Source organism: Cynocephalus volans, chromosome 4 (assembly GCF_027409185.1).
Source record: "Cynocephalus volans isolate mCynVol1 chromosome 4, mCynVol1.pri, whole genome shotgun sequence".
Classification (NCBI taxonomy): domain Eukaryota; kingdom Metazoa; phylum Chordata; class Mammalia; order Dermoptera; family Cynocephalidae; genus Cynocephalus; species Cynocephalus volans.
In genome coordinates, this window is record NC_084463.1 from 161003607 (window position 1) to 161063542 (window position 59936).

At 51.1% G+C, this 59936-nt stretch overlaps 3 protein-coding genes and 1 non-coding gene across 7 annotated transcripts; 1 reads left to right on the plus strand and 3 right to left on the minus strand.

Moving 5' to 3' along the window:
- Nucleotides 1-634: 634 nt before the first annotated feature.
- On the minus strand, nucleotides 635-12229 carry AP5B1 (adaptor related protein complex 5 subunit beta 1). 2 transcript variants are annotated; one of them, XM_063093767.1, is made up of 3 exons: nucleotides 11857-12229; nucleotides 3453-3620; nucleotides 635-3350 (listed from the first exon to the last, which is right to left on the minus strand). In XM_063093767.1, exons 2-3 carry the CDS (start codon nucleotides 3600-3602, stop codon nucleotides 795-797), a joined length of 2706 nt encoding a protein of 901 aa, XP_062949837.1. In that variant the 5' UTR covers nucleotides 3603-3620; nucleotides 11857-12229; the 3' UTR covers nucleotides 635-794. The 2 variants fall into 2 exon arrangements, with proteins under 2 accessions (XP_062949837.1, XP_062949836.1); XM_063093766.1 differs by lacking the exon at nucleotides 11857-12229 and adding an exon at nucleotides 3978-4051.
- On the plus strand, nucleotides 11194-20753 carry OVOL1 (ovo like transcriptional repressor 1). The gene is made up of 4 exons (XM_063093771.1): nucleotides 11194-11293; nucleotides 17848-18065; nucleotides 19916-20105; nucleotides 20424-20753. Exons 1-4 carry the CDS (start codon nucleotides 11194-11196, stop codon nucleotides 20717-20719), a joined length of 804 nt encoding a protein of 267 aa, XP_062949841.1. The 3' UTR covers nucleotides 20720-20753.
- On the minus strand, nucleotides 12222-58345 carry LOC134375378 (golgin subfamily A member 6-like protein 2). Of its 3 annotated transcripts, XM_063093769.1 has the most exons (5): nucleotides 55981-58345; nucleotides 49150-49250; nucleotides 48965-49032; nucleotides 16001-16189; nucleotides 12222-13164 (listed from the first exon to the last, which is right to left on the minus strand). In XM_063093769.1, the coding sequence occupies exon 1, from the start codon at nucleotides 58339-58341 to the stop codon at nucleotides 56554-56556; it is 1788 nt and encodes a 595-aa protein (XP_062949839.1). In that variant the 5' UTR covers nucleotides 58342-58345; the 3' UTR covers nucleotides 12222-13164; nucleotides 16001-16189; nucleotides 48965-49032; nucleotides 49150-49250; nucleotides 55981-56553. The 3 variants fall into 3 exon arrangements, with proteins under 3 accessions (XP_062949839.1, XP_062949838.1, XP_062949840.1); XM_063093768.1 differs by having other exon boundaries at nucleotides 48965-49250; XM_063093770.1 differs by lacking the exons at nucleotides 12222-13164; nucleotides 16001-16189 and adding an exon at nucleotides 44369-44458 and having other exon boundaries at nucleotides 48965-49250.
- On the minus strand, nucleotides 30279-30412 carry LOC134377464 (small nucleolar RNA SNORA48). The gene has a single exon (XR_010023505.1). It is a non-coding gene; the product is annotated as a small nucleolar RNA SNORA48 (small nucleolar RNA).
- Nucleotides 58346-59936: the final 1591 nt, after the last annotated feature.

Below are 59936 nucleotides of genomic sequence, written 5' to 3' on the forward strand. Positions count from 1 at the left end.
CTGGGGTTTAGTCTGGAGGCTTTTTTGGGGTGTAAGATCCCCCTATGGTTTGAATGTTTGCCCTCTCCCAAACTCAAGTTGAAAAAAATTTTTTTTTTTTTTTTGGGCCGGCCTGTGGCTCACTCGGGAGAGTGCGGTGTTGAGAACACCAAGGCCCCGGTCATCTTTAAAAAAAAAAAAAAAAAAATTTTCTTTTTTTAAGATTCCCCGGTAAGGGGATCTTAACCCTTGACTTGGTGTTGCCAGCACCACGCCCAGCCAGCGAGCCAACCGGCCATCCCTATATGGGATCCGAACCCGGGGCCTTGGTGTTCTCAACACCGCACTCTCCCGAGTGAGCCACGGGCCGGCCCCCTCAAGTTGAAATTTAATGTCCATTGCAACAGTATTAAGAAATAGGACCGTTAAGAGGTGATTAGGCCATGAGGGTTCTGCCCTCCTGAATGGATTAATGCTCTTATGGTGGAAGTGGGTGAGTTATCTCGGGAGTGGGTCCCTGGTAAAAGGATGAGCTCAGTCCCCTTCTTCTCTTGCTCTCTCTTGTCCTTCTGCCATGGGATGAGGCAAGAAGTCCCTTGCTCGATGCCAGCCCTTAATCTTGGACTTCCCAGCCCTGGAACTGTGAGCCCATAAATTTCTGTTTATTATACATTACCCAGTCTCAGATATTCTGTCACAGCAGCAAAAGGGATTAAGACATATCCCCACCCTAGTGAATCTGCTCCCAACAAAGGCCCAGAAGAAAACAAGCCAGTGAAGGTCGTTGGTGAAGGTAGGTCTTTTTGGGAAAAGAGCTACAGGAGTGTGTCCTGGACCTTAGCAGCCCCTCTTAGGCAAGACTCCTCAAGGGCCACAGTTCGCCCCACCTGGCTTTCCTCTGCAGCCCACAGCCCACGGAGGTAGTCCCCCACCAGGGGCAGCACGGCCCAGTCATCGGTCCGCAGGGCCACGGGCACGCCGTCTGCCTGGGCCGCCTCCAGCCGCAGCAGCAGCCTCGAGTCTGGGGGCAGGCGGATAGCTATGTAGTAGCTGGTGGGTGGCTGGGCCACCACCACAAAGGGCTCCAGGTGGCGGGACACCAAGTTCTGCAGCCCCTGCGGCCCGAGTGGACACCACACACGACTCTCAGCGCCCTCCGGCAGGCAGGAGTCCCAGAGGTCCTCAAAAAAGCCCTGCCCGACCCCCTCTGGGGGCTGGGGGAAAGGCAGAAAGAGGTCAGCGAAATTCACGATCAGCGGTGGCAGGTGGGCGTGGCACGTTAGGCCAGTGGGCGTGGTGTAAAGGGCGCCGACATGGAGCCGTGCAGGGGCCGGGCGTCGCGGCTGCAGGGGCAGGAGCAGAGGGCGAGCAGCACGGCCAGGATACACGCACGGCACGTGGACAGCCAGCAAGGGCGCATAGAGCTGTCCTTCCACGCGGAACCGCAGCTCCAGAGAGTAGACGGGCTCCAGCGCCTCCACCTGGAGCTGCAGCACCGGAAGTGGGCCCTTGGCCCTGCGGGGCCCCACACTCAGCCGCATTGGCGCCTGGGCCTCCTGCACCATTAACGCCGCCACAAAGCCCTGGTTCTCCGCCACCAGCGAAGAGGCCAGTGCAGGTGCAGCAAGTGAGGGGCCCAGGGCCACCCCCAATTTGGGCCCTGTCAGGTGCGCCAGGAGGATGTAGTACAGGCGGGCGTGATCCCGCCCATCAGGGTCCTCCAGCTGCCTGGCCAGCGCCTGCAGCAAGTCTGCCAGGCCACTGCCCCCACCTGCCCGCAGCAGGGTCCGGCAGACCCGCAGCAGGGCCTGCTGGAGGCCCCAGTCCGTGCAGTGGGCAGCTGTGGCCTGTAGAAAGCTGAGGGCGGCACTCTGGGCATCCCCATCTGCCACCTTTGCCAGCATCTGCAGGTGCCAGCGAAGAGCTTCATCCCCACCCGGACTGGACACCACCTCCTGCCGCAACACCACCCTAAGGGGTTCTCTCAGCTCAGGACCCACATGATCCAATAGGTCCACAAAGTGGGGAGCCAGCACAGGCCGGGATCGGTACAGCAGGGCCAGTCCGTGGATCAAGGGTGTCAGCACCATAGGCTGCCGGGCCAGGTAGTGGGCAACCAGGTAGGAGGCCTGGAAGCAGAGAGCGGCCAAGGCCCGGGGGCCCCCATCCAGAGCTGCCCTCTGCCACAAGCCAGCCAGCAGCTCTGTGAGGTAGCACCGTGGGCTCTGAACCTGGTCTTTCTCCTCCTCTTCCTCTGCACAGAGCAGGCACAGCAAATGCAGGCGTGCCAGGAGGACCATCGGGTCATTCAGGAGACTAGGCAGGAGGCCACGGCATAGCTGAGGCCCCAGCAGTAGCGGGGCCGCCTCCTCACCTTCGGGGCCCAGCGGCCAGTTCTCAGGGAAGTTCAGGAGGCAGTGCAGGTAAAAGAGATGGGTGGGTGTGGGCAGGGCCGGGTGCTGGGCGGCCAAGGTCAGCCTGCGGAGCAGCAAGGCCTCATCCTGGGCAGTAAACAGTGCTTCACCGAAGGCTGCCTTGAGCGCAAGAACCGCATGCAGCAGCGTTAGCTGTGCTGTGCCCAGCAGCCGTACCAGCTGTGGCTTGAAGAGCGCTGGTGGCTGTCCCGGCAGACCCCGGAGGGCCCAGCCAAGCAACCACAGAAGCTGGGCCTGGGCCACAGGAGTGAGCAGGTAGGTGGTGTCCAGGAGCTGAGCCACAGCAGCCCGCAGCTCCCGGGCCTCCTCAGGGCTCAGCTCCAGCGCTGCAAGGCCACATTCCACCTCCTCAGCTGCCGGCCAGCTGGGTGCCTGGGGCTGAAGGTGGGAGTCACCCTCTTCAGCTAGTGTCCAGTCCCAGAGACCACCCCCAGTGCGGGAGGTCCCGGCCATGAGCAGGCCCTGCAGGCCAGCTCCAGCTCTGGACTGTACCATCAAGGTGTTGCGTAGAGCAAGTGCCAGCAGCAAGCTGAGTGGCTGGACAGGGCCCTCCTGCCCCAGCAGGCCCCGCAGCAGCCACAGAGAGCCCCCCAGGAGCCCAGGCTTGCAGCTCTCCAGCTCTCGCAGGCACTCACACGCTGTGGCCTGTAGGGGGCGCTGTTCGGACATGGGGCCAAACCCTCGCCCTAGATCGCTGCCCGAGGCCAAGCCAAGTAGTAGGGGCAGGAGCCGGCAGGAGGCTCCCGAGGTGGGGCCCAGCGCACCTCCTGTCGCCAAGACTGTTGTGGCCGCCAGCAGTAGGGGCCGCCGGAGAGCTGAAGGCCGTGGGGGTAGCAAGACCAGGGTGTCCAATAGGGAGGTAGCAGCCGCCTCGGCCAAAAGGGTGTCTGGCCACAGTTGGGCTGGGTACTCCAAGCTCAGGGCCAGCAAGGAAACCTGGCACGGGGAATTTAGGAGAAAATCACGAATATGAGGTTCCTGGCCTGGTAGGCTAGGGTTTCAATATGGGTCAGGGCAGGAGACCCGCGCGTGGCCTACCTTGGTCTGTTCGTTCAGCTTCTCACTTCTCAGGTCGCTCAGCAGGTCTCGACCCAAATCCTCCCCCTCGGGACCCTCCATGAAGGCGGACGGGCTGGCCCGGAAGGCCGCCAGGCGCTGGGCCCAGGCTTCCCGGCTCAGGGGCCCCATGGTCAGGCACGCAGATGCCTGCAAAGAGAAGGAGCATCAGGCCGGCGGCCGCGGCTGCGAGGACGCGCGGGGCCGCGAGGCCGCCAGAGGGCGCCTGGGCCCTCCGCCATTGCCGAAGGGGCCGCCGTCACCCCAGGGCCGTCTCGCAGATCCCAGCAGGGGCCCGTCGCCGGGTCCCCAGAGGAAACTGGGATGTTTCGGGGAGACGCCGGGGCGGGCGTCCAGGGCCCCTGCGGGGCAGGAGCGCGGGCGAACAGGGCCGGGCGGCCCGCGCGGGTGCGTGCCGAGAGCTCATCAGGCCGCCCGCGGCGGGCACCGAAACCACAGCGCCGCCCGGGCCCCCGGCGCCCGCGGTAACGGGCCGGCCGCTCTCACCGCCTGACTCAGCCGCCGCGGGGCTCGGGCCGGCCGGCTCCTTCCGGGCGGGCGGGCGGCGCGGGGGCGGCCGAGACCGGGCGGGACCGCGCGGGGCGGGGCGTAACGGGGCCGCCGCCTCCCCGCCCGCCCGTCCGGCAGGTGCCGACTCGCCGGTTTCGCTGGGGCTGAGTAACTGTCCCGCCGCGCAGGGCCCCCTTCCCCGAAACCGCCGCAGGCCCGGGCAGGGGCGGTGGAGCCGGGTGGGTCCGGGCTCCGGGATGCCGAGGTCCCCGGCGCGGGGCCTGCGGTCCCAGGGCCCTCGGGCGCACATCCGCCCGGGCCCCGCCAGCTGGGCAGGGACGCAGCCAGCGCGCCCCCCGCCGGCGCCCGGGCGCTCCACACGCAGAGCCGGACGCGCGCCGCGCCCGGGGGTGGCGGGGGGTGCGGGGCTGCGGGCTGCCCGGTGGCCGCTGGGGGGTGTGAAAGGTGCGGTCCCAGGGCTCCCGCAGGAAGAGCGCGCGGCGGCCCCGGCTGAACCGGTCGGGCGGGCGCCGCAGGGCTTGGCTTCGCTTCCCCGACGCCGGCCCCGGGCCCCCCACCCGATCGGCTTGGGGACGAGGAGTCGGCGCCGGGGTCGCGGCCCGGTGGAAGCTACTGACCTTTGGCCGAGGCCGCGCAGACGGCCAGCAGAGGTCGTGGCGACCCGGGCGGGGTAAAGCGGGCGCGGCAGGGCCATAAAGCCAAAGTGAAGCCAGAAAACAACGGGATCCAGACCTGGGACGTGCGGGACGGCAGGGCCCGGCAGATTACGGGGCTCACGGCACGCCCAGCACGGACGGGAAACCAAGGCCCAGAAGGGGAGAGGCCTCGCCGCCCGAGACCTGGGGCCAACCAGGCCCAGAACCCAGTACTCTCCGCTCCCAGGGGGCTGGAACCCGGCTGTTTGCGGGGTCCAGGGCGTTGTGCCGGGGGCTGGCCGAGTAGCCACTCCTAGGCCCCAGGCCCAGGCTGCAGATGCCCTACTGACCGCCGGCTTTCAGGACACAGAACCGCGGGCGTCCAAACCCCGCCGCCCACCAGCCTGACTAACGCCTCTGGCTCTAATTAGCCGCTTTGAAGATGAAACAGGCCTGAGCCCCCATGCCAGCCGCTGCCAACTCGTCTCTCCCCTTCCCTCAGGCTGCGCCAGCCCCTCCCTACCCCATTCTGGCGCTGCTCCAGATGGGAGGTGGTGGGGAGTCAGGAGGTAGAGAACTGGAAAGGAGGCTGTTTGGGTGTCCAGGGTGTCAATGGGGGGAGTGGGTGGGATGGAGACAGGGACCCACCCAGAGGGACAGGTCCAGCCAGAAGACCCGGTCCTGGCTCCTCTGGGCCCTGGCTCCACAGTTGACTCATAGGCGGCAGTCCCAAACCACTTCCCTCTAGGTGCCTCAGTTTCCCCATCCATAAAATGGGAGTGATGACTCCCACCCAAGAGGCTGTGGGGTGGGGCGGCCTGGCTAATTAAACCTAAGATGAAAGAGGCCAGGATGAGAGCAGCCCTGGGGAGGGAGGTCAGCTTGGAGGAGGAGTCTGTCTGGTTTCCCTGTCTGAGGCCCAGAGGGTGCCGATAACTGCACATCCCTGGCCCTCACCACTTACAGTGAGGCAGGAATAGTTATTAAACCTCTTTTACAGTTGAAGAGACATGCTTCCAAGGGTCAGGAAGACCGACACTGGCTCTGGTCCCAGCTCAGCCTGTGGCAGCATGGCCTCTGCCAACCTCCAGCCTGTCTGAGTCTTAGCTCCTTGGGGCGAGGGTCTGGAGGGGGGGCAACCCACCTCTGATGGGCATGCCCACGTGGACTCACTGAGGCTCACAGCAACCCCAAGGTACTGAGGGTGGGTTCATCTGTCACCATTCACAGATGAAGAAAAGGAGGCCCAGAGAGGTGCAGCCATTTTCCCAAAGTCACAGAGCATCTCAGAAGTGGAGTCAACTTCAGCAAACTGCCCCTCGCTGCACCTGACCTGGCCCTCCCCCCACACCAGCTACCCTTAGCCCTCTTGAGTGTCCAGGTCCCTGGATGGGCCCTCCTCTCATCTGCCTGCCCAGGTGTCTGCTCCTCTGTGGGAGGGTGGTGATGGCTCTCTCCCTGGCACAGGCCAGGCACAGAGTTGAGCTCAGCTCATCATCAGGCCCGCCCAGGAGAGCAACATCCTAGCCACGAGGGCCCAGGTGTGGACCGCTGCCAGATGGCTCAGCAAGGGATTCCCCACTCGATGCCCTCACCTCGTTCCTTCTCTTCCTACTGAGTTTCCAGCCTCCCCCCATGCAGCCCAGTTTTGGGGAGATACCAGACACAAGTCTTGGAAAAGGGAAAGTCAGTTTCCTGAGGGGTCCTGAACCTCAGTTTTCTTATCTGTGAAATGGGGATACAACTAATCCACCCTCACAGCACTCAGCACTGGGGATACAAGTCAACAGGCTAGTCCGTAGAGACAGTAGAGTCGTGGGGGTGAGGGTTGGGGGAAGGGAGGGTACAGTGTTTTCTCTCAGGGTGATGAAAATGTTCTGAAGTTAGACTGTGATGATGTTATACACCTCTGTGAGGGTACTACAAATCACTGAATTGTAAAAGGTGAATTTTATAGTCTGTGAATTACATCTAAATAAAACCATTTTAAACGGTGTTAAAAAAAGAGGTCCCTCAAGTACAGAGCTTGCACAGCGGACAGAGGAACAGACAACAAACAAAAAAGACAAACCAAATGCTGCAAAGAAAATAGAATAGGGTAATGGGTCAGAGGTGACGAGGGGGAGGGGCACGGATTTAGCTTGCTGGGGGGTCAGAGAGGCCTCTTGGAAGAAGGGACGTTCGGTTGAAACCCGAATGACGACGAGAGGTTGCCAGTCATGGGCGGGGCAGAGGGCAAGGGCTCCAGGCAGGAGCGGCAGGAGGAGAACCCAGCTGGGGGCAGGTGGCAAGGCTGGCACGCAGGGCAGCGGTGGGGAGGGGGCTGGCAGGGCAGCAGGGGCTGCAGCATGCCAGGTCCTGGGGTCTTATTCCAGGGGCGATGGAGCTGCTGGAGGCTCTGCCCGAGGGGGAGGGGGACGTGGTCTGACCTGGGTTTCAACAGCATGGAAGGCTGCTGTGAGGAGTGCTGGCTGTGGGGGCACGGGGGGAGCCGGAGGCTGGTCAGGAAGCTAGACCACGGCCCAGGCGAGAGGTGACAGGGACTTGGATCCGGGTGGTAACCAGGGAGATGTGGGCAGGGTCGGGATGATATGAGAGCTGCATGACTTGCTGGTGAGTGGATGTGTGAGATGAGGGAAAGGGAAGGCAGGGGCTCGGGGGCTTGGGGACTCGGGCCTTGGGGACCTGGAGGCTGAAGGTTCCAGCATCCAAGGCACGGAAGGCTGTGAGAACTCTGAGGATGAATAAAGCCCTGCAGGCCTTACACGTGGCTCATGGTGCAGCCTAACCTGACTCCTTGGCATCCCCCAGTGGGAACCTATGGAAACTGAGGCTCAGAGTTTAGGTGGCTTGGTCCGAATCCCCAAAGACTAAGGCCACAGGACGGCCCATTTTGCCTTAGCCCTCCAGCGATTCCCAGCCCCTTCCCCACTCCCACCCCATCCTGGCTCCTCCCGGAAGCCTTCCCTGAGAACAGGAAGGGGTTGTTTCAGACCTTCTCCCTCCATCCAACTCGTGCCCTAGCTCTCCCTGGGCCCCTGGGCACCACATTCGGGTGTCTGACACCACACTTTGAGGAGCTTAGTCCTCACTTGCCTGCCGTGGTTCCTCTTTGTGTCACACCTCTGGCCACTGTACCAAGACACATCCACTCAGAACACACCTGGAATTGGCCCTCATGGTTCTGTGTGCACCTTGGCCCAGGCTGCCATCATCTGCTTAGACCACTGCAGTAGCGCCTCACTGGTCTCCCTACTGCCACCCTCCCCACTAATACACATGCTCTATTCTGCCCGTTTTGGAGCCTGCACCTTCCTACCACGCTGAACTTCACACGATGTAGCCAACCTCTTCTTTTCCACTTCGTCCCCCTCACCATCTGGCCACCATAGCCTTTGGATTCACTGCACGCACAGGAGGCTCACTCCAGCTTTGGGGTTGGTACCATCTATTCCTTCAGCTGATCACGCTCTTCCCTGCTCTGCACAGCTGGCTCCTACCTCTCCTTGAGATCTCGGCACCCCCGACCTGCCCCTACCACAACACTCTAGTCAAACGTTCTGTGTCACACTATTTCCACTTTTCTCTGTTCGCCTTGCATTGCAGAATCCCTGGTACTTAGCACATAGAAATCCTTGATAAATATTTGTTGACTGAATTAAGGGATGAACAAATGATACCTAGCTGGCACTGTGCAGAGTGCTGGGTAAACAGTGGTGAACAGAGCAGAAGGTGCCTGCCCTCATTGTACTCACAGTTTAGCTCCGAGTTTACCCAAGTTCGAATACATTGTCTGGCTGCAGAGCTGCCCATGAACCACAGCCCTCACACCGGAGGCCTGAGGGTGAAATCTAACCCACAAAGCTTTTGTTTAACCCATTCCATGTCTTTAAAATTTTTGAGATAACATTTAAAAATCAGTAGATTTCACATATAAATCTGGATTTCTGGTTTCTCCTGGAAATTGGAAAGATGTGGCCACATTGAGTTTCGGTACCCAAATGACGTGATTGTGACTGCCTTTTAGGTAGGCACATTCTCCACAGTCCCCACCACTCTCTAGTCGCTCCCCCACAGCCAGCACAATTGTCTTTAATCACTGAATGTTCACTATTGTTTTCTTTATAACAAAGAAATTTGTTCTGCAGTTATGTCTCTACCAAAGTTGGAACATGAAAGGCTCATGGATCACACAAGTCAAGAAATAGGATATTCATTGATTGGACAATATTTCTTGATAACCACTTTGTGCTAGGCACAGCTGCAGATGCTGGGGACAGCATGGGCAATACTCTGTCCCTCCTGGGGCCTCATTCCATCCACTGTAAGGTTCTTGTACAAGCTGGAGACATTGGACTGGCTGGCTGCATCCATCTGATCCACCCACCTGGCCTTCTGGACATTCAAGTTGCTCCCCCGATGAGAAAGACTGCCTCTTGTGCCCAGAGTCATCCATGAAGACTTCACCACAGCATCTACCAAGTGCCTGCTGCATACCAGCCCATCAGGATCTGGCATGACAAAAGTGTTCTATAAATATTCGTTGAGTGAATGAACTAAAATCACCTCTCTCCTAGACAGGCCGTGTCTTGCCTCAAAAGATAAATACGTAGTAGGTGCTCAGTTAATGTCAGTTGAAGGAAAGGGTCCAGGATCAGAGAGGAGGGTTGACATGGGAAGCGAGGGCGGCAGGAAGGCAGAGCCTGGGAAAGGCAGGAAAAGGGGGCAAACATGACTGCCCCATGGCAAGAGCTCACATCACCCTCCCGGCAACCTCAGGAGGCATGTGATAGGATTCCCAGGTGACAGACTCTTGGCCAAATTCACAGGCTCCAGGAGTGAGGGAAGAGGCCCACCTGTCCCCAAAGTCCACAGTCTCCCACATCCACAGGCACGCTGTAGAAGTCCTGTGGGGAAATGTAAAGGGCCGCTGGAAACCTCCCCACTCTTGAAAAAATGGCATCTCCAACTAGATGCCTGAAAGTCCACCATCAGCTGTCTACTCCTCTTTTGACTCCTGACTTTTGAACTGTGTGAATTCATTTGTCAGACTCATTTCCTCCTAATTTGTGAGAAAGGTATATGTGTGGTAGGGACTCTAAAATGTTAGTTTTATATTGGGGTGGGGTTTGAGAACTAAAAGAGAAAGAGGTTGCCATCCCTGCCCTTAATAGGTCAGCTAGTAAAAGAAGCCCAGCCATGGCCAAAGTGTCACAGTAAAGTGCCTCTTGGAGGCCACCAAGCACTCCCTGGCTTCTGAGGAGGGTGGGCATCCCTCCAACTGGGCCTGAGGACTGAGCAGAGCATGATGAATGGTTGGGGGTAGGGGCGGGGACGGTCCCAGGCTGAACTTCAGCCGGGTGTGGGGAGGCTGTGGGGAGGAAGCTCTCCATGGTGGCTGCACCCGGGCAAAGGAGGCTGGGCCTGACCCCGTCTGGGGACCTGGACCCTCAGCCCTCCTCTGGCCTTGCTGCATCTGAAATCCAGTCATTTGGGACTAGGAAGATAGCTTTTTCGGGGGTGTAAGCTCCAAATGCCAAGGCGCTGGGGGTTTTCAGGATCACGGTGGACTCAGCGCAGTTTAAATGCCCCTTCCTCCAAGAAGTCTTCCCAGGGCAGAAGGCGGGCTCTCCACTTTGTATTCGGGCCGTGTGCGTCTTGTGAGCTCCTGCGGCCCCGCATGCCTCTGGGCAGAAGTAGGCGCCCAGAAAACACCTCTAGGCTGAACCACGAATTGCTCAGCCAGGCCTTGGGATCCCGGGCCGCCTGGGCCCAGGCCTGGTTCGACAAGTGAGAGCCAAGCGGCCCGCTCCCACCCGGCGGCCTCATGCCTCCCCAGGCGACCCGGGCGCGCCAGGCCGGCCCGGCACAGTTGGGCGAGTTTCATTTCATCAAAGCGGAGCGTGCGAGCGTCGGTGCAAATAACGTTGCCCCCTCCGCTCCCTCCACCTCCCTGCTCGCAATGCTGGCACGCCCGCTGGGAGGTCCCGGCCGGGTAGCCAGGTGCCGGGTGTCCGGCGCCCGCCGCCCGCCCCCGCCCGGCGGCCCCGCCCGGGCCGCGAGGACACCTCACCCGCAGCGGAATGGAAACCGGTTCGACAGGTAACAAATAGGTGGGTTGTCACCGTTATTTCCCAACGCATGCGCCGTCGCTCCCCGGGCCACTCCAAGCTAATTAGATCAGATCACCCCCCCACCCCGCCCCAGCCACCAACACACACCGCCGCGAGCCAATAAAGCGTGAACCCGTCCGTCCGGCTCGCACTTTAAGACTTCCCAAGCGGCCGCGGGGACGCCAGTCGAGCCTGGAGACGCTTACCTGCCGCTTCCCCTCCGCCTGGTGCACCTGGCTGCGAGGAGGGAGGACGGCGACACTCCGCGGAGTTGGAAACGGGTGCGCGCCGTCCGAGCACGGTCTTTCAGCGAACGTGGGGGCGCCTCGGCGACCCCTTCCCTGAACTGTCCCCTCCCCCGCCTCCAGCCCCGCCAGGGAAAGGTGGGACGGCTCCCGGCTCTAGTTACGGAAGCGGATAGTGCCGGGCGAGGAGGGTTCGAAAATGCCCCGCGCGTTCCTGGTGAAGAAGCCGTGCGTCTCCACGTGCAAGAGGAACTGGAGCGAGCTCCCGGACGAGGAGCGCGGCGAGATCTACGTGCCAGGTGAGCGTCCGGCCGCGTCGAGGCGGCGGGCGCGGTTCGGGCGCCAGGACTGAACGCTTAGGCGACCGCGGCCCCGTTAGCCCGCGGCGGCCGATCCCGGGCACGGGGAAGGGGAGGGCAGGGCCGGCGGAAGGAGCGCCGGGTGGGGGCGGGGGCTGCAAGGTGGAAACGCGGCCGCTCCAGGCCTGGGGGCGGGGGGTCGCCTCCCCTCCAGCGGCCTGAGCTCAGGCGACCCTCGGCTCTCGCGTCGTAAATCCGGAAAGCTGGGACATTCATGAGACGGGAAAAGGGCACTGGAGCGATACCACTTTGGGGGGCAGGGAGCGAGCTGGAGTTGCGGCTGAGATTTGTGCTAAATGTAAGAGAAGACTCAAAGCTTAAGCCGCTTTCACAGGTCTCTCCCCCTCCCCCGCAACACTGGGGGCCGGGTCGGGCCGGCTGGGGTCCCCTCGAGTTTCCCTGGGGCTCCCGCCCGGCGGCCCCACGCAGTGCGCCGAGATGGTGGTGGGAAAGGCGCCGCTGCACCCCGCTTGCCCTAAGACAAAGGTGGGATCGGGTCTCACCTCTGTTAGAAGCGCGCTTCCTTCAGCCTTGCGGAGGACACAGTTGAGCGGACAGTGGTTTTAAGGGGCCCACCCCACAGCCAGGGGATCAGGCCCCGGGGAATCCGGTGCACCCAGTTTATTTTTGGAAGGCGCGTTGACAGTGTCCGAGTCAACTTCGAATGAGTAACCAGAGTCGTGTCTTCCTCCAGTGGCATCTTCCTCTGCAAGCCCTGAGAACACTTCTGCCCTTTCCGTCCTCCCCTACCCCCAACAAAATCTTTGGTCTGGAGAAAGCCGCTTCCTTGGCAACTCCCCCTCCCCAGGCCTGGGGGCAGGGCAGGGGATGCGCGGAACACCCTGCCCAGCGCCTCCAAAGGGGGAGAAGGTGTAATTAACCAACTGACTTTGACCCTTGATCTGCAGGCTCCCGGGCACCGCCCCAGGCCTTGTAGGAAAGTGGGGAAGTTCTGGCGGTGAGGGGCCCTGTGAGGACTCTTGCCTGTTTCCCTCCAGAATACACTGTTGGAGACAGTGGGTGTAATGGTGAGGTCTTTGTGCCTGAACTGCCGAGATCCAATGGCCTGTGGCGCTGGCGGGATGTTTCACAGCCTAACCTTATCTTGAGCAGCTGGGCCTCTTCTACCATCTCCTTAAAACAAGGGAATGTGCCAGAAGTCCCTGATGACCCCAGTGGGGAAACTGAGGCAAAAAGGACGTGAGCAGCATCCTCACCTGAGGTGGATTAGGGTGTGGGCTCAGAATTCCATGTGCAGTTTCTTGCTTCGCCGACTTCCTGGCGAGCTGACTGGTCTCCACCTCCGGAAGGGCTCGGTGGCTGGCAGAGCCCCCTGCCTCGCTGCTGCCTCCTCCCTCACCTGTGTTTGACTTGCTGCATAGCTGCTCCTTGGGATCTGATAAACTGAACTTGGACTGTGTTAAAGGTGAGCTGAGCCTTGAGCCAGACTCAGTGCTGTTATTTTTAGTTTTATTTCACATCCCAATCAGTAACAGATCATGTGTTGACTTTTACAAAGGACAAAGAAATTCCGTTTGTTCAAATCATTGACTTCCTTGGGTCCTAGTGATTTTCCCATCTCAGTTCTGGTGGCCACAGTGGGAGTGGCAGGGGAGACCTGCACCCCAGGGGCTGTCCCATCAGGTGCAGGGGAGGGCTTCTGGGTGGTCCGTGCCAGGGCTGCTGCTGTCCAGGTGAGGGAGATGTGCAGGTCACTCGCTTTGCAGAATTGTCCAGATATTGGGTGGGGGGATCTAATCTCAAGGGCACCGGGGAGAGTTTGCCGTCTTCACTTTGGTGAGGGGAGAGTCCTGTGGGGTCAAGTAAACGGTAAAAGTCACAGAACTTAATTTTACCTCTAAAAGCCATGGGGCCCAGTGGAGAGTTTTCCCACAGCTTTTGGAAATGAGGAAGGGAATGTCCCCAGTCCATGCTCGGGTGCCTCAAATGGCTGGAGAGTGGGGGATGTGTTTTGTGGTGGCCTGTCCCCTGCTGGGCCATTCCATCAGCAGCCAAGCATGACCCCAGGAGCCAGCTGGGCACGTTTCCATCACCCCACCAGACTCCTGGCACGTTGTGACCAGCTAAGCACTGACCCCATTCCCACCGGGGTACATGGGAACATTTGAGTTCTGACCTTTCTACCAGGTTCCTCAAAGCATCACAGATACCACCTGGAAGCAAAAGGTTCTACTGTGAAGACGCTGGGCCCCACCTGGCAGCTCTGATTCAAGGGCCCTAGTCTGACCATCATCACATCAGCCTTTCTCCCGTAGGCAAAATTCTAGAGGGCTTTGGATCCCCATACTGGCCAGCCACCGAAAAAAAAAAAATTCTATAGTCCCCATTCCCAGGACAGACTCTTTCCCTTCAACCCCACTGCCCTTCCAAAGGCGAGGGGAACGCCCAGGTGTGGGCCTCAGGGCTAGAAGGCTTGGAAGGGGAATGGTGAGGATTTCCTTCTGCAGCCCTCCCTCCCTCTCTCCATCCCCTGTGTCTCCTCCACATGGGCTTCTCCTTAGTTGTGTCAGTACTGACTGTGGAGTGACGGAGTAATACTGGTTTCTTGAGGAGGAACCCAGGCACCTGTACCCAGGTGGTAAATTCCACCTCATGGACTGAAGGGGAAGGACTCCAGGAACAAGGATCAAGCTAGTTCCTCCAAGCCCTGGCCCTTGTGAGTGAAATCTCAAGGCCAGGAAGGTACTTGAGGATAGACCTGGAAGCGGGAATTCAGGAGCGTTCCAGGGGCCTCTTCCAGGCCCCCAGCTGCCCACTCCCAAGCCTCCCCTCTGCTTGTGGGCTGGCCTGCAGTCTCTTTGCCAGTTCACCAGCACGTGCACAAACCCAGACAGGCCTGTGGGCTGAGCTGGAGAAGGCTGCCACTTCCTCTAGGTAACATGGCCCAGTCTGGCTCTGCCACTAAGTAGTGGGAGAATTTGGGCAACTGTCTTTCCAGGCTGGGTTAGAAAGGCTGAGAAAGTCAGCTTTGGGCCCCTGAGTACTTGTGTGTGGGTGGGAGGGGGTGGGGCCAGGAAGAGGTTAGGCCTCTGATGATGATTCTAGTGATTCCTGGGAAGTGTTTGGCAGCAAAGGAGATATTTGCTGTGCTCTCCAGGGGGCAGGGCTGGGAGAGTGGACAGCCCGCCAATGGATAGGAACAGAAGAGCAGCTTGGGCCCAGGCAGTGGGCTAGATGGGACTCCTACCTGTCCCATGGGGTGCTGTCACCCAAGATGCTAAGCTGTCTGTCCCAAGCTTGGTTGCGCCGAGGCAGAAGCCTGCCAGACCATTTGTCCCAGAGAGAGAGCAAGTGAGGATGAGCACTCTGGGTGTGGGGGGATGGGAGTGAAGCCAGGCTGATGTTGATGTCGGGGTCCCTTTTCATCATTGTCCATTTTCAGCATGTATTGTACAGAGTCCCACAGGGTGCCCGGGCCTGTGCTGGGCAGGAGGGGAGGATGAGACAGGAAGAAGAGCCCTGGCTGTTCAGGGCTGTGCACGCTGGCCGAGGCGCCAAGGCACGGTTTTAATTTCATCATGGACATTGAGTGGAAAGCAGCTGGGAAAAGGGGAAAAGATATTGCCTGAGAGAAGAACTTTTGGCAGTTCACAGAATGGAAACAAAAGGCCAAGAGACATGTCCATTATGTTCCCTGCTGCTCGCCTCTGCCACCTCTGGCCGGTGCTGGCTTGCTTTGGGCGATTGCTAGCTGGCCTGCGGGGATTGGAGGAGGCAGGCACAGGGGACCCCAGCCCTTGCAAGGCTGCCTGAAACCAACCTGGGCTCGCCCTCACATTGAGAGTGGAGTCAACCCCACGCGCAGGTCAGCCCCAGCATCAGCACCCGTGTGCTCAGCGGGGGACCCAGGAAGCCAGTGTCCTTGCATCTGCTTCACTTGCTCTCCCTGGACAGCTAGTGCCCGGGCCTCACACCCAGCCCTGTCCTGAGACCTTGGATGAGAAAGGACCTGGTGCTCCGTCCAGTATGTGGGCCAGTAGCTTTCAATGCAAGAGGGTAAGGCAGAAGATGGTCCTCAGATGGCAGTTGCCTCGGACACAACACCATGGTGTCTGTTCCTCTGCTCTGGGCCTAGGCCCTCAGCATCACTCAGGTGGAGGCAAGTTGGGCCAACAGGAGGGGAGCCCCTGGAGGGAGTAGGGGGAGGGTCAGGCTGGTTCAGCCTGCCACACTCCACACCTGTGGGCATGCGATGAGTAGCCACAGCGGCTGCCGCCTTGCCGGAAACATCTAATTAGGGGACAGAGAGCAGCACAAGCAGGGCCCAACCAGTTCTGCTTCCTGCCTTCTGCCATTCAGTGACACTCAGCAACGGGCAGCATGCCCAATGCGCACTCCCTGTGCGTGCGGCTGGCAGGGACACACTCACGGGGGTGGCAGGGAGACAGGTCTGACAGGGTGGATGGGATGAGGCAAGCATCCCCACCCTGGCAGCCATGTGGCCACCTGTCCAGCCTCACCCACCCCTCGCTCAGGGTAGAGGTGGCAGAGAGAGCCAGATCAGACAGGCTCACTCCCTGTCCCCAGTCCCTCAGCACCAGCACTTCCAGGACTGTGTGGAATGGCAGAGGTGGGCAAAGAACACAGGTTTCCTCCCACACTGGCCTGGATCCTCCAAACCCTCACCATGAGCCTCCGCTAGTGGAGCCGACGGTGACAGCTCATCTTGAGTGCAAGCCAGTCCCCTCGCCTGCTGTTGCCGCTCCTCTGCTGCTCCAGGCGGAGGCAGTGTGGCCCAGGTCCAGCGGTTGGGAGCCTAGCTCACACCATCCAGTACTGACAGGCAGAAGAGCAGAGTTTCCTGCGGGTCTCTACCTGGATTGAGAAATGGAAATTGTCATTCAGCTTTGAGTTCTCAGCCATGGTCTCCAATAGCCGGTCAGCTGGCACTGAAGCTGCCAACACTCTGTCCGCCCTGCCCACCCCAGCCTGTCCTGTGTGCACAGACAGCTCCCACTATGGGACACAAGCCAGGCAGGACAGCTGGACCCCCAAGAGCTCAGAGGGTGAAAGGGGACTGTGTCTCAAGGGCCAGGCCAGTACCAGACTCCGGTGAATCAACTCCCAGAATGAGGTGGCTCATTAAAGTCCCCTGGACAGACAGACGCCAGGGCCAGCAGAACGGGTTCTGGGCGGCAGGCAGGCACATTCTTCACCCATCAGACCTTTGTTGTGTTTTGAGGGGGCGAGAGTGGGGCCTCTCCCGAAACTTGGGTGCTTGCAAACGCACCCTTCCCCCATGATCACGTTGCTCTTCCTTCCCCCACATCCCTGAGGGAAGGGGAGGGGAGGGGAGGCGGGCAGCAGCCCTCCTGCCCGGGTCTTTGGGTCTTTGCCCACCATGTCCAGCTGTGGAGCGCAGGGTACAGAGGCCGTGCTCACACTTCCGAAACCCTCCATCAGCCTCCTAAGTCCCTCTCTCTGGAGCTCATTCATCCTTTCTGTCCTAGGCCCCTCTTGCTTTTTCTTTCCAAACCATGGGAAATGCTCCTAGTGTAGAGGTTTTCAGTATAGAGGTTAGGCTCTTTGGAAGAAAAATACTGACTAAATTGAAAAATTAGACCATTTGCCCCAACTCTGCTGGCTTTGAGACTTTGTCTCCTTTGTGTCCCTCCAGAGAACTCTTCTTTTTCTCTCTAGCAAGGCTAGGGCTTAGTGTCTGAAGCCAAGCCTCCCAGGCCCTGTTTAGTGTGAGGTGCTGCCGTGGGAGTGGCCATGTCAAGGGCTGCCAGGTATCGGTGCTGCCGCCACCGCTGGAGGGAGCCCAGCCCTGACTGCGCCCAGCGAGCGGTCCCCGCTGGGGGAGGGTTGCATAAGCGCTGGGCGGGCCACCTGAGACTGTTACGCGGCATCCACCTGCTGCTCCCTGACTTCCTCCCCGCTCCACCCACTGGCCTATTCCCCTGTGGAGTGGGGAGCCAGAGCCCTGATGGGCCACTCAGAGCAGGGACTGGCTAGCCCAGAGGAGGAAGGGGCAAGGATCACCTGAACCTCCAAGGCCAGCAGCTAAATCTGCCTGCAAGAGAAGCCTAGAGAGGCCCGACCACCAGGGACCCTTCTGGGACAAGGATGAGTCTCAAAGAACTGTCCTTGGGCCCAGGGCCTCCAGTGGTGCCCTTTGTCCCTGCACGAGTGTGGACGAGGCTGGAATCCAGAGGGACTGGCCCAGGTGGGGCAGGCAGACAACTCTGGGATAATTGGTAGGGCAATTTGGTCCTCCCAGTTCCGCTAAGACACAAATTACTCAGCGGGCAGTGGCGCTTGGCTGGCGTCACCTGTAATTACCTTAATAGGGCGGGAGGGAGGTGCAGCGTGTGGTGGGTTGGGGACAGCCCCACTCTGCCGCATGCCTGCAAGGGGTGGGACAGAGACTCCAGGTTCTAGCCATCTCGTTGCTAGAGAACCTTCCTGAAATCCCACTGGATCCTCCTTTCTCCCCCAAGCCCCTCACCTGGCTGTTCTTCTCTCCCCAGTCAGCCTGGGCTTCTGCCCACCACCACCCTACCAGGAGCTGGAACCATCAGTGGCTGAACCCCCTTCCTGCCCCACGGCTCTGGACATGAGCCTGCGGGACTCTAGCTATAGTGTGGCCCCTGGGCCCTGTGTGGTGGCCCGGCTGCCCTCTGAAGACATGGGCCACTTGACAGACTCCCAGAGCAGAGACCATGGCTTCCTACGCACCAAGATGAAGGTAATGCCTCTCACACTGTTTCCGAGGACCAGGGGCACTTGTGTAGACCTGTGTCCAGCCCGTGACGTGGCACAAATGAGATGTAGGCAGAGACTGACCTGGGACCTGGGCCGAGGTTTCTGAAGAGAAGTGAACTTAGCTGGAACACAGATGGGGGTGGAGGGAGGGGGAGAGTAGGTCTGAAGTTCTTTGGAGTCCATGTCCATTGGCAGTTCTGTTCACTTTCTGACTACAAAAGGCAAGGCAGCTGAAGGAAGAGCTACCTCTCTGCACAGAAGCCCTAGGCGAAGCAGTAAGACGTGAGCCTGCCTCAGCTACGTCTCTGGGGCTCCTGTGAGTGAGGTCTGGAGTTGGCACAGTGGTTAGCTGTTCCTGGAGGCGTGTGCCGGCAGTCGCCTCGCCCAGTTGTGTTGTTTCCAGCCTTGTCGGTGTCTGAGGCCTTGCATCAAGGGCAGGACCTGGGTAAGCAACCCCGCTGCATTCAGCAGCACTGCTGTGCTCCTGCTTCCAGAGAGCGCACAAACAGCAGGGCCGTCTCCGGCTGGATCTGTACTCCTGAAAGCTCCAAGATCTGGAAGCACCTGCCAGCAGTGATCTAGCAGGAGGATACTCCTGGTAGTGCTATCCTACCTGCCAAAGGCTGGAGAAAACTGGCAGAGGAATGCTGTTCCTTCCTCTCCTGCCTACGGAGGCCAAGTGTGTGTTTTAATGACTGAGACATGTGCTGGGTGATTGGCCAGAGCCAGCCAGGGCTCTCCCGAACAATTGCCCCTTGAGCCCTTCCCTCATTCCTTAAAGGGGATAGAACAGCAGGTGAACTGAAGGAGTGAGTCTCAGCCCATAAGGTCTTGACTGCCAGCAACAAGGGGAATTTCCCTGGTGCCAGAGCAGGACAGAATGAGGGGACCGAATGAGGGGACTGAATGAGGAGTGGTGTGATGGATGCCTGTGATCTCGGGAGGAGTTGCCAGTGCCGGGTCCACCCACAGAGCACCAGCAACCTCCAGAGTGTTAAATAACAGAGGTATCAAGACTGGGTCACTCTGCTGGTCATTGAGCCACACCTGTGCTAGTCACAGGTCCTGGACAGCTGCTGCAGCTCTTAACTTTAAGCAGCACACTCTCAAATGTGTCTGGGGGCACCCCAGATTTGCTGCAAATAATCCAAGGCACAGGGGAAGTAGGGAGGCAGAGATAAAACAGGACTGGCCCTCAGTGACAGGGCTCAGGGCTCACGATATTAGTCTCTCCACTTTTATATAAATGTGAAATTTTCCATAATTAAAAATATCAAAAAGGTTTATAGGCAAGAAGGTCCTCAGGGTAGCAGAGGAGTTCAAACCATGCCACATCAGGCTCGGCTCAAGAAAAACCAGGGAGCTGGGCTGGCTGGAGGGGACTCCAGGCTCACAGCACTGCTGCAGCCTGGGGAAGTTGCCACAGAGACCATGGTGTGTACATTTCCCATGTCCTAAGGGGGAGGACAAGAATGAATGAGCAGAAACTACAGAGGGGCAGACTTGGCCTCAGTTAAGGGAAAGCTTTCTAGGAAGTAGAGCTGACAGAGAAACAGCTGCTTCTATCAGTGGTTAAGGTGTCATCTCTAGACATGGTAAAGGAGGCCCTAGTGACCACCTTGAAAGGGGACTCAGGAATCAGACAGGAAGCTGGACCAGTGACCTAAAGGTTCCTTCCAGCCTCCAACTGCCAATCACTGTGAGCAAACAGCACAGGGGTGTGAGCAGTGCTTTTCTCTGGGGTGCTAGGGGCTGGCATTTGTATCCTCCCAATCTGCCAGCCTGCAACCCCAACTTCTGGATGTCTGTTACAAATACTGTCCTCACTCACAGGTGACCCTGGGGGACAGTCCCAGTGGAGACCTCTTCACCTGCCACATCTGCCAGAAGGCCTTCACCTACCAGCGCATGCTGAATCGCCACATGAAGTGTCATAATGATGTCAAAAGGCACCTCTGCACGTACTGTGGGAAGGGCTTCAACGACACCTTTGACCTCAAGAGACACGTCCGAACCCACACTGGTAAGCAGAAGCCCATGGCTGGGAGGGAGCATACAAGACCTGCTTGGCTGAGGCCACACGGAAATATTCCAGCAACTCCTGCTCGCCCTGGGTAATGGGTAGCCTTGGAAGGGCATCTTGGAGTTCAGGGCAGAAGTCCTCCTGAGTTCACCGATTAGGACTTTGATTAGAGAGTCACTTGGGAAACTGGTATTGGACAGACCTCTATCCATCCCTCTGCCCTAGAGTCAGGGGTCCTGTCCTTTCTGTGTCGAGAAGCTGCTAACTGGTCCTGAGGTCCCTGTCAGGTCCCTGACCCTGGTCCTTGTCTTCCTGCAGGTGTGCGGCCCTACAAGTGCAGCCTGTGTGACAAGGCCTTCACCCAGCGCTGCTCCCTGGAGTCTCACCTCAAGAAGATCCATGGTGTGCAGCAGAAGTACGCATACAAAGAGCGGCGGGCCAAACTGTATGTGTGTGAGGAGTGTGGCTGCACGTCCGAGAGCCAGGAGGGCCACATCCTGCACCTGAAGGAGCACCACCCTGACAGCCCACTGCTGCGCAAGACCTCCAAGAAGGTGGCCGTGGCCCTGCAGAACACTGTCACGTCCCTCCTGCAGGGTAGCCCCCACCTCTGAGCAGCGCAAGCCCGGGGATGCTCACCTCCCTGCTGCCCAGCCAGTCCACCCTCCTGTGGCCTCTTGCCAGAACACTGGTGATCAGGACTGGAGCCCTGGTCCTCTTATCTTTCCCCCAGGCGCACGGGCTCACTCAGGCCCAGCACTGACTTCCACTAAATTTTGCATTCTTGCCTGACAGGCAGAGGCTGCTCTCAGCCTGGGAAGATGTGCGTTATGTCTGGGGTTTGGGGGGAGGCCAAGGCTGCCTTCGATTAGAAGAGGCCGCCTATGGAGACAGGCACTGTTCCCCTGGCAGTAGGACTTCCTTCCCAGAGGAGGTATGAGGGGATCTTGTTGCCCTCGCCTCTAAGCACAAGGCAGGGGCTGTGGGTTCCCGAGGATGGCAGAATCGGGAGCACTGGCAAAGAGCACCCCCGCAAACAACCACAGTAGGGGGCTGGTGGCGACCCACCCACCCACAGGGCTCCTAACGCTCAGAGTTCCAGGGCTCTGCCCTTCCGACAGGAAGAAGCACGTGTGTGCACAGCTGTGTGTGCTTGTGTGTGTGTGTGTGCATTGTGTGCACCCTGCTGTGTGCTTGCTTGCACGCAAGTGTACTTGAGTGTGTGCATACAGGAGGCCTTTCCACATATCACCTCATTTTTAAGAAATCAACTACAAGGTGCCAGGGAGATTTTATTTCCTTTTTTTAAAGATGACAAATGTACAGATATTAATATATTTTTGGTGCCAATGGCGACTGTTTTTAAGAGAGGGATGGAGCTGGCTTTTCTCCATTCCCACGCGGTTCTATTTATCCTGGACATTTCAAACCTCCTCTGTGCCTTGGCTCTAGGGGTGGCTGCCCCAGCCCACCTCCATTCTTTGTACCTCCTCAGATATTTAACTGAAGACCTTCCCCCAGCCCCACCCTGGGCTGCTCTATCCTTCTCCGTCTACAGGGACAGCACATCACATCTCTCTTCCCTCCCGCAGCTCCTTTCAAGGTGAGCTCCCAGTTCCTGGAGAGCCTGCTTGCCTCCTGATGACCAACCATTTGTGGAATAACTCACCCTTCCGAGGCTGAGGGTGTTGCACTGGGATTTTAGGGGTCAGCCAGGTGGGATGATGAGTCTGACACTGAGCCCACTGCCTGAAGTACTAAAACAAGCACAGGGCCAGGCTGAGTCAAAAACCCTAGCACAGCAGCTAAAAAAATTAGGACAGAATAATACATCAGAAACTCCCAAAGAGAGGAGAGATTAGGTGGTTAACAAGTTTTATTTGTAGCCTTTTTTCTGCTTTTCAAATGACTAGCCTGGACTTTTGAAAGAGCCATCCAAGCTGGTTGGCTTCCTTGGCATGGCTGCATTTCCTGCTAACAGGAAAAGGGTTGTGAATCAGAGTGAGACCGGGCAGGGGCAGGGCCAGCCTGCTGCAGGGAGGCGAACTCAGAAGAGGCCCACAGCACAAAGCAGGCTGGGCAGCCCCTGGAAGCAAGCCCTGAGCAGGACCAGCCTCGGCCTCCCCTGCCCAGAAAGAGCAGTGTCTGCTCAGAGCCCAGGCTGGCCTGAGGTGAAGGAGCCTTCTTGGACTGTCCTCTGAGATGTGTATAGACTGATTCTGAAGACTCTTGCTAATCTTACTCTAGAGTGTCTGGGGAGTTGCTGTATTCTGAAAGTTATATAGTATAAAATAACATTATCTGGATGCTCGTTTTTTTTTGTTTTTTTGGCGGCTGGCCGGTGGAAGCTCTGTTTTTGTTTACATTTCTGTATCCCTGGGTTCATTGCCAATCTGAGGCAGTCTGAGGCTCTGTGTTGTCTGTTTTCTTTTATTACCTTCCCCCCAACTATTAAAATCAGAGAACTGATGTTTTCTGTGTTTCCAATTTTTTTGTCTTATGGGCCTCTTTTTTCCCCATGCAGGGAAATTAATCAAAACAACTGATGCATTCTGTCTAAACCTTTCCCCCTTTGCAGTTACTGGTGGGCTCAAGTCAAGACAAGAACCTGACCCAGATAGATTAAGTGATCTGCCCACGGTCTCAGCCAGTTGGTGCCTGCTGACCCCTGGCCGAGCGTGCTCTGCTCTCGGCATCCCCTGGCTTTCTTCATCTGCCATTGAACACTCCTGCGTCCTGACTGATAGCCTCCATGGGCCCGGACCTTCCGGGATCTTTGCAGTCACTTGGGATTTTAGTCTTGGCCTCTCCTCCCAACACCCTGCCAGGGTCAGACCATAGGAGGAGGAGCCACATTCCCAATAATAAAAGGGTGCAAAGTTCATGCCACTTCTGGTCAGATACCTAGGAATGTCCATGCTCAGTGCCTGGACACTTAGGGACAGCTGAGCTCAGTGTCCAGACACCTAGCAACAGCAGTAGTTGCAGCTTGTTCTGGGCCAGGAACCCTTGGAAGCGCTTTCCACATATTGGCTCACCTGATGACCCACCCTCTGAAGTGGGTGCTATTATCATCCTTACCCCAGCAGAGGGAAGTCAGGCAGGTGGCCCAAAGTCTCACGACTAACTAGTAGTGGAGCTGGGGTGCCGACCAGACAGACAGCCTGGTTCAGGGTCTGTGCTTGGAAGCACTGCACATGCTGCCGATAGACAACCTGGGAGAGGGCACCTCTAGGCAGTTCCAAGGAAATTTGGAGATGACCTGGCCTTCCCCATCACCTACCCAGGATTGCTCTCAGAAGCAGATGGCTCTAGGATCCTGGTCCCTGAGTCCCAGTTCAGTGTTCTCCCATCACACCTGGGCCAGATGGAGGAGTGAGAGGAGGAGGGTTACCAGGTCTGGGCCACTGTTGGTCCGTTCGGGGAGGCATGAGAAGGGTTGGGGCTCAGGCACTGCAAGGAGGAAAGAAAACATTGATCTGAACTTCTCTAAGGCTCCCTGTGAGAGGACCAGAGGATTTGGAAAGGGCCCGTAACCCTCCTTATGACACTTTGAACAGCCAGGCATGGCGGATTTCTCCAGAAGCCTCTCCATGTGAAATGCCAAATAAATCCCATTTTACGTATCCCCAGATGAACGGAGCCCACTTTTGGGGATCCAGGTGATACTGCTGTGTATGTAAACTTTAGGAGAAGGGACAGTTTCCAGGAAGTCGTGGCTGGGTGGGGCAGCCGTTTCCTGGGGCTTTCAAGACTCTGCTTTCCTTCCTGCTCCTCAGATGAGCTCAAGGTAGGACACCGTGTCCCCCACATTCCCCCTGTGACACTCAGAAGGGCCCTTCCCTACAGGGTTGGACCAGACAGTCACGTTTCAAGGGTCCATGAGGTTTCCAGACTGCAAGATGGGTGCTGTGAGGAAAACAAGAAAATTGGGGGGCCCTCCGCTGACTGGGGGGTAGGCCCTGGCCAGGAAAAGAGCAGAGATGGATACAAATCGATACATAACTAAGGACAAGTAGTGGGCAGAGACTACAAAGTCTTTTGCATCTGAAAGAACAAAGGCTTCCTGAAAGAGGTGGGGCTGGAAGAACAGGAGGATCTGAACAGAGGAGAAGAGGCCAGAGGTGTTTCAGGGAGGGGAAGGGGGAACCGAGAGAGAAAGACCCAGAGAGTGGAGTGTGGCAATGGGGTGGGCAGAAGGCCTGTTTGCACTAAGGAGACAGATGCCTGCTTCATTCAGGCCGTCACACCGCAAGAGTTTTTTGAGCCCTGCCTAGGTGCCAAGAAGCGATGACAAGATTCTGAGAGACAGAAGAGCTGGGTGGGACCTAGCAAGATGCCTTATCAAGGGTGGAGGTAGAGTTCTACTTTTATACCTAAAAACAAAGCCACCAAGTGCAGGGTGGGGAAAATTTTACAACAGTAAATGCTATTGAATTTGTATTCTATATTTGTATGTATTTTCTAATATTTTAACAGCCTATATTATTTTTACAATAAGAACAGGATAAAGTTATAAAACAATTCAGGGGTTTTAGTTGACTTGAAATTTAACACATCAACAGGGAGATGGGGCTGCCCCCCCACCAAAGAAGAGCTACTGTGATTTTGGACAATATGAGAGACTAGCATCAACAACCACGGTCACCTCCCTCTACATTGGGCTAGTTGCCAGAGGTAGTGGGTGGTGAGGAGAGAGCAGAGGCCTCGAATCAGGAGACTGGGTTTGAGCCCAGCCCTCTCTCACTATCTGTGTAACCTTGGGCAGGTGACAACCTCTCAGTTTCCTCATCTATAAAATGAGGTGGTTCCTAAGTTCAAAAGTCCCTTTCTGCTATAAAGACTTAGTCTCTAGGCCCCCGTCTCAATAAAACCCTTTAAGAAACTCACTGACGATCTGCAGCAGACGGGGAAGCTGAAGGCCACGGAGGCTGCCCATGAGGAGGGAGGCCAACATGGTTGCTGGCCTGTGGCAGAGGGAAAAAGCTTGCTCCAGGTGGCTCCAGCTGGGCCAAGAGGGGAGTTGGCTTACCCAAGGAGTGCTGCCTGGGAGGGAGAAGCCCTGGCACCACGACTGGAGGGCTGCCAACCAGGCTGCGGAGCCCTGTGTTAGGAATTGCTAAAGGGACTCACTTCTGGGATTGCAGCCTGGACAAAATAATCTTCAAGGCTCTCCACCCACGAAATTCTATAAGGTCGGGCCAAAGTGCAGTGGCTGTGACTCGAGGCCTAGTTGCTGTTCCCAAGAAGGTAGAGCCAGGGTGAAAATGCTGGGGAACAGAATGGGATGGAAAAGAAAACACTAGAAAGAGCAGGATCAGCTGGAAGGCTGTTCCCATATTCTGGGCTTGTGGTGGGATGAGATTCCCCTCTTGCTGCCACTGGCCCTTGCCCGTTCTCTGGGTCCACTCCCTTAGGCGACGGCAGCCACCTGACCCAGTATGTCCCTTCTCTTCATGGCCAGAACCAATCAACCTGCCTTGGCTCCTCATGAAAGCTCCCTTCCCGAGTTTCTGGAGTCAGTTTTGACACCCCACTCTCCGGCCCCAGGCTGACGTCGCCTAGCTCTTTTAGTTCCTGTAATCGGTCAGCTCTCAATTCTGCCCCTAACTGGCCTCCTGGACTGGCACCTCTCCCTCTGGGGAGGCATCGTGTGCGAGTCAGGCCCGCTGACACATGAGGCCAATGCTGGAGGGTGGGTTGAGTCAGGCATGGAGCTCCCAGTCCTAGGTAAGGGAAGTGCACTCCAATTAGATCTTCCAGGTTCTATCTCCTGATGGTAAGGCCTGTGTGTCAAGCCACTGATTCCCTCTGCTCATGTTTTCTCTCTATACAAAATGGTAGCATATAGTCCTACTCTGATCAAAAAAATAGAATAAAATATCAATCAGGTCTCTTAAAACGTACTCAGAGATTGTGAGGGGTGGGGAGCCAGGGGCACTGTGTAACCTGCCTACATCTCAAACCAGGGGTGTCCTCAGATTTCACTTCCAACTTGAGACTTGAGGAGCAGCTGACATGACCCCTCCCATCTCTACGTTCACCCCCACTCTCTGCCACCCACAGAGAGGAAACCTGGGCTGCCCATGGCAGAGAGCAGGAGTCTGCTCCTGGGCTGCTGCTCCACATCCAGGTGGCTGGGCCACGCTGCCATCAGGGTCACAGCAGCATATCTCATTCTACTGAACAGACGGACCATGGCAGTCGGAACCAAGAAAGGCTTCTGGGGCCCTGAGAGAGGCCACGTGTCACTTACTAATAACCAAGCATTCTTGGAGTGAGATTTTGCTTTAGGCACACACATAAACAGTCCTATAATCACAGCTAATCACTGCTTCCATTTATTGAGCTCCTACTACGTGCAGGCAGCAGCGGGCCGGGCTTCTCTTTGACATCATCACTAAACCCCACAACAACCCTAGGAGGTAGCTATTATTGTTACTATTTTTAGGAAAAGAAATTGAGGCTCAGGGAAATTAATCATCTTGCTCAAGGTCACAGGGCTGGTGATGAAGCCAGGCTCTCACCTGAGGTCTGCTGGACTCGCAAGTTTGGGCTCTTGTTTCAAATTCTCAGTGACTGTGAAATGATGAGCACTCTGTGCCCAGCGCAGTGCTGAGACTATGGGGATACGAAGATGACTAAGATCACCTCTCTCCAGAAGGTCACCTCCAGCGGGGGAAGCAAACATGGCCCAGTCCATGCAGCAGAAGGGCTGGGTGCACCAGCAGAACAGAAGACGAGGTGGGCTGGGGGCCAGGCGGCCCCAGGGCATGGGTACTTGGCTCAACACAGACACTGCCCTCGAGCAGAGATCTCTTAAGCTCCCAAATGTCACCCCATGTCCACAGAGCTGAGCAAAGTGAAAGGTGTTAGAGATACTAGCACTGTTGTGCACTCCCCACCATCTGTCTGGTGTACTGCATGTGGCATCTCAGTTAATCTTCCAACAACTGAGAAGTTGGTACTGTTACTGTCACTTTGTAGACAAGGACAGTGAAACCTGAAGAGGTTAAGAAACTGCCAAGGTCACTCATGCCATCTGGCAGAACGGACGTGCACGCAGGGGCCTGGCTCCGAGTCCAGGCTCTCTCTAGAGCATCACACTGTCTTCCCAGGAATGTTTGGAAATATAAGAAAAAAGAAGTATGGGCACTCCCAAGCCCAACTGCAAAGGAAAAAAAGCCAAAGACCTCAAAGGGAGACCAAGGGTGCCAGGGTCTAGCTCCTGCCACAGAAATGCCAGGTGTGTTGGTTTCTGCTGAAGTCGCAACCACAGCTGTCTTCAATGTTCCAAACCTGGAGAAAGGGCAGGAGGGGAGAGCACAAAGGGAGACATGCAGGGGATCTAGAGTGGGTCAGGACATTCCAAACCCACAGAGCTTTGAAATGAACTCCCAGCCTCCACCCCCAGACATACCCTGACCTCCTCCCTACAGTCCCAGTTTTCCAAAGTAATGATCTTGGTCGTGTAAGAAACTCATCCTATCCTCACCACTGTGGCTCTGCCAGTCCAGCCGGCTCCTGCCCAGCCCTCTCCCTGCCTCCTCCACCTCTCCAGGGACTCCAGGTAACAGGCCTGGGCACCCCTGCCCACCCCCCCACGCACAGCGGATGAGTAGCTGAAGGAGACCAGAAGAACTGGAAGGACTTGTGTCCCTTTGCCAGCAGCACAAACGAACCTGCCAGTGGTAATAACAGGGCAAAGGAGCGGACCCACCTGAGACTCAGGAAGGAGGGCAGGCTGGCTGCCAAAAGCCCCATGCCAGCACACCCCTCGCTGCTCAGTAGCAAGAGGGGCCCTGGAGAGGGGGATTTTCTATGGTCTTGCCATGACAGTACTTCCTGCCCACCCCCAACAGGAGGACTCCCCTCTAATACTAATACCCCCCTACATGTTTGTTCTCTCCCACCGTTCTCCCAGAGAGTTCTAGGAGGTTCATGTCAGGGTTTTCCGAAGCATGACACAGGGACCTCTGGGAGTCTGCCATAACCCCCAGGCAGCAGTCTGTAAGGGAGAGGAGGAGATGAGGTTCGGGAAGTCAAGGCAGAAGGGGTGGGAACCACATTCCTGGAGTCGCCCTTCCAGAGCTGGGTGCGCAGGTGGGGAGGAACAGCACTCCCTAAAGAGACAGGCTCAGCGGCCTCTGGGGCGAGCCCTGTAGGAGGACCCTTCTACAAAGTTTAGGGTTTGGAATTTCAACTAAGATGCATAGACTGAGGGGAATTTGTCAAAAAGAAAGGAGAAGAAGAAAAAGAGCAAAGCATCCATGGTCTGGATCAATAGACTCAAATGTAAAGTCATTCATTAAAATGTGACGTGCTAATGAGTCTTTTGCAGATAACTTTTTTAGCCTTGATATAAAGAGTTCTTACATATCCATACGAAAAATAACATACACACCATGGAAGGCTGCCAAATAGTGTGGATAAGCTATTCATGAAAGAGCGTCAAATGATAAAAATCATATAAAAAAATTCAACTTCATTCATAATCTAAGAAATAAAAATGAAATCAGATACGTTTTACCTATAACAAGTCTATCATAAAACTGATTATAATACTGAAAAAGAAGAAACAATCTAAATATTTAACTCTAGAGTACATTAAAAATTACAATGAAATATATGTCTACTAAATATGATATTATAAAAATATTTCAGGAAAATGTTTACATAAGTGGGTTCCAAAATGACATTAGGGGGTAGGCACATTTGCCATTTTTATAAATATAAGTAAGTCCCTGTGTATGTCATAAAAGCTGTGGAAGTCTAAATGCTACAGTGTTTACAATACTAAGTGATTGCTCAATGGCAGAGTTATGATTTTTATTTTCTTGTTTGTTTTTCTTTTTTTGGCAGCTGGCCAGTACAGGGATCAGCCCTGGATCTTGGTGCTATCAGTACCACACTCTAACCAACTGAGCTAACTGGACAGCCCCTATTTTTCTATATTTTGTAATTTTTCTACAATGTTCCCATATTGCTTTTGTAATGAAAAGAAACCTTCTTGGTGATTTTGAAAAAGTTCCTGGCAGAGGAAATGCTAGCATCATTTGCTTTTTGTATTCATTCTTCACTGAGAAGTGGAGATCTTTCTCCCATATGATGGTCAGAGAAGTGGAGTGGGATGGGAACGGATGGGAGAAAGGTTGAGGAGACAAATTGTTTGAGGAAAGAAATCCAGGAATCCCAACTTTGATGTTGGGAAATCTGAAGGGGGCAAGGGGTCCACAATATTGTGTAGAAAACACAAAGGATTCAGGGTCAGAGGACATCGGGTTTGACTCCTAGATCTACCAGTTGACTTTGAGGAGGACTACTTTTCTGATACTCAATGTCTATATAGTGGAAGTAACAGTAATGTAGGATTATTGTGAGGATGAAATAAGACAATGACTTGCTTTGTAAAGTGTAAGCCTTAAACAAATGTTGGATGTGGAAGTTAATAACATTCATCTCTGGTTTAACTTTGGCAAGAAAGGTGATCAGCTGCTGTGGTCAAGTTTGCGCTGGCTGTTGAGAATCCTGGGTGTGTTGGAGGTGAGAGATAATTTTCCCATACTGTTCGGGCAAACTCTTGGACTTCCTGGCCCAAGGTAATAGAACACAGAAATAAACTTACTCTGAGCTCAGAGGAAGGTGTTTGGCGAACTGACTACTCTTTGAGGAAAGAACATATAACCCCTGATGAGAAATCCCTGGTTAGTCACATGCTGAGCACTGGCAAGGAGAAAATGGCACAGAATGCAGAGATCTGTGACATCCTTCCCCTATACTTGTTTACCGGTGTTTTGGCAAAATGCTTGGGGGCTGAGTTGGGTGGACCAAGGATGCCACAGCTTGTCATCTAAGGAGACTGGGAGAGGCTGGGTAGTGGTTCCAGTTAGGTGGGTCCCCACCCTGCACGAGACATATACCCACGCTCATGAATCATAAGCCCCTCTTATTCATAACTGCTTGGCTAGTTCTCACAGTTCTACTCTCAGCTTTCAAGCAGCATGGTCCCAAACATTCTCAAAGAGTACCACTTACTCAATCCACCCAGATGAAATGGATTTATTTATCACATGACAAGCTTTCTAAGCACTGATCATGTTTGGAGACTCACTCTTTTTTTTTTTTTTTTTGGCAGCTGGCCAGTACAGGGATCCGAATCCTCAATCCAGTAATTCATGTGTCCAAGGCACAAACCAGGCATGGGCACTGAACAAATGCCAAGCTGGGATAAACAAGGGGTTGCTTTGTCCCTGCCGTTATGAGATGGGCACCACTAACCAGAAGCCACTTTACCCTGGTCTGGGACAGGAGACTCATTCTTGACTGTACCACTCCAAGTCCTTCAAATGATAGACTCTCCTTTTCTTCCTTTTTTGCTCCTTCTAGGATGCTCCTCCCTGCCTTGCCTTCCATTTTACCTCTTTTTTGGGGGGGATCATTTTAATTGCCCTTCCTCTCCTTGTGCCTCAGTTTCCCTCTTATTCTCCTCGTGTCCACCTCTCTCTGGTCTGGCTCTGGACCTAGCTAGCATCTTCCTCTGGGCTCTTCATGTCTCAGGTACATGCCACCAGGAGCCACCAGTGCCAGGCGTCCTGAGCTAAAGCACAGAAAGGACAGCAAGATGGCCACTGGTCAGCAGAGTGGGGAGCTGCCCATTCCTGCCACAGCCACCAAGGTTGCGGGCTCATGAGCTTCTTTAACCCTTGCTTCATCACTAGCCCCTGCTCTGAATTATTCAACAAGCCTTTCACGATCTTTTCATAATTAAGTTTTTCTCTCCCAATACTCCTGCCAACCTCCCCCTGCCCCCACCGCCACCCTACAGGAGCCCTCTGATTTATCTACATGCCAGTGCTGACATGTCCTAGACTGGAAGCATCGTTCCAGGTGTGGTTTCACCCGGAGAATGGAGAGGCACAGGCGCCTCCTTGTCAAGGGTGGGGAGAGGCATTCATGGAACAGCCCTGCGCTTGGGCTCAGCTGGCTCGGCTGCTCCCCTTCCATTCTAGGCTCTTCTGTCTGTCCCCGCTATCCAGCGGAGCATCAGGACAGGAGTTTTTTCTATCTCCTTCATTCCTTAGAACCCCACCCATTATGTTTTTCCTAATCTGAATCTCATTTCGAAATCTCCTGCCCAAGGGGTTTCCCAACACCTCCCAGTTTTGAATCAACCTGCTGATGACAGCATTCCAAATGAGGAACAGAGATGTTAGGTGGGACCTGATCTGGCACTATGCCTTGAAGATGCTCCCATGCCTGCAACAGTCGTCAGACTGGTGGCAACTGGACAAACAAATCTATTCCCCTCTTTACCTGCCATGAAGGAAAAAAACCAAGCAGGCTCCAAGCTGAGAACAAGGACTGGCCAGATGGCAGATATTAACCTGGCCACATTCCTCCCCTGGGGGTCACAGCAGCAGGTCTGCCCTGCCTTGCAAGGATCCCCTCTAGACAACCCATGGAATCCTCTGCTCCGAACAGTGCCCAGTCCCTCTCAGAGGGCCATTCCACAGAAATTCGCCTTTCAGTTCCCACCTATGGCTTAATGGGGTAGGCTTCTGGTGATAGGGACACTGCCCCAGGAGCAGCCTCTACAGCCAACCCCAAGAACTGGGCCAATCTTTCATGTTGCTCTACTGTGGCCAGAAGGCAGGAGTATTCTTCAGAGGAAGCTGAAGGACAGTTGTAGGGTTGGAATGGCAAGCAGGGTCTTTGCATCATGTTCTAGCCACCAAAACATTTCACCTTGATTTTCATTTTCAAAATCTATTCAGACCCTCAATTCTGCATCCAGTTCCCCAGAGCCAATCCCTTCATCCAAATAAGCAGAGAGGAATCCCAGCGTCAAGCCACCTCTGGGGGCTCCCAGCCCCCTCTCACCAAGGTGAGTGCTGTGGGCTGGAACAAAGCCTTCTCTCTGCTCCTGTAATCTGAGGAGAGAAAACACTTGATACCACAGCCAGTGCTTGTTCTTGGCACTTGGTGGCACTCTCGCTTCACCAGCTCAGCTCAAAGCCCTCCACTGACTGATGGCGATCACCACAGAGAAGCAGAACTCTCCTCCCTCTGCCCCACCACACGCATATGCACGTGTGCACACATGCATGTACACGTGTGTGCACATACACTCTCTAGGGCAGGAGCACAGCTCTCCAGGAGGAAGGGCAAGTGTCCAGGCAGAAGGATGAGAGCATGTTGTGGCACAGGGGTGATAGATGGGAGGGAGAAGGGGCTGGGGGTCCTCATCTTCCCTGAGAGGGCCTGGGTGGAACCAAGGCTCCTGGAATTGTTGGTTGCTGACTTTGCCAATATATTCTTAAAGCCCCAAATTGCTCAGAAGACAATCTAACAGCACAGACATGCACACATAAGCAATAAGAGTCACATGACATCAAATTGGCAAGTTTTGGTGGCACAGAAAGGATCCATTTACAGGTGTGAGGCTTGCTGTCACTCCCCTTTTCAATGGTGCTGGCTACCATGCCTTTGTCAATCCCCAATGCAGCATTCATAATTTTTTTCTGCTAAGAACACCTTTTGCAACCAAATGAATGTTCTATTCCCTTTCAGTTGGCATAATTGATAGCATAATTAAACTTCTCCTCTCAGGCTCTAAAGCCACTGCTCCATCTCCACAATCTCTCTCCGCCTCTGCTCTGTTTCCCTTTTCTCACTCAAACAACTGTGAGGCTCCTCTCAACAAGGATTTAATGAGCTCCCACTGGACTTCTGGGTGTGCTCCAGAGTCTCCTTCGGCAAACCCTCCTCCTTTCCCATTGTCTCAAGACAATTAGTTTGTCCTTGAGTCTCTCCTGTGGGTGAATGACCCTCATGGAGACAGTGGTTCCTCCTCTGGGGCATACAGTCATAATCTTCTTCTCGTAAGAAACCCAACTCTTTTACTACTCATGAGGAAAGGTGGTTCAAGGTGAAAGAGAGGTTTGACTGTTCCTAAACGTCATAGGCTTAGTGACAAGCCATTACCCAAGAAGAGACAGTGTGGCAAGGGCTGCCTGCCCAAGCCACAGCTGTCCTTTAGCCACACTCCAGCCTGTAGCAGGTCATGGCATCATCAGCCTTCAAAGCCCAATGACATCTAGGTTATAAGGCGTGAAGTCACCTTGATGTTCCCTGATTCCACCAGGCTGTCCTGAGCAAGAGCTCTCCCTGAAGGCGGGGCTTCCCTGGGCCCTGTCATTCAGACACTTCACTGCACAAGTGAGCAGGTTAACCATTTTCCTGCCACCTCATCTTTAAAACATCTTGTAAAAGTGCATCAGGGAAACAGTCTTTTCATACCACCTGTTATTAATTCCTGGAACAGGGGATGGAGTCATGCAGTCGCCCTGGAAATGACTGAAAGTCACATGTGGTGGAGACATATGAGGAGACACAAGTGGCTGAACGACCAGTTACCCTATTTCTGGAGATAAGATTGTTGATGTCAAGGTCAGGAATGACCAACTCCAACCAACAGTGCCATGTGGGGCTGTGTCTTTCTCTTTTCTCTACTGCACCATCCCCAAGGCAATAGAAGAAACCTTACACTGTTGGGACTTGTGAACTGACCCAGTAATAACGAGTTGGGCTGTACTCTTCTTGAGGTCGTTCGAAGTACTTTGTGACCATTATCTCATTGATCTTACCAACATCCAAGGAAAGAAAGAAAGAAGGAAAAAGGCAGAAAGAAGCCTTTTCATTTTGTCAAATCAAAAGTGAATGGGAGGGGCTGGCCCGTGGCTCACTTGGGAGAGTGTGGTGCTGATAACTCCAAGGCCACGGGTTCGAATCCCTATATAGGGATAGCTGGTTAGCTCACTTGGGAGAGCGTGGTGCTGACAACACCAAGTCAAGAGTTAAGATACCCTTACTGGTCATCTTTTAAGGGGAAAAAAAAAAAAGTGAATGTGGAGGGGGAGCTTTTAGGTGAAACAGCCACTGTTCACCTATAAAGTCAGTGAAGTACAAATACCTCAAATATACACAATAAAATTTATTTACTTATTTTTTTAAATACAGGCTGGCCAGTTAGCTCAGTTTGTTAGAGCATGGTGTTGTAACACCATGGTCAAGGGTTCAGATCCCTGTATGGGCCAGCTGCCAAAAAAAAAAAGAAAAGAAAAAAGACACAAATGAACTCAAAAGTCCTGCTCGTGGCCCCACAATGGGGTGTGGGGGGCTCAACTCTGGTGATCTCTGGTGGCCTGACAGACTGATTTCAAAAGACAGGCTGAATTTGACCCTTCTGTGCTGGAAAAAGTATCAAACCACAAATCTCCCCTTCCCTGTCTTCACCAAACTTTGTAAATAACAGAGATGCTCACTTGAGTAATTAGAAGAAAAACACTGTCAGCTAAGTGTTTTGAGAAGGTTTAGGTGTGGTTGGAAGCATTCTTTGTATTTTCTCTAAAGCTGGACCTGAAGAAGGTCAAAAACACTAGTTTAATAAGCTTATAAACTTGGAGTGACTCTTTACAACTGATAGTGAGGTCTGGGGTTCAACTATTTCTCAAATCAAAGAGACTGCTATGGAGTATTCATCTCTGACCACTTCTTCCAGAGTCTGTTCCATAGGTTTCTTCCTCAGTTTATTCTTTTAACCAGTTAACCTGACCCAAAGAATCCAACCTCCGCTGTTTTGTAGAGGGGATAACAAATCTTTGTATTCAAACATGTTTTCTGATGTCTTCCCTCTTTCCTTGCCTCCTTGCTCTCCCCTGAGCTACCTGAAATACCTCTTAAACAGCACTGGTGTCCTTCATGATACCATGCTTCTTGAAAGAGATGAGTCCTTGTCCTAGTTAACTCCTACAAATTCACAAGGTTCTCTAAGGCTAAAGTTTAAAGCATTCTAATCTCAGTAATCATTGTTTGTTACAGTGCTTTTCTACTTTTTTCGATCTACAATATCTCTTTTTTAAAGATGACCAGTAAGGGGATCTTAACCCTTGACTTGGTGTTGTCAGCACCACGCTCAGCCAGTGAGCTAACCAGCCATCCCTATATAGGATCCGAACCCGTGGCCTTGGAGTCATCAGCACCACACTCTCCCAACTGAGCCTCGGACCAGCCCTACAATATTTCTAAACATTAATTTAGTTGAACTTCAAAGAGATTGTGTATAATGTGCCACAATTTGGCAAACAAATAGTGTAAACAGTGTCTTGCTGACAGGGTAAGTGTAAGGCAGGAAACAACCCTGTCAGCAGCACTGTCCCACATGTGACTATAAATCCATGACAGCCTCAGGAGCTTGCCACGAGGCACACAGGGGTGACATAACTCATCTGAGGCTTTGCTAGGCCATGGCTAGATCTAAATGCGCTCTCTCCTCCCAGTCTGTTTTTTACAACTAGTATTTAGGATGCCACTTGAACATTTTCCTCTATTCCTGACCCATGCCAGCTAGAGACTAAGACAGAACAAGCCTACAGCTGAACACTTTGTCACCACTTTTTTCCAGAGCCCCAGGACAGCACTGCTAATATTTAGGGCTAAGAATGACCTTGCTGTCCCACACCATGGAACTATCTATTAATTAAACAGACAGACAACCTTATAATTAGGTCAACTACGTATACTCTAACTTAAGTCCTTGGTCCATTCCTTTCTCTCCAAGATTAGAATATTTAGAGAAAATTTCTTAATGACCAATAACATGGAAATGTTCTCAAACCCCAAGGTGGACCCCTTAGTCCACAGCCACCCCCTGAATATCCCACAACTTCTGGTATCTGCCCAATAACCTGAGCCTCCTCTATGAGCTTTTGTTTCTCAGGCTCCGTCCTTGTTGGTTTTCCTGTGCTTGTAAGGATAGAAGCTGGACAAAAGAGAAGTCCCACTTATGTTGGGTTGTATGGGGCAAAACCTCAGGTAAGGGAAACTTGGGAAAACCATCACCATCATGACATTCTAAGAATTCATGGTGTAGAAGTTTCCAACCCACTCTCCAGCTGAGACACAAACCCACCCTTCCCCAGCTGGACTTAGCTAGCTTGACTAGATAGGCCTCTGCAGTCTGCACTATCTCCCTCCCAACTCAGTAGGTGCCCAACCATTTACATCCCAGGGCTTCTCAGAGACACCACGAAGTACAGCCTAGGGATGAAACCCCGCATGACCCTGAGAGTGCTGCTCCAATGCCCCGCCTTCAGCAGGTGCATAGGGAGGACTCAGGAAAGAGAGGTGTCCTGCAATGCAGCAGCCCAGGTCCAAATAGGAGGAGCACCCAGGGGTAAGGAGAAGGCCTGAGGAGTGAAGGAGCTTCCTGAGAGGCTGCAGCACAGGTCTGAGCTAGAAGCAAAGCTAGAAACTGCATGACAAAACAGAAATACATTCTTAGCAGTGATCAAACTCCCAGATTAGCTCAGCTTTCTTCCTCTTTTTTTTTTTTTTTTAACTCATATCTGTAGCAGTTGTTTTCTTCTGGGCATGTGAAACTTTCTCTCTTCTTCAGTCCTCTTCCAGAGGTAAAAGAAGTGAGACACACCAGGTTCTGATTCCATGCCAGATTATGTCATGAATGGATGATGGTTCTCCTCATGCACAATGAATATAACCAACAAAAGTGTTGATTTGATATTCATGGAGTGTTGTAAGGAACCACAGCAGTGACAAGCTGTGAAAAACACAGTCCCTGCCTCTCAGAGCTTTTCTGGGACTGACCAGGCCAGCATGGATACACCTGGCTTCATGTATCTGCCCTTCAGAGTCAGCACAAGGTCAGGTTTTTCTTTTCTAAGTGGATGCCTCATCTCTTACTGACTCAATGGGTAATCAGACCCTTGGTTTTTATTTAAGATTGATCTTCTACTGGTAACAGTTTCTGATAATTAGTCTCTAGTTTTTCTGTCCTCCCTCCTACTTAAATGCTCCAGAAGAACATTTATATCCGTATTTAAATAAGCCCAAGCATGAATCTCTGGTGAAGTGAAGACTATTTCTTTTTCTTTTTTTTAAACAGTACCTCAAAAGTTGTAACAGTAAAGATTATTACTATAAAACAAGCAAGTCTTCCCAAATTCATTTGCCTCTGCTAGGACTGGCATAAATCATTTTTCCTAGTGTTGGGAAAAATAGGAAAATGTCAGGGCCCCTCAAATGTTCAGAATCTTGCCGAGCATTTGCTGTAAATATCCTCAGGTGTTCCTTGTTACTACGTAATGTAAATTGTGTATGAGCACCCAGGTGTCCAGGGTTGTGGACTTAAGTATAAGGGGCTGGCCCCCTGGCTCACTCGGGACAGTGCGGGGCTGGTAGCGCCGAGGCCGCGGGTTCAGATCCTATGTAGGGATGGCCGGTGCGCTCACTGGCTGAGCGTCGTGCAGACCACACCGTGCCGGGGGAAAAAAAGAAAGTATAAGACTAACAGCCCTGATCCACAGCGCTTCTCAGAAGCCACTAGTACAGTTGTTCCTAGAACTGAATAAAACCCATTCATTTTTCTATACCCACGGCTCCCAGAACCATTTTTTTTTCTATTACCTAGCTTACAGACCTGTGTGTGGATGGTTTGTAACCCAATCTGTGCAACAGACTCGAGGGGTCTGTAAGCCCTAACTTTACAATTGGTGTAGTTGGCAGGATATTTGAGTAGGTACAAGAGCCAAAAGCCCCTTGGAGAGGGAGGAAATGTGGCTACTCCTGCATATGTTGTGCTCTCTGGCCACTTTCCTGTTGACCGGGATCTGGTTGCTGCTTACTATACTACAAGCCAGCATAGACCAGGCACTCCATGAAGCAGTGCGGCCTCGGAAAGCCCCACGGGAGGGGGAGGAAATGTGGCTATCCTTGAGTATACGGTGTCCGGTGGCCACTTTTCTGCTGACCGGAGGCTGGCTACTGCTCACTATGATACAAACTGATCGAGATTTAAAGAAAGCAGAGCTGTTGAAAGCACAGATAATCTGGAGGATGACATGCTACAACTGGGCACCCCTGCCTCTCACACCTGGAAGAACGACAAACCCAGTGTTTGTCGAGTTGGAGGAGACTTTGCATCTCCAGGCACGATCTGTTGTGCACCAGAAACTGAAACACGTGCAGTCTATAGAACCAGGTGAACAACCGGAAGGTGATCCACAGGTAACTGAATTCACTACCTATGTCCCATATACCCAGGTTGAATTAGTTGATTTAGGGAGACAGTTCCGGCAGAAACAGGGGGAGCCCCTAACTTCTTGGCTGTTGCAGTTATGGGACCTAGGGGTAGATAGTGTGATATGCTCTGGTGAGGAGATGGAAAAATTGGCCTCTATTACCATGTGCCCATCCCTGAGGCAGCAGCAGCAGAATAGCCATAGATACGCACAAGGGCCAGATAATCACTCCTCAGTGGAATGGGTGAGTGAAGCTGCCCAAACCATGTGGGCAAATGCTGGAGAACTGCCCAAGACTGAGTAAATGGCAAACATATACTCACTTGGTTCAAATAATTCAGGAGCTGGGGATGAGGCAGTTCAGTCCATGTTTAATGTGAACACCCCTGGCCTGGATGATGAAAATTTTACAGGCAGCATGAGAGACATAGTGCTGCAAAATGCCCTGTCAACATCCTTTGGGTCACTGGCTATACTGGCCCTATACATTGGTCATCCTATACATGAAGTAACAACCATGATAGCTAGCCTGGGTGAAGTAGAGGAGAAAAGACAAGCAAAAGGGGTCCAAAATGTGGCTAAGAACCAACCCCTAAGAAATGATCAGGATCTTATCCTGAGGGGACCAAGCAAGACTAGCCATAAGCAGATGTGGCTTGACTTGCTTGCAGCAGGGGTTGATAGCAAGAAAACTGACCAGCAGCCAAATGTGGTCCTGTTTGCCTTGTGGCAGCAATTACGCCCTGAACAGTGTTTCACTAAACATCCAGAAACAGGTAGCAAGTGCACTCAGTGGACTTACAGGAATTTTTGATTGCTTCTGAGGAGGTGGATGAAATGTTCCAGTTTGTTTAGGGAGCAGGCCAAGGTACTCATCTTTTGAGGGCAGGCAAGGACCAGAGGCTTCACGCTGAACTAGCAATACACTGATCAAGGACTAATGTGCAACGTGTTTTGGCGTTGGTAGATACAGGTCAGAATGTAGCCTGATATATGGCAATCCAGATAAGTTTCCTGGGGCCACAGTTCATATAGATGGATATGGAGGAAATACTATTGAAGTCACTGCCATTAAGCATAGGACGATTGCCCCCTCGTGTGTATACTGTATATATATCCCCAGTAGCTGAGTACTTCTTGGGTATGGATGTACTTTATGGCTTGCACCTGCAAACAACAGTCGGAGAGTTTCGGCTGCGGATATGGAAAGTAAAGCCTGTGTTATGGGGATATGCTAAATATGACCCACAGGTGTTACCCCAGCCAAGACATGTGGTTAATGTAAAGCAGTATTGCCTACCAGGAGGACATGCAGAGATAGGTGCCACTATATTGGAATTAGAAAAAGTTGGCATTATTCGTCCAGTTCATAGCCCATTTAATGCTCTGGTATGGCCAGTGAAAAAACCTGATGGTACCTGGAGAATGACTGTAGACTATCGAAAACTAAACAAAGTAGTGCCTCCTTTGCATGCAGCTGTGCCTTCAGTTCACGACTTGATGGATCAGCTGATGACTCAGCTGGGAACTTATTATGTATTGGACCTTGCAAATGCTTTCTTCCTATTCCAATCTCCGCCAATAGCCAAGGTCAGTTTGACTTCACCTGGGAAGGGGAGGCAGTGGACCTTGAAAGTATTGCCCCCAAGGTTATCTGCATAGCCCAACCATCTGTCATGATTTAGTGGCTGAGGACCTAGCCAAGGGGATAAAGCCCAGCACGGTTAGGATGTTTCACTACATTGATGATGTGTTGTTAACCTCTGATTCTCTTACAGATTTAACCCAGGCAGCTCCAATGCTGCCAAGCCATTTAGAACAATGTGGGTGGGCCGTGAACACAGCCAAAGTACAAGGACCTGGGCTGTCAGTCAAATTCTTAGGAGTGGTCTGGTCAGGTAAGACGAGGATCATCCCAGAAGCTATTGTAGACAAGATACAGGCATACCCTCAACCCACAACTGTAGCTCAGCTATAGACATATTTGGGACTTCTGGGGTATTGGAGAGCTTTTGTACCGCATATGGCTCAAGTGGCATGCCCACTGTATGCATTAACAAAGAAAGGAACCCCCTGGGATTGTACTGAGGAAGCAGAACAGGCTTACCAGGCTACAAAAAGGGTAATACAGCAAGTACAGGCTTTACAAGTGGCTGATCCCACTAAACCTTTTGAATTAGACATAAATATCACCCAAGAGGAGTTAGGATCAGGTTTGTGGCAGAGACAAGACCGATTCCGAACACTGTAGGATTCTGGTCTCAGCTCTGGAAGGGTGCTGAAGTGCGCTATTCTCTAATAGAAAAACAGCTAGCAGCTGTGTATTCTGCCTTGATGGCCACTGAAGCTATCACAGGAACTTCCAAAGTCCTAGTAAGGACAACATATCCCATACTAGGTTGGCTGCGCACATGGGCAACCAACCCTAAAACAGGTGTAGCTCAGACTCCCATTCTATCTAAATGGGAAGCATATATAGAACAAAGAAGCACTGTGTCAATGAGTCCTCTGTCCAAAGAGTTGCAAAATGCTAGGCCCAGTAGAGGTTGTGGAGGAAACTTTGACACAGCCCTTACCCATGGAGGTGGAGGCTACACCCTTCCATGAGGGACAGGGACCTATCACAGAACAAGCTTGGTATACAGGTGGCTCTAGCACAGGACCCTCAGCATCGTGGACAGTTGTTTCTGTCCAGCCCTTAACAGATACTATGTGGTATGAAAATGGCACAGGGCAAAGCAGTCAATGGGCAGAATTGAGAACTGTTTGGATGATAATAAAAAATGAGCCTGGGCCATTAACCATCTGTACTGACAGCTAGTTAAACCTTGTGTACAAAGGTTTAACCCTTTGGATTTCTACTTGGAAATATCAACTGTGGAAGATAGGCCACTGACCCCTGTGAGGACAAGCCATGTGGCAAGAGTTATGGGAACTGGAGCACGAGAAAGAAGTAACCCTTTTTCATGTCACAGGATATTTCCCCCTAGCCAGTCCCGGAAATGATGAAGCTGATGCCTTGGCTAAGGTAAGATGGCTGGAGAGAGCACCAGCTGCTGATGTAGCCCAATGGTTACATCAATGAATGCAGCATGCTGGTAGCAAAACCATGTGGATGGCAGCTCAAAGATGGGCCTTGCCTATAAAATGGGAAGATGTAGTAAATGCCTGTCATGCTTGTCCAGTATGTGCTCAAGAGAGTCCACACCCCTGGCAGGTACCCCATATAGATGGGCAAATAACTTGAGGAAGGGTGCCCCTGACTCGATGGCAAGTGGACTTTGTCGGACCACTGCCAAGGTCAGAGAATTTCAGATACATCTTCACTGCTGTTGATACAGCTACCGGTCTTCTGTTTGTATGGCCTTGTAAGGCCCCAGACCAGGTAAATACTGTGAACGAATTGAATAGCCTTACAGCCATGTATGGCCGGCCTATAGTCAGAGAGTGACAATGGAACCCACTTTACTGGACATGAGGTTCAGAAGTGGGCTTCCAAGTTGTCTATTCAGTGGAAGTTGCATATGCCATATCATCCCCAGGCAGCAGGGATGATTGAGCGATACAATGGTCTTTTAAAAAAGGGGCTAAGGCTATATGCCCAACCCCCGTCACTGAAGGGGTGGACATGTCAGTTATGGCCGACAGTCAGGATTCTAAATGAGAGACCCCGCAAGGGCCAGACCCTCTCCAGTGGAAGCTCTGTTGCATAGGGCAGCAGCACCTATACAACTGCAAGTCACTACTAGAGATGAACTTTTGAAGCCAGGATATGGCAAGAATGGAAATATTCTTACCAGCCCCAACCTGTTTACAATGGGGACAGACAGTACAATGGGAATGGCCTTGGAAAATAGAAGCCCCCCATATAAGCTGGGTAGGCCTAATAGGGCCTTGGGGGAAAGGATTAGCAGACAACTTGCAAATTTCACCTTGGGTGACAAGTACTTGGCCTCCTCGAGTAAAGGTAATATGGCCTGGAACAGATGAGCACTCTATTCCAAAGGGCACATTTGTATCATCATTATGGCCAATTATGAGTTCCCCTATACTGTTACATATAGAACCTACAGATCCAACAGTACTAGCAGATAATGCATGGTATCATAAACCAGGTAAGATACCTATTCCTGCAATCATCCTTTCCCAGGATGGCAGACTAACATGTATTTTACCAGAGGGGTGAGAACTCCCCCTATTGGTACCAATAACCCTTCTGTCCTTTCGCCCATAGTGTTCTGGCTGTGGGCACCAGAGTCAACTGGATACAGACATACGTTAGTGTGACCAATGTGTTGGCTTATTGAATATAGACTGAACTTCATACCAATGATGACTACTAACCAGACACGTGCGGCTAACAATTGAAAGAACAAAACTACAGGACAAACCTTAAGGACAAGCCTTAAGGCATATTGGACAGATGATAGGTTGTATGAATGTAAGAGTCACTTATCCTTGCTAAGGGAACATCACGGAAGATTCTGAACATGTAGATTGTATGGCGAGGGACCCTGAAGGAGTGGATTGTTGGGAAAAATAGGAAAATGTCAGGGCCCCTCAGATGTTCAGAATCTTGCCGAGCATTTGCTGTAAATATCCTCAGGTGTTCCTCGTTACTACATAATGTAAATTGTGTATGAGCACCCAGGTGTCCAGGGTTGTGGACTTAAGTATAAGACTAACAGCCCTGATCCACAGCGCTTCTCAGAACTCTCAGAAGCCACTAGGACAGTTGTTCCTAGATCTGAATAAAACCCATTCATTTTTCTATACCCACGGCTCCCCAAGTCTTTTTTTCCCCCCTATTACCTAGCTCACAGACCTGCGTGTGGAGGGTTTGTAACCCAATCTGTGCAACAGACTCGAGGGGTCTGTAAGCCCTAGCTTTACCTAGAATTGGTCTCCATCACATACCCAATTTTCCTCTCATCTTTGATTTTCTTTTTTCTTAAAAGATGACTGGTAAGAGGGTCTTAACCCTTGGCTTGGTGTTGTCAGCACCATGCTCAGCCAGTGAGCCAACCGGCCATCCCTATATAGGATCCGAACCCGGGGCCTTGGTGTTCTCAGCACCACACTCCCCTGAGTGAACCACGGGCCGGCCCTTCATTTTTTATTTTCTTTTCTTCTATTGTCAAAGAAGTTTACCACCGAAACTGCAAAAAATAACCAGTTTCTGTCCTGCAGCATCAAAAATTCTTTAAGGTTCTATAAGTAATTATTACCCAACGACTTGCATTATAAGGGAAGAAGAGGAATTGGAAATATTCAGATGAGCACAGGGAGTTCTGGGGACCCCAACTCCACCTCACTGCCTGGGTCGGTGGTTCCTAAGGATATGACACCTGGGGCTGCTGACAGACTCTCCAGTGACCACATTTTCAGAACCGAGAACTGGTGGCAATCTGATGCATGATCTCACAAAGGGCCAGTGTGTCTTCTGTCCCAGAAACTGAGATCGTCCCAGAAAAAGTTACCCACAGGACAGCTCTGATGAGAGGCCATTCTCTGCCACACCCAGGGGCCCCTTCCCTCAATTCTCTTACAGCCTGCTCTCCTTAGGCAACCGAGTTCATTAAATGAATTAAAGCAGACAATCAAACAGTCTTCCATTCTGATCTATCCATACAGTTTTCATTTTCATTTTCTTCCTCCCAAATAAGTCTCCCCTTTCAAAAAGAGATATGTTAGCAGTAAATGAACATAACTTCACCTACTTATTCCAGACAGGAGGTGTTTATGGCCCTGAATCAAACTGGCCCATTCCGGATTAACAAGTAATCATTCCAAAAGGTCTTTCTGTTAAAATTAAACCACAGTCCAAAAGCTATTAGAACCTGGACTTTAGACAATGCCAAAGAGGACAGTTCTGGGCATCTTCTTGAGAGAAAAGGAAAGAGACCTACCAGAAGGAAGAGATCTTAAACAGATGATCACATAAAAATTTTAAGTAAAATGCTGAAACCTGTTAAACCACCCTACTTCAGTTAGAAGTCACTTTTTAACAACATTAGGAAAGCGAAACTAGCTGTGGGTGGGGTGGAAATGCTGCCAGGTCATCCTGCCTAGAGAAACTCAAGGTCGTGCCTACATGAGGGACGTGCGGCCCTAACGTCTGCAACAGCAGTGTGCGTGGCTCCCCACCCCAGGCAGTACCTACTTTCTGGTGATCACCAGCTCATTCATCACTTGAGGTGACTTGGGTTACTTGCCCTGATTTGTTATTCCACAGCTTGATGAAGAAACAATCATCTAGGAAAACACGGAAGCACACATTAATGTGCAAGAAAAAGCCTAGGGGAGCTGAGAGCTTGCTAGGTCACGAGTCTGCGTCTGGGAGTCCCTATGGGGGTGGAGGGCAAGGCGACAGGGTCGGGGGGGAGGTCTGGTGGGGTAACCCAAGGCCAGCTTAGCAGTGCCCTCTCCTGGAAGGCTGGGAGTGCACCTTGGGACGCTGGACCGAACCTGTGTGCCAGCACGTCTTCTCCCAGCCAGGTGCATGGCTGCCCTCTGTTGGACAAATGCTTTTCAGCTTCATCCGACAGTTGGCTAAAGCGAAATATTAGATGTAAGTCCTGCTAGGTGGCATTAGGCAAGGCACGACCTTCCAAGCCTCAGTTTCCACATCTATAGAATGGGAGTGATGTAATAATATCAGTCCTTCCATACTTCAAAGGGTTATCAGGATCGAATGAACAAATAACACTGTTTTCACGTCTGCCTGCCTACCTACTTGTGCCGTAACATAATCCAGTTCACTTCCCTGAGGTGATTTTTCTCTCCAGTGTCTCTGAACTAAGAGCACAATTATGAAAACAACATACCCATGTTATTCTAAGAGTGGCATCTCTCTTCTAGTAGTTTTCATAACTTCCAAAATGTTTTTAACATTATTTTCAAAGCATTTTTTTCCTTATAAGCATGTCTCATATTTAAATTAATTTTCTGGCAATTATCTGTTCAGTGTCTAAATCCCCTTCTAGGTTATGAGTTCCTGGATGCAGGGACCTATCTGTCATTGTCACTGTTGTATCCCCAGCACCTATGTAGCATATTGCCTACTACACAGTAGGTGCTCGGTAAGTATCTGTTGAATAAACACATGGATCATAGGAATTGGTGGAGGCCAGCCAGAAGCAGAAAGGACAAAGTCAGATATGGAAAAAAAAATCCTACTTCAAGAGTGGTAACATATTAGCACTAAAATTGAAAGGGCAGGGGTGATGAAAGGTTTTGAAACTAGAGAGAGGTGGTGGTTGCACAACATTGTGAATGCACTAAATGCCACTGAATTGTACACTTTTAAACGGTTAATTATACATTATGTGAATTTCACCTCAATAATAAAAAAATTTAATGGTAGAATTATAATAATTATGATCCTTTATGATTTAGACACTCTACAAATACTTGATAAAGTCAACATAAAGAGAATAATTTCTATACAGTACTTGATAGTTTACATAAATGTTTTCACATAAATGATTTCATTTGTTCCTTCCAACAAGCCTGTGGACTTGCAGACAAAGAAAAGTGAAGATTGCAGATCGGTTAGTGACTTCCTATTCTGTAGACAAGCCAAGCACACTCCCCTCTCAGAGGCTCTGCCCTTGCTGCTCCCCTGCCTGGGAAGGACTTCCCCCAAACAGTCACCCGGCGCTTCCGCCTCACCAAATCTGGGCTCTGCTTTCAGAGTGACCTCATCAGAAAGGGCTTCCTAAAAAAGCAGCCCATCTACCCCCATCATTACCCTGCTTGATTTTTCTTCAAAATTCTCAGAACATGTTCACAGGGTTATGGTTTTTTGTCTTTCCACAATAATGTAAACTCCAAGAGAACAGGTCTATTTGTCAGTTTTGTTTTCTGCTATAATCCTGACATCTGGAATGTACCTGACAAATAACAGGTGCTTAATAAATATTTGTTAAATGAATAAGTAGAGAACTTTACCATGAACTCAGCCAGATCTTTTGGGGAGCCTAGGCTTTTTAGGCCATAACACAAAAAAACTGAAATCATAATGTGACTGAGATAAAATACCAGTTTTTGGAGGACTGTAACAAAGTGCTACCAAGCTCACTAATTATTTCCTGCGTGTACTCCTCTTGTCCCCAAGGGCAGGGCACCTGTCTGTTGTATCCCTAGCTCTCAGTGCTATGATAAACATGCAGTATCAGGCACTTGTTCATATCAATAAGAAACAATGGATTCTGAGTAATATGGACAAGAACAGAACTGGCCACAACACACATCCAGTTCCCACCCTAAGTCTGCACGTGGGGGGCAGGGAGTCTCTGAGGAGGAGAGGAAGGAGGAAGGAGAATGTGCTGGGCAGGGGTCAGAGTCCATGCAGCAGCAGAGCGTGGTCTTGCAAGCCCTGTGTAATCTTTGAAGAAATGACTCTCGAGACCAAACTGACCTGCAGTGTGAACCTTGCACGACGAATTCTTATTCCCAGGGGAAAGATTGTAGGGCTGGCCTCCCACTAGTTTGGTCAGCGTAGTCTGACAGGATGGATAATCCTTGCGGGATGGACAATGAACTCTGAGACCCAGTAGTACTCCAGAATGGTGCCTGGTGGCCTCTGAGAAATTTGTGCCCTCAATCAGGCAGCCAGGCATGATGGAAAATTGTTGGGTGTAGCACAAAGAACACAGATTAGGAGTCAAAGTCCTACAGCTCTAGTGTCAGTTCTACTTCTTGCAGCTGTTTGAATCTATATCTCTAAGGGCAGTTTATAGATTGCAAACAAACTCATACAAACATGAAATATGGTCACTTGTCCAACCTGATCACAGCCACTGGGGATTATTGTTACATCTTAAATGGAACAAAATATTTAACACAAATACTTGTTTGCCAGGCCTCACATTTTAACTCAATGGCACAGAAACATGTTTTCAACCTTTAATAAATTATAAAAGTTCCTGAAAATGTTTGAAACAGAATTTCTATAGAAAATTCCAAGCCTCATAAGCTATGGTCCACCCCTTCCCAACATACACACATACATGCACACATACACACCCTCCCCACCAAAGCTTCCTTATAATTAAGTCCAAGTACACAGCTCAAAATTCAAGCAAATTGGGGCCGGCCCGTGGCTCATTCGGGAGAGTGCGGTGCTGATAACACCAAGGCCATGGGTTTGGATCCTATATAGGGGTGGCTGGTTCGCTCACTGGCTGAGCGTGGTGCTGACAACACCAAGCCAAGGGTTAAGATCCCCTCACCAGTCATCTTTTAAAAAAATAAAAATAAAAATAAATAAAAAATAAAAATACTCTATGAGCCAGACGTAACACATCTATGGCCTGATACAGCGCCCAGGCAGTCTGATCGTGAGCTCTCGGGAGCAGAAGGTGGTTCTAATGGGTTCCAGGCCTGAATCTACCCCTCCCTAAGTGCTTTCTAGGGTGGTCACTTCATCCCCAATCACTTGACACTGATGAACCAGTTTGCTGGTAAGTTACCGCATAGTGAATAAAGGTGCTGATTCCCTTCAGTTCAAATCCTAACTCCATCACTTGGTATCACCACATACCAGCTATGGCACTTTGACCACTCCAGGCTTCAACTTCCTCACCTTTAGAACTTGGATAATAATACAATTCCTCATGCAGAGTAAGCATTGGACGACACATGTCAGCTATTGTTGTCCGTAAGCTTGGTGCCTCCTTCCTCACCATCCATCCACAATTAATCAGCCAATCCTGTTCAACAGGACTTCTAAAACTCTATCGAATCCATCCTCTTGTTTTTATTTCGACTCTCTCTGTCTTAGCTCATAACCTCATCCTCTCTATCCTGACTGATTTATTATAATGATCTAATAATTGGATCTCCTGCTTTACTCAGTACCCTCACGCTGCACCCAGCTATTCCATCGCTTTACTCAGTACCCTCACACTGCGCCCAGCTATTCCATCTCTCGCTGGGGTAACTTATCTATGTAAAACACAGATTTGATTGTGTCATTTTCCCTGTCACCTATAGAACAAAGTCTGAATTCCTTAATTCTGCATTCAAGGCTCTTCCCAGTCGGGCCACAGGCTCTCCCCACACTCATATCCTACCAGTCTCTATGATATTCTCTTTGCTCCTGCCATACCAAACTTCTGTTCTTGCCTTTTCTTGAACAAGCCAGGCAGTTTCCTATCATGGTACCTATGCAACACTATTCTTTCTGCTTAGAATGTTTGTCCCCCATGTTTCCTTGCTTGACTCCTTCTCACCCTTCTAAGTCCAGCCCAAAATGGTCATCTCTACCACGAAGCCTTCTCTGATGGGCCCCCTAGCTAGCCCTGCAGTTGGGCCATCCCTCCTCTGTTGTTCCCACCACATTTAATACCTAGCTCTTCTAGTCCATCTCCAATGCTTTGTAACCTACTTACTGAGACATCAGTGGTCTCAACACGAGATAGGAGGCCAAGGGCAAGAACCTGGTCTTACACATTTTTTGCACTGCCAGCTAGCATGTAGTAAGTGCTCAGTGTTTGCTGAATGAATTAATGGGACCAACTAAGAGGGCATTTTAACAAAAGCCAAAAGATAATGTCACTTTTAATACATCCTGTTGCAAGAAACAGGTATCTATGGGAATATACAAAGAAAGAATAGGATAATAAAAATATATAAAACCACTAAGGAACCCTCAATTTCCTGGAATGTGTACATTTTGGTTAATTTTAGTAGAAAAGGATATTAGGTATATAGAAAGCTCTAGCTACCTAGATAATTGAAAATATCTGTACTTACCAGGTAGCTAGCATTTGTCATGGTGTCTTGATCTTCACCTTCTCTTCTATGGACTCAGTGGAATGTATCTAATATCCCAGGAGAAAATATAATCCAGGCAAATCTGATTATGTGGTTCATAATTTGTATGCTGTGCAGTACAATTAGAGAGACTTTCGCCCATCAGAAAACAGTCCAATCTTCACCTCGTGCCCGTGCAGGCCTCTTATAAGAGAAACAAAAATTCCTTGGCTCTCTGAGAGTCACCAGAGAAGGCTAGCAGTGACGATCTTGGGAAGGCAGAGATCTGGGAGAGAAAATAAACATCATTTTTGGCATTTATGTTCTCAAAAACTTGTCACTGGAGTGCTCACTTGACAAGCATTCACTGAATGAATGGAAGGGTTGTTACCCAGCCTTGTTCCCCATCCCCAGGCAGGATCGCAGACCTTGCTTTGGCAGGCTAGGAAACCAAGCTGCGGGGCTTGTCTAGTAAGAATGGAGGGGGCAGCTCAGCAGAGTACTTTCCACTCAGGCTGTGCCGGCTCAGAGCCCGGCCCTGACAGTTTCTAGTTGGTAGAGTTGGTAGAGTAATAGTTCCTGTCTCGAAGCTGTTGGAAGGATTAAATGATAGAGAACATGTAAACTACCTAGCATGGTGCCTATTAAATTACTCTGATTATTACAAGAATTCAGTAAATGTTAGCTATCATTATCATTTGTCAAGAAGATCCTACTACTGGACTTGAGCCGTCCATAGCTTATCTTTACAACTCTGCCCACACCCAATATCTCTATTTTATTGTCTAACTATGGCATCAGAGTTCATAGAGAATTGAAGAAAGGGCAAGTTCTCAGTTTCTCACCAATAAAGAAGCAGAAATAAAGTAGATGGGGAAAAGAAAACAGGCCACATAAGCAGAACGTCTGGCCACGCAACTAGCCGAAGCATTTATGCATTTATAGATCTGGCAAGAAGACTAAACAAATTAAAAAAAAAAAAAATCTGGCAGGCTGGCTGGCTAGCCCAGTTGGTTAGAGCATGGTGTTATAATATACCAAGGTCAAGGGTTCAGATCCCCATACCAGCCAGCTACGCCCCCCCCCAAAAAAGAGGGTCTGGACTCCCAAAAGCCATACAGAAAAAACAAAGGAGCACGACTTCAAACTTGTCGCCTCTCCCTGGGTGTGATGGAGATGGAGACACAAAGGATTACACAAAGCCCATTTTTCCAGAGCAGTGAGTGGCCCAAAGGGGTTAAATCCCGGGAGACGACTTCTTCAAGAGAGAAGGAATTCCTGGGAAATGACCGCGATTCAGAGCTTTTCTTGGTTTTTTATTGTGCAGGCAAAAAGTTACAGAAAAGAACACAGGTGGTTAATCAATCATAGTGAAAAAACCAAACTTGCTACATAACAATTTTCATTAAAGCAGGTGCAACTTAAAAATAGTTTAAGCAATTTACCATCAGTCATAAAACTAAGCTATGTGACATACAAAAGAACCAATGAGATAATCGTTATGGCAACTCTTAGTTCCCTAGGAAACTTAGAGAAGCAGTTGAAGGTGAAATGTGGAACCAGCCGCTAATTGGCAGAGTAGCCTTGAAGCTTTCAGTACACATATTTTCCCATAATTAGGTTTAGCTGCACCAAGGGCATGTGCCCTTAGAGCAAGCACTTATGCTGTGTTACAATTCTCATATCCACACCAGAGATTTTTTAGTCCCGTAAAAGTTTTCTGTTTTTTCCCAAACTTAGCATTTCTATGTGCATTACTAAAAGGTTAGGTTCTTCCTCAAACTACAAGGCTTTGGCCTTCCTAAAACTAGGGACGGCGGCTCCCCTGTGCTACAGCCTAAACTAAAGGGCTTTGGCCCTTCAAACAGCTAAGGACTGTGGTCCTACTAAAATAAAGATCCTACTAAGTTACAACCTGATCTAAGGACTATGGTCCTTCTAATAGCTAAGGGCTGTGGCCCTACTAAGCTAAAGGTTAAGGCCCTGTGAAATACATGTGCTTTATTAGTGTTAGCACCCTCTACGAAACTGCTGAGGGAAAATTCTGTACCTAGATAAACTTCAGTACAAGTATGGAATAAAGACATCTTCAGGCTTTTGAGGCTTCAAAACTATGAGATGTTCTAAGAAAGAGGGTAAATTATTAAAAGAAATTCTCAATAGAAGTTCAATAGTATCGAGACCAGTAAAGCCACTCTATATGATGGATTGATTCACTCCACAAATACATGCTGAGTGCCTACTGTGTGCTGCTTAGACACTGGACTAGAGCAAGTAACCAAGCAGACACACACTGCTACCCTCATAGAGCTTACATTCCACTGGGCATAGACAGATAAACAACTACAAGGGGAAAACTCTGAGACAGAAGATGGTGAGTGTGACAAAGAAAGAGAAACCAGGACCTCTAGCCCCAACTTTCAGTTGAAGAACTACAGGAACTACAGTGGATAGAAGACCAGACTACATGACATCATCATGACACCATCAGATAAATCCAAAGTGTGGGAAATCTATAAGATAACTGGCCTGAATTCTTAAAAATGTCAAAATTGTTAAAAACAAAACAAGAGGGAGACTCGTGTAGATTAAAAAGAGTTAACAATCACATTCAACAGGTGAGCCCTGAGTGGAACCTGCGCCAGGGAAAAGAAGTTATAAAATATATTTTGGGGACAAGGAAGGACATTTGAATATAGATTGAATATTAGATGATACTGGGAAATTATTTTTAATTTTTAATTTATTAAATTAAAGTTTTAAAAATACTTAGGTATTATACATACGTAGGAGAAGGTCTTATTCTTAGGAGATGTGTGCTTAAGTACTCATATATAGCAAATACTGCAAACTTTTCAACTGTTGGATCAACGTAAAGACTATTCAGTTGCTCATTGCTCTAATCTTTCAAGTTTTCTGTATATATTAAACTATTTAAAAGTTGGATAAATAAAAATATAAATATATAAAAATTTGGATAAAAAAGCATGGAGGAGAAGATTTAGAGAAGGCAAACAGACAATTTTTTGGAGTTCTGTTGTAAAGGGGAGTATATTAGTTTCCTAGGGCTGCTATAACAAATTACCATGAATAGGGTGGCTTAAAACAACAGAAATTTATTCTCTCACAGCTGTAGAGGCCAGAAGCTAAAATCAAGGTGTTGGCAGAGGCCACACTCCCTACAGAGGCTCTGGGGAGGAATCCATTCTTCGCCTCTTCTAACATCTGGTGACTGGCAGCATTCCTTGACTTGTGGCTGTGTCACTCCAATCTCTGCCTCTGAGATCACACTGCCTCCTCTTCTGTGTATGTGTCTGATTTCCTTCTTCTCTCTCTTATAAGGACACTTGTGATGGCATTTAGGACCCACCTGGATGATCCAGAACAAGCTCTTCCTCTCAAGATATTTAACTTAATGACATCTTTTGCTATGTTAAGGTAATGGTCACAGGTTCCTGTGATTAGGAAATGAATATATCTTTAGGAGGCCACTTTTGTGCCTACCACAGGGAGCAAGAAAAATGGGGCAGTAGCTACAGGGAAATTTGGGGTAAAGGGGGCCGGCCCGTGGCTCACTCGGGGGAGTGTGGTACTGTTAACACCAAGGCTACAGGTTCAGATCCCTATATAGGGATGACCAGTTGGCTCACTTTGGAGAGCGTGGTGCTGACAACACCAAGCCAAGGGTTAAGATCTCTTTACCAGTCATCTTTAAAAAAAAAAAAGAAAGAAAGAAATGTGGCGTAAAGAGAGGGTTTATTTATTTATTTATTTTTTTAAGTAGGAGAAATACAGCAAGTTTATAATAATGAATTTAGTAAAGTTTGTTGCATATTGTAGTAGTAGTACAACAGTACAGTTTATTTGTTCACTGTGTTGACCACTTTCATATAGGAAAATTCATAAAGAAGATAGCAAAGTACCTTCAAGAAGAAAATTAGGGATACTCTTTTAGAGTTCAATTAAGAACAATCGAAATGTAATGGATGAGACTTTCTGTCAAACTTGGTAGATTAAACACACGTATTTATCTCTAAACCCCACTAAGATGAAAATAAAGGAATAAAAATAGTATAAAACCACAGAAAGTCTCCTGTCGACCAAGACAGTAGAGTAGACAACAGTGGATTAACGAGGTCAACAAACTTTTAAAGATGGAGTGAGAACTAACTTAGTAGAGTGGAGAAAGCTGGGACTTAAGTGCTTGAAGAGGAGAATATAAACAAAAAGTGTAACAGTTCACTCTATTTATCCCCCCAAAAGTTCAGGACCTGTAGGGACCAGATACATCCAATGGAAGAAGAATGGCATGGAGCTGGAAATAGGGAAATTATTTAGAAGTCTGTATATAAAGCAGTTAAATTCACAAATCCCCTCCCCAACCCTTTCAGTCTAGCAAAACCCCCCAGCAGGATACCAGAAGGTTTATCCTCTGGAAAAATGGAATCTGAGAAGCACCTCAGGGACACCAAGCACAACTGAAGGCAGAGTGAGCACTGAGCTAAAAATAAAAGGACTGGGTGAAAATAGGCATGCCAAATGTTGGCCCCGCAACTGTATCCCCCTGCCCTGCTGCTATAACCTCAACAGTAGCGGCCCTGCAGATACCCCCAAACAATGAGTGGAAAATTCTTCCCACACAGCCTTATAACACTAGGGTCATGGGTTCAGATCCCCTGTACTGGCCAGCCGAAAAAAAAAAAAAAATTCTCCCCTGAAAAACCAAATAGTCCCTGAAATGTGATCTGCAGATTGCAACATTTGGGGGTATCCAATAAAAAATCCTGCTTGCTCCAGCCACCACAGAGCGAAGCCCATCAATCAACAAGCCACATCCATACACATAGTTTCCAATTAGCTCTGCCTCTTTCTTGATCAAACATTTGAGAAAAACCTCCAACAACGTACACACACACACCAGAAAAAAAAAGGTAGGGAAATTCAGGGGAAACAATGTGAAATGCCGAAGAAAACTTAAAAACAGGAAAAAATCCTTGGAGAACAAAGAAAACATGTACATAAATAAGACAAGAACAGAAATATTATACATAGTACCAGCCAGCCGTCAAAAAACCCCAAAAGAAATGCTATATCTATATATATTTTTTTAATCAGTGAACAAGAGTTAAAATTTAAAAATAAAATAAAATATTAAATTTTAAATTTTAAAATTAAATAATTCAATACCAAAGGATAAGAAGATAAATTGAATAAAATTGCACACACTGTAGAACAAAAAGAAAAAAAGCCATAATACGAGTCATAATTCAGGCTCTAACATCCTCTAGTAGAACCACAGAAAATGAGATGAGGATGCAGGCTGGGCTGTGGAATGGTAGCAAACAGGTAATTTACATAGAGAAGAAAAACATCATATCTGTAGAATTAAAACAAAAGAACAAAACAATTTATAGACACCAACTCTTGGAAGTTAGAAGATAGTGGGGCAATGCCTTTAAAATTCTAAGGGAAAGGGCTGGCTGGTGGCTCAGTTGGTTGGAGCATGGAGCTGATAACACCAATGTCCAGGGTTCAATCCCTGTGCCAGCCAGCTGCCAAAAATAAAATAGAATTCTAAGGGAATTTCCAACCTAGAATTCCAACCTAGCTAAAATATCAATCTAATATATGAAAAGAATAGATATTTTCAGACAGATACAGTGTCACAAAGTTTACTTCCCATGGTCACTTCCTCTGAAAGCTATTAGATGAGGCAGGTGACCAAAATGAGGGGGTAAAACAAGAAAGAGGAAGATCATCTAAGATCCAGGCAGTAGGAGATCCAACACAGACGAACAGAGAGAGGTGTTAAGAAGATCCAGAAAGCAGCCACTCTACATCAAGTCCAGAGGCTAAAGGACTCCAAGAAGGAAACTGCCAGTAACAAAAAGGGGGAGGGGGAGGACTGATAGATTATGTATTATGTTTGACTATATGAACACAAATATGACAAGGAGTTTTTATAGATCTTTCAGAGCCTTTGGAGAAAATTAGCCAAGGGTATGTAGAAAACTTAACAATTAAAAAACAACATACGGCTGGCTGGTTAGTTCAGCTGGTTAGAGCGTGGTATCATAATACCAAAGTCAAGGGTTCACATCCCCATACCAGCCAGCTGCCAAAAAAACATAACTTGTGTTGTGTTATGATATGATGAAGTTTCTATTCTTTAGAAATTTTGCAGACTTTTAAAGTACACAGAGGAGAAAAGGTGGTAAAGTATGCCTTTTGTCCCAACTATCCGTGATTGCTTTTAACCACCTCTTACATCCCTACCCAAAGACAAACAGGAACTAAGAGCCTAAGTCTTGACGTTGAAGTTTTGACAGTAGGCACTCAGAGGGTCATCTCTCTTACCTGGGATGAGGGTGGAAGACAGAAAAGAAGCCCAGGGAGACACAAGTGAAGCTATGAAAAAGTCCACGTGGTTAGATGAACGGAAAGTCAAAGATAGAAACAATGTAGGTACAAATAATCAGAACAACTTCAAATCAAGCATGAGCAATTCAAATTTGTTCTTTTTTTTTTCTTTTTAAAAGATGACAAGTAAGGGGATCTTAACCCTTGACTTGGTGGTGTTAGCAACACGCTCTCCCAAGTGAGCCACAGGCCGGCCCCGCAATTCAAATTTGATGTGAAGGTGAGGGGAACCTGTGGAAACGGTGATCATGGTGAAGTGATTACAACAGTGGAGCCCATCTGGATACATCTTTGGGGCTAGCTAGAGGGAGGATCAGTGAGGATGAGCTTGGTCCAGATATAAATAGCCCTGCAAGAAGTCTAACACATTAGATGGTAAAACTGGCTACATGGCTCGAGAGGAGAGTACAGAAATAGCGAAGGGAAATGGTTTTAAAAACCAACAAAAATAGGGCCGGCCCGTGGCTCACTTGGGAGAGCATGGTGCTGACAACACCAAGTTAAGGGTTGAGATCCCCTTACCGGTCATCTTTTAAAAACAAACAAACAAACAAAAAACCCAACAAAGATAACCACCATAATGAGACATGGCTTACTTTTTTCTTTACTTCTTTATCTTCTTATCTCCTCTCCTCTTGCCTTTGTCACTTTGAAGCTCCGCATTCTTTAGGAGCCTCTTTCAGAAATTGTGCTCACTTCAGCCTGCACAATTTCTTCCACAACCCTCAATATCTACTCTTTTATCCTACGTAATTCTCCCTAGTCCTTACTATGCTTTCTCCTACACCTTGTACATCCAATCATGTGATAGACTAAAGCCTTCTAGCCCATCTGAAGCCCATTTCTCAGACATTTCCCTGCAAACTCCTCAGTCACAGCTCTTCTCCAAGAAACCAATATCCAGCTTTCCTCTACCTATCCACACCTTATCAAGTGCTCCCATTTCCCTCTTTACCGTGCTTCTTCGCTTCCTTTGGTACTGGCCTCTGCCTCTTCCCCAGTAGCTCTTCTTCATTCCCACTCTCTCTTCTTTTATGCTCAGACATTCTCCTTTCCTCTCTCATCTTTACCCCTTCAGGATCTGTTTGGCTCTCATTTCTCCTCTTTGACTTTCAATACTTCCCCTATCTGTGTCTCTTTCTTTCTTCACCTTCAATCCTTCATCTGCCTCATTCACTGGTAACTTCACCTATAATATTTTTCTCTTCTATAGAAACAGATTCATCAGTAACATCTCCCACTTCACGCGAAATGCCTCCCTCAACTTCCACCTCCTCCTCAGTCCCTTCTGGTTCTTCATCACTCCCTTCTCGCCTTTCAGAAGAAATTTCCATCTCATCATCAGTAAATTCCATCACTCTTTCATCACCAGTAACTTCTACTACTCTTTCAATTTTCTCTTCATTTACGTTCCTTGTTCTTGAACCCTCCAACTTCTCTCCACTGGCCCCCAGATTCTCCCCACTAGATTCCAGCTTCTCTGCACTTGACCACAGTGTATCTGCAATGGATCTCAAATCCTCCCCACTAGTCCCCAGCTTCTCTCCACTGGATAACAGCTCCTCTCCATCGGGTCTCAGCTTCTCTCCACTGGACTCTCGCCTCTCTCCTCTGGATCCCAGCTTCTCTCCACTGGACCCCAGCTTCTCTCCACTGGACCCCAGCTTCTCTCCACTGGACTCTTGCCTCTCTCCCCTGGACACCAGCTTCTCTCCACGGGACCCTCGCCTCTCTCCCCTGGACACCAGCTTCTCTCCACGGGACCCTCGCCTCTCTCCCCTGGACACCAGCTTCTCTCCACGGGACCCTCGCCTCTCTCCCCTGGACACCAGCTTCTCTCCACTGGACTCTCGCCTCTCTCCCCTGGACACCAGCTTCTCTCCACTGGACTCTCGCCTCTCTCCCCTGGACACCAGCTTCTCTCCACGAGACCCTCGCCTCTCTCCCCTGGACACCAGCCTCTCTCCACTGGACCCTCGCCTGTCTCCCCTGGACACTAGCTTCTCTCCACTGGACTCTCGCCTCTCTCCCCTGGACACCACCTTCTCTCCACTGGACTCTCGCCTCTCTCCCCTGGACACCAGCTTCTCTCCACGGGACCCTCGCCTCTCTCCCCTGGACACCAGCTTCTCTCCACGAGACCCTCGCCTCTCTCCCCTGGACACCAGCCTCTCTCCACTGGACCCTCGCCTGTCTCCCCTGGACACTAGCTTCTCTCCACTGGACTCTCGCCTCTCTCCCCTGGACACCACCTTCTCTCCACTGGACTCTCGCCTCTCTCCCCTGGACACCAGCTTCTCTCCACTAGACCTCAGATCCTCTCCACTCCACCTCAGCTGCTTCTCACTCTGACCCAGTTTATTTCCTCTGGACCTCAAGTTCTCTCCACTGGTCCCCACCTTCTCCCCAGTAGAACTCAGCCTCTCTTCAAACGCAGACCCCTTCCTAGACTCCGCTGTCATCCCTGCACTCTTAGATTCAGCCCCTGTTTTGGGTTTGACCTCTCGCTTTCCCCAAACCTTCCTCGGACTTTCTTCCCCCAAACCTGCGGAGGCCTGTAATGCACTTGCTACACTGTGCGGTAGCTTCGCATCCATCCTGTCCAGACTCGGGCCTGAATTCTCTTTCGAGACCGCCTTTCCCACATCTACCAGTCTCCAGTTCTCAGACCCAAGCTTCGGGTCCCACATCCTAGGCTTTTGCGTGTTTCTACCCAGGAGCTGTACTCTCTTCCCGATCACGATGAGTCCGTTCCAGGGCACCCAAGTTTTCTCTCGCAGCATCTGCGGCCCTTTATAGAACAGCTCCTGCGGCGGCCGCCCGCAGACCCCGGCCTGACCTGGGGCGCCCTGGCCGCGGGGCTTGTGGCGGTCCCTCGTTCCCCTAAGCTGTTTACCCTGCCTCTCCCTCACGCCCAAGTGCGGAAACCTTAACGGAATTCTCTTCTCCACAGACATCGCGCCCGGCCCCTGCCCTCGGCCCCCCGCCCCCAGCCCCGCTCCCCGCTCCCCGCTCCCCACACCCGGCCCTCCCAACCTCGCCCGCTTCCCCGCCTCCCCGCCCACCGCCCGGTGGGCGCGCGACTGGGCTAGTGCGCACGCGCAAGCGGCGCGTGGCCGTTGGAAGGCGGGGCCCGAGATGGTGGTGGACGGGAGTCAGCTAACCAGGGGGCTGGGGGTGGACCTGGCACGCGACCTCTGCGACTCTAGAGCCACTGCTACAGTCTCCGCGCTCTCGCCTCCTTACGGCCCTCTCTCGGTTCCGTCCTGACCCTTAAAAGCTGGGGCCCGAATCCGGGAATGACAGGCGCTGCAGCCAATAGCATCGCGCACGTAAACGTGGTACCCAATCAAAAGGCGCGGCCTCGGAGAACGGCGTGGGACCCACTCTCGACTCGGAGAGACTCCCTGGCAGGGAGGGGGAGTCTCCGTCGGCTGATAGGGTCTCCGCTAAGTCGGTTCACTGGGGCGAATCACCGGGGAGGAGGCTGTGGGAGCGCGCGGTCAGGGGCCAGCCGCGGAATCCTCGGGTGCTGCAGCCGAGGAGCGTGATGGAGGAGCATCACGAGGCTGGGAAGGAGAACAAGGTGAAATAAAGGTACAAACCTCCTCGGCCACCACCTCACTCCGTGATCCCCAGTGATACCCAGGCAAGGAGTGCTGTGTGTGTGTGTGTGTGTGTGTGTGTGCGTGTGCGTGTGTGTGTGTGTGTGTGTGTGCGTGTGTGCGCGCGCGCGCGTGCGTGCGCGCGCGTGTGCGCGCGATCGAGAGGGGAGACCTGAGCAAGGGCGTGGGGGCCTGAATGCTCTCTGTGTGTGTGTGCGTGTGTGTGTGTGTGTGTGCGTGTGATCGAGAGGAGAGACCTGAGCAAGGGCGTGGACCGCCTCTGCATGGGACCCGTGAGGATTCCAAGGGAGGCAGGTTTTACCCTGACAGATGGAAAGGAACCCGTCACTGTCACTCCTCTCCTCCCCAGGACCGCTGGGGAGGGAAGCGTGATAGGCAAGAAGAGGTCCCTGTGCTGTCCAGCCGCCAAAAAAAAAAAAAAAGAAAGAAAGAAAGAAAGAAAAAGAAGAGGAGGGGGGCATATACATCATGTTAGGAACTGAAAGGGGCTGACGTCCTCTCCTTTCCCGAGGTGGGGGAATCCTGTTCAGCGCTAATCACTTCACTTATGTATCTGTGTTCATATAAAAAGAAGACAATTCTTTCTTCATTCTTGCCTTTCGACTTAATTCAACAAATAGTTGTTGAGCATCTACGTTGTGCCAAGGATAGTGAGGGCATGCAGAGGTGCACACTTTCGGGAGTTGGTGGCATGTGCATAGTGGGCTGTGGCTGAGGATGAGGATGGAGCAACTGTGGTCCATCCTTGAGGTCCCATCTCCCTGAAGCAGCTACTAAGCCGTACAGGTCAGAGCAGAGATCCTAAGATAGCAGGAAGGAGGCCGGGACTAGGGAACTGTATTAGTCCGTTTTGTATTGCTATAAAAAAATACCTGAAACTGGGTGATTTGTAAAGAAAAACGAAATTTATTGCTTACGGTTTCTGA

Coding starts and splice junctions, on each gene's coding strand:
- OVOL1 (XM_063093771.1), top strand. CDS start 11,194: ATGCCCCGCGCGTTCCTGGTGAAGAAGCCGTGCGTCTCCACGTGCAAG. Junction 18,066..19,915: donor TCCTACGCACCAAGATGAAG/GTAATGCCTCTC, acceptor CCTCACTCACAG/GTGACCCTGGGGGACAGTCC. Junction 20,106..20,423: donor ACACGTCCGAACCCACACTG/GTAAGCAGAAGC, acceptor GTCTTCCTGCAG/GTGTGCGGCCCTACAAGTGC.
- LOC134375378 (XM_063093769.1), bottom strand. CDS start 58,341: ATGTCTGTGGAGAAGAGAATTCCGTTAAGGTTTCCGCACTTGGGCGTG.
- AP5B1 (XM_063093767.1), bottom strand. CDS start 3,602: ATGGGGCCCCTGAGCCGGGAAGCCTGGGCCCAGCGCCTGGCGGCCTTC. Junction 3,351..3,452: donor AGCTGAACGAACAGACCAAG/GTAGGCCACGCG, acceptor TCCCCGTGCCAG/GTTTCCTTGCTGGCCCTGAG.